The sequence below is a fragment of the Oncorhynchus masou genome, chromosome 25 (assembly GCF_036934945.1).
Source record: "Oncorhynchus masou masou isolate Uvic2021 chromosome 25, UVic_Omas_1.1, whole genome shotgun sequence".
Lineage (NCBI taxonomy): Eukaryota > Metazoa > Chordata > Actinopteri > Salmoniformes > Salmonidae > Oncorhynchus > Oncorhynchus masou.
The window spans coordinates 31,882,481-31,954,569 of NC_088236.1; the positions used below are offsets into that span (position 1 = coordinate 31,882,481).

Genomic DNA, 72,089 nt, shown 5'->3' on the forward strand with positions numbered 1-72,089 from the left:
GGAAGCTGATGGAGGTAATAGGCGAGGGCAGAGGGCATGTGGAGGAAAACGGATCTGTTTGTCATCCCTAGATTATTGTTATTACAAACAGAGTCTCAATTCTCAGAGGACTAGTGCCACTGCAACACCCCCCTTTCCCAGGCAGAGGTCAGGCAGAAAATGGTAGAGCACAACAAACAAACAGCCGTTGAACAATGTATTTGTTGGTTAAGGAGCCGGCCTAAATCTGCTGAACACATTACCCACTCCAAGACGGCTGGCCACCCACCCTGACCCCTCCCTGGCACTAGCAGCCCACTGCAGGCGAAGACACAAGGGTCACTTACTCCCCTAGACCTGAGGTAACAGGGGCCTTTAACCCAGGCCATGGCAGTAATGAATATGACTATCCTGTTACAAACTTAGTAATAAATCTCTCAATAATACATCTCACAGCTGCAATAACGAGCACAAGACAAAGGGCCTCATCCCCAGATCTTCCAAGTCCTATCTAATCACATCACAATAGTATTTCCACTATTGAACAGTAATATTTTGTTCATTAATCCTGCCATTTCTAAAGATTTCTAAAGATCAGGGAGACACTGGTAAATACAGTTGTACATTGAATTTCTTGTAACAAATAAATATAAATAATTTCATCCATGCAATATTATTTATAGAATGGTTCATTTTAGTCACACATGTCACATATATGAACTGGCATGACATAAAGAGATCTTAAAATAATAAAACAATGTAATTGAGCACAGCAGGTCTGTCCCTATCATTAGTCATCTAGGTCATATGGGTGGCAGGTAGCCTAGCAGTTAAGAGTGCTGGGGCAGTAAGTGAAAAGTCGAATCCCCGAGCTGACTAGGTGAAAAATCTGTCTGTGCCTTTGAGTAAGGCAATTAACCCTAACTGTTCCGGATAAGATTGTTTGCTAAATGACTAAAATAAAATCTAATTACATCAACGCAGGGCCGGCTCAAGCAGGTTGAATCTTTTAGTGGCCCCCCTCTGGTCTGAGGAGAGAAAAATGTACCTTTTAAAGTGAATTTCCTGTAATTATACACATTTTGCAATGGGGCATAGAGAAAATGTTGCCATTTTAAAGCAATTTTTCTGCAGTTCTACACATTTTGTCATGGGGCAGAGAAAACATTTAGCAATTTTATAACACCTTAAAAGAAATTCTAAACATTTTGCAATGGGGAAGAGATGCAGTTTCAGTCAAAAGTTTGGACATACTCATTCAAGGGTTTTTGTTCATTTTTACCATTTTCTACATTGTCGAATAATAGTGAAGACATCAAAACTATGACATAACACATATTGAATCATGTGGTAACCAAAAAAGTGTTAAACAAATCCAAATATATTTTAGATTTGAGATTCTTCAAAGTAGCCACCCTTTGCCTTGATGACAGCTTTGCACACTCTTGGAATTCTCTCAACCAGCTTCATGAGATAGTCACCAGGAATGCATTTCAATTAACAGGTGTGCCTTGTTAAAAGTTAATTTGTTGAATTTCTTTCCTTATTAATGTGTTTGAGCCAATCAGTTGTGTTGTGACAAGGTAGGGTTGGTATACAGAAGAAAGCCCTATTTGGTAAAAGACCATGAAGTCCATATTATTGCAAAAACAGCTCAAATAAGCAAAGAGACATGACAGTCCATCGTTACTTTAAGACATGATTGTCAGTCAATCCGAAACCTTTAAAGTTTCTTCAAGTGCAGTCGCAAAAACCCTCAAGCTCTATGATGAAATTAGCTCTCACGAGCACCACCACAGGAAAGGAATACCCATAGTTGCCTATGCTGCAGAGGATATGTTCATTAGAGTTTCCAGCCTCAGAAATTGTAGCCCAAATAAATGCTTCACAGAGTTCAAGTAACAGACACATCTCAACATCAACTGTTCAGAGGAGACTGTGTGAATCAGGCCTTCATGGTCGAATTGCTGCAAAGAAATCACTAAAGGACACAAATAAGAAGAAGAGACTTGCTTGGGCCAAGAAACACGAGCAATTGACATTTGCATTGCTGGTGACACTGTCTGTGATTTATTTAGAATTCAAAGCACAGTTAACCAGCATGGCTACCACAGCATCCTGCAGTGATACGCCATCCCATCTGGTTTGCGCTTAGTGGGACTATCATTTTTTTCTAACAGGAAAATGAACCAATACACCTCCAGGCTGTATAAGGTCTATTTGACCAAAGGGGAGAGTGATGGGGTGCTGCATCAGATGACCTGGCCTCTACAATCACCCGACCTCAACCCAATTGAGATGGTTTGGGATGTGTTGGACTGCAGAGTGAAGGAAAAACAGCCAACAAGTGCTCAGCATAAGTGGGAACTCCTTCAAGACTGTTGGAAAACCTTTCCAGGTGAAGCTGGTTGAGAAAATGCCAAGAGTGTGCAAAGCTGTCATTAAGGCAAAGGGTGGCTACTTTGAAGAATCTCAAATATAACATATATTTTGACTTGTTTAACACTTTTTTGGTTACTACATTATTCCATCTGTGTTATTTCATAGTTTTGATGTCTTCACTACTATTCTACAATGGAGAAAATAGTAAAAATAAAGAAACTCTTGAAAGAGAAGGTGTGTCCAAACTTTTGACTGGTACTTTACATTTGTGAAGTTTTCTGCAGTTCTACACATTTGACATTGAGGCGTAGAGAAAATTGTTCAACTTAATTAAACTCATTCATGCAATTCTAATCATTTGCCATGTGGCAGAGATACATTTGATTCGACGAGATGACCCGCCTCGCCAGTCGCTGCTGCTGTCATGACCACGACAGTATTAGTATAAATTGAGGCGCCAGTAAGATATGAGTCCGCCCAGTGTCCGGGACAACATTAAGTACTTGGTTGCGCGCTTCTTTCAAGCCTTAGTCTACATTCGTTGGCAAATAAATTGGATTACTAACTGCAGAAATGTCGGAGACTGTCAAGCCACTAACTTCATTTTTCATCGAGGACATCTTGTCCATTAAAGAAAAGACACGGCTAAACGTAAGGTGCTCTTCTTCACACAAGTCCAAGGAGGGATGCGCTCAATGGAATAACCAACAGCACGATCAGGTATCACAGTCCGCGGAACTTTGCGCAAAGCACACCGCATTTGGAGCGCGGAAAGGTGAGCACATTGGATCTTATTTAGGCAATTTAAAGAAAGTGTAGGCCTATAGGCAAATTTATATTTTGACGGGGGTGTGCCAGATTACCTGGAATCATACAAATTTATAAAAGGTAATATTCGATATTTGAACCTGTGTGGTAGGCAGCTCACCTGTCAATTGCCAAATTTTGACCACAAACGGGCTAATCATTACTTTCTTTTACAGATTCCATTGCCAGCTCTAGTTCCAGCACCCCAGATGCTATGAAAAGTTTTACATCAGCGGGAAAACAGAAACGCTCGCGCGCTGCCTTTTCGCATCTGCAAGTGCTAGAACTGGAGACTAAATTTAACCACCAGAAGTACCTGTCCGCTCCTGAAAGAGCCAATCTTGCTAACACGTTGAGACTGACGGAGACGCAAATTAAAATCTGGTTTCAAAACAGAAGATACAAAACCAAACGCAAGCAGCAAGCTACGGAGTACTGTAAGGATTTATTTCAAAAGTCAGGAGGACTAAATACAGAGGACGATTTAGTCAGAACATCACTTCTCACCACGTTGTACAAAACATATCAATTCCGACCATATGTGTATGACTTTAATCGCACATGGAGACCAACTCTGTGGTGAACATTAAATCTACTGGATAATAATAATGTCAATATGGTCACTATTCCTTATGAGGGAGCATGTTAAGCTAATTATGTAACAGGTATTTGATCTACTTTTCTATGGCTATACACTGTAACCTACCTATGTCATAAACTGTCAGCTGTCATTATTTTTTATTCGTAGCCTATACCTCTAAGTATGTTATCACAGCAAAAATAGTTATTTATTTGTTTTTTCCTGGAAATGTATGTTGCAAGAAAATAAAGAGTGACTGATTTGAAGTTGAGACTAAGTAACTCAAATGATATTGCAGTGTCAAGGACTATGAAAAGTTTTGCCAGCTGTAGTAATAGAAGTCGTGCTAAATTTGTCAGTACCCATGCAGCTCACCATTTCATTTAGGGAGTAGCCTAGTTATGGTTATTAAAAATGAAACAGTGTTTACTCAAGTTTACTCTTTCCATTTTGCTGAGTTACAGCTAAGCAAGCATAAATGGCACTATTCTGAGCTCTGAGATGATTAAGATAAAGAACACTATGTACTCGGCCATGGCTGGTTGTGGAAATAAGGTATGACTCAACAGTTATTTTGCCATTTCTTGACAAACACCTCTCCCTGTGCGAGCCATAAGTGTCGCTTTAAACTGAATGTATATACTTACATGCAGGAATGAATGCTTGAAATAGGGTCTACAGAAACTGTTGCTCAAGGCAAACAATGGTTGTACCTGTAGTTAAACTCTGATAATACTAGCAAATTGCATGAGCAGATAAGGGTTTGGCTGGAAAACCTGAGTGATGAGGGCCTTCTCTAAACAACAATGCTTGTCTTCTTTAACAGATAAATAGCCCCTATCCATCAATTTAAACTGAGATTTGATTCGACATCAACTTGTCTTTAAAAAAAACCTAGAGTCTAAACCCTGTCTGAGCCGGGGAGGGGTTCTACTAAGCCAGTGGTTCCCAAACTTTGTAAAGTCCCGTACCCCTTCAAACATTCATCCTCCAGCTGCTTACCCCCTCTAGCACCAGGGTCAGCACACTCTCAAATGTTGTTTTTTTGCCATCATTGTAAGCCTGCCACACACACACTATACAATATATTTATTAAACATAAGAATGAGTGTGAGTTTTTGTCACAACCCGGGTCGTGGGAGGTGACAAAGAGCTCTTATAGGACCAGGGCACAAATAATAATATAATAATAATCAATAATTTTGCTCTTTATTTAACCATCTTACATATAAAACCGTATTTGTTCATCAAAAATTGTGAATAACTCACCACAGGTTAATGAGAAGGGTATGCTTGAAAGGATACACATAACTCTGCAATGTTGGGCTGTATTGGAGAGAGTCTCAGTCTTAAATCATTTTCCACAAGCAGTCTGTGCCTGTATTTACTTTTCATGCTTAGAGAGGGCCGAGAATCCACTCTCACATAGACACCTAGTTGCAAAGGGCATCAGTGTCTTAACAGCGAGATTTGCCAAGGCAGGATACTTGGAGCGCAGCCCAATCCAGAAATCTGGCAGTGGCTTCTGATTAAATTCCATTTTCACAGAACTGCTTGTTGCAATTTCGATGAGGCTGTCTTGTTCCGATATCGGGAAGTGGACTGGAGTCAGGGCATGAAAGGGATAACAAATCCAGTTGTTTGTGTCATCCATATCGGGAACGTACCTGCGTAATTGCGCACCCAACTCACTCAGGTGCTTCGATATACTACATTTGACATTGTCCGTAAGCTTGAGTTCATTTCCACACAAATAAATCATACAATGACGGAAATACCTGTGTGTTGTCCTTGTTAATGCAGAGAGAGAAGAGCTCCAACTTCTTAATCATAGCCTCAATGTTTTCCCGGACATTGAATATAGTCGCGGAGAGTCCTTGTAATCCTATATTCAGATCATTCAGGCGTGAAAAAACATCACCCAGATAGGCCAGTTGTGGGAGAAACTCGTCATCATGCAAGCGGTCAAGTTTTTATATATTTTTTAATGTGAATCACATTTTTCTTTGGCGTATCCCCGACGGCATTGCGCGTACCCCAGTTTGGGAACCTGTACATAGCTATATGGGATTGTTTTAAGAAGGTCATACGAAGGATCATTTAGCTGATTGATTTTTAATTAAGACCCCTTGAAGTATCAAAAAAATATACAAAACATGCATTTGATGGAAAAATATTTTCCTAACTGCTATTAGCCCATACAAATGCATTGAATAACAGATTCACTACATGGAACAACTGATAGTCCCCCCCCAATAAAATCTAAAGGAAGTTTGTTATGAAGTGTCTGTCCTATATCTGAGCAATATAAGAAAGATCAGGAAACATGACTATAATTTTTTTTTTACATGTATTTAATCCTTTTTATTTGGCACTAAACATTGTCTATATATACAATTCCATTCATTTTGTCAACTGATACTGGGGGACCTTCAGAGGAGTGGGCTTCCTAGAGCAAAACAACAGACATGTATGTGTTCATGAGAGTGTGATCTTTCCATTGAGATTTCATAATAGTTCGGACACGACAGACGATTTTTGTAAGAAGACCAATTTTCCGGATGTCTCACCTTCTGACAAATTCCACTCTAGCTCTGTCACCTTTCACCACAAATGTGGAAGTGTTACATAAGAGGATGCGGTTGATTGAGGCACATCCCATGAAAAAAAAATCTCTAGATTAAACTGATAGATTTTTATGGGGATGTTTGTATTATGCAAATTAGATCTCCTCGGGGGCTCGGAAATCGACCTTAGTTAATTGACCTATACTGAAGGCAGTTCCTCATTGTGGTGACTACGTGAAATGTGAAATGGTTTCCCCCACAATCACACTTGAGACAGGCAAGGGATGTGAGACAGGCAAGGGATGGACACATGGAGCTATGGGGGAAATCAAAGTTAGTGTATCCTTCAGGATCAAATATGGGACTAACACTATTGGTAGAATGCCCACAAGTAAATGGTTGTTCAGTTCAGCATGTGACTCTCGCATGGCAGCCAGCCAATCTTACACGTAATTGTGGTGATACTTTGGTAACATTTTAAGGTGTATTTTTGTAATGGTTTATGAAGTTTTTGCAAATGCTTTATAAGTAGGCTACTATAGTTTGTTTTTGTTTATATTTTATAAATCAGTAATAAACACTTATAACATATTTGATGATGGAACAGGAACAGGAGTTACAGGTACTGTAGGTAGCCATACCTTCAGCATAAAAAACAACATCTATCTAGGAAATGTCTTGTCTAGATCTGTCTCTCAGACATTATTTTGTCCTGTTCTGACGTCACATTGATACACAAGATAGCACTATTGTCCTTGCCACGAGCATGTGGTTATGTGTAAAACAGAGCCACCCAAACTGTATTTCTCAGTCATGTCAAGCCAGTTAATAATAGCAATCTCTGTACTGACAATGTTTTCATTGAGATAGACAGGGTGGCGTAAGGGTAGCCTAGAGTAAGATATCATGGTGAAAAATGGAATGCCACCCACTCACCTCTGTGGCAGCCATGGAATGTACTCTCTCCAGTTGACTGTTTCCAGCAAACTCTGAAATCCATGGCTTGTATTTGGTGCCTCCTCACCCCACTCAATCACATAGCCTCCTGTAGGCATGTTGCCAAAGGGCAAGGGGCTCGCTTTTATCAGCAGAGACAGAGACACTGCTTTCCCAAGCCTGAGGTCTCAGTGTCTGGAGGGGCTGTCTACTACTCCATCTCAATTTAGCTCAGTGTACCTTGATTGTCATTGGCCTGTTCTTGTGACTTATTGTACATGACTCAGACGTGTTTTGAGTTGGTGGTTTTGTTCTCCAGAAGCCCCTCTCCTGGTGCTCTCCTGGACAGATGAGTTCTCATCCATGACACTCAGAGTGAGGGCAGGAACAATGGGCCATGACGCTGAGTCAGACCAAGCAGCATTCACCTGCAGCACAGACCCACTCTGATCCCCTCCCCTGATAATCTCTGGCCCCCCTTGCTCGAGCAGAGCCTGTCTTGATTTGATCTCAGATACAAAGAGGGTAGTGGGTGCAATGCATTTTTATCGTCCCAGTGTAGTCAAAATTCTGTTTTCCTGTGTGATTCGTATCATATGTACAACAGCTGATGAAACTAACTGTAAAAGTGTGAAAAAAGTGATCAGATCTTCTCAAGTTCTGTTAGGTTGGATGGGGAGCGTTGCTGCACAGCTATTTTCAGGTCTCTCCAGAGATGTTCAATCAGGTTCAAGTCTGGGCTCTGGCTTGGTCACTCAAGGACATTCAGAGACTTGTCCCAAAGCCACTCCTGCGTGGTCTTCGCTGTGTGCTTCGGGTCGTTGTCCTGTTGGAAGGTGAAACTTTGCCCCAGTCTGAGGTCCTAAGCGCTCTGGAGCAGGTCAAGGATCTCTCTGCACTTTGCTCTGTTAATCTTTTCCTTGATCCTGATTAGTCTCCCAGTCCCTGCTGCTGAAAAACATCCCCACTGAATGATGCTGCCACCACCATGCGTCACCGTAGGGATGGTGCCAGGTTTCTTCCAGACGCTTGGTATTCAGGTCAAAGAGTTCAATCTTTGTTTCATCAGACCAGAGAATCTTGTTTCTCATGGTCTGAGAGTCCTTTAGGTGCCTTTTGGCAAACTCCAAGAGGACTGTCATGTGCCTTTTACTGAGGAGTTTATACCACTCTAGCATAAAGGCCTGATTGGTGGAGTGCTGCAGAGATGGTTGTCCTTCTGAAAGGTTCTCCAATCTCCACAGATGAACTCTGGAGCTCTGTCAGTGATCATTGGGTTCTTGGTCACCTCCCTGACCAAGGCCCTTCTCTCCCAATTGCTCAGTTTGGCCGGGTGGCCAGCTCTAGGAAGAGTCTTGGTTGTTCCAAAATTCTTCCATTTAAGAATAATGGAGGACGCTGTGTTCTTGAGGACCTTCAACGCTGAATAATATTTTTTGGTACGCTTACCTAGATCAGTGCATCGACAGAATCATGTCTCTAGACAATTCCTTTGACCTCATGGCTTGGCTTTTGCTCTGACATGCACTGTCAACTGTGGGACCTTATATAGACAGGTGTGGGCCTTTCCAAATAATGTCTAATCAATTGAATTTACCACAGGTGGACTCCAATCAAGTAGGAGAAACATCTCAAAGATGATCAATGGAAACAGGATACACCCGAGCTCAATTTCGAGTCTCATAGCAAAGGGACTGAATACTTATGTAAATATTTAGCAAATATTTCTAAAAACCTATTTTCACTTTGTCATTATTGTGTCTAGATTGATGAGGACTTTTATTTATTTAGTCCATTTTTGAATATGTGGAAAAAGTCAAGGGGTCTGAATACTTTCCGAATGCACTATTATATCTTGTAGATTGAAATAATTATTTGAAAAATAATCCCCCATTAAAACAAATAAATTGTGAGGAACACAGCAACAAAGTGAAGTTTTAGCTATAAGAGTAGCCAGATAAACAGAAAAAGAAATTAGGACAACATCATCCAAACATTGCTGATAAGATGACATGGTCTGGGGCTGTATGAGGAAGGGTATGTTTACAGTTGCACAACTCCAGTGTCGACAGAAGTCTGATCCAGTTCAGATAACCAAAGCCTTTATCTGGAGGTTTGACGAGGCCATGCCAATAACCTGTTTGAGACCGATAACTAACTCACTGAGCTTAGGGATCCTCCTCAAGCAACGTACCCAACATGTTACATACAGTGGTATTTAACTGGTAACTCCAATATCAAATATAGGGATCATATCCCTATAAAATGAATAATAACAAATAGTAACCTGTTTACAAATAATGTGTAACTGTACAGTTATAAAAAGTGTAATACTTACATGGTTACATTGAATACAAATATAAACGCAACATGTAAGGTGTTGGTAACATGTTTCATGAGTGGAAATAAAAGAAACCAAACATTTTCCATACGCACAAAAAGCTTATTCCGTGTTGTGCATAAATTTGTTTACATCCCTGTTAGTGAGCATTTCTCCTTTGCCAAGATAATCCATCCACCTGACAGGTGTGGCATATCAAGAAGCTAATTTAACAGCCTGTCATTGTGTTGGGGACAATACAAGGCCACTCTAAAATGTGCAGTTTTGTCACACAATGCCACAGATGTCTGAAGTTTTGAGGGAGCGTGCAATTGGCATGATGATTGTCCACCAGAGCTGTTGCCAGATAATTTAATGTTAATATCTCTACCATAAGCCACCTCCAACGTTGTTTTAGAGAATTTGGCAGAACGTCCAGCCAGCCTCACAACCACAGACCACGTGTAATCACGCAAGCCCAGGACCTCAACATCTGGACAGCTGATGAAACTGTGGGTTTTGCACAACCGAAGTCAGAAACTGTCTCAGGGAACATCTTCTGCATCATCTAGTCATCCTGATCAGGGTATTTTTTTTCAACAATTGTTTTCAGATAGATTATTTCACTTATAATTCACTGCATCACAATTCCAGTGGGTTAGAAGTTTACATACACTAAGTTGACTGTGCCTTTAACAGCTTGGAAAATTCCAGAAAATTATGTCATGGCTTTGGAAGCTTCTGATAGGCTAATTGACATTATTTGAGTCAATTGGAGGTGTACCTGTGGATGTATTTCAAGGCCTACCTTCAAACTCAGTGCCTCTGCTTGACATCATGGGAAAATCAAAAGAAATCAGCCAAGACCTCAGAAGAAAAATTCTGGTTCATCCTTTGGAGCAATTTCCAAACGCCTGAAGGTACCACGTTCATCTGTACAAACAATAGTACGCAAGTATAAACACCATGGGACAATGCAGCCGTCAAACCTCTCAGGAAGGAAACGTGTTCTGTCTCCTAGAGATGAACATACTTTGGTGTGAAAAGTGCAAATCAATCCCAGAACAACAGCAAAGGACCTTGTGAAGATGCTGGAGGAAACGGGTACAAAAGTATCTATATCCACAGTAAAACAAGTCCTATACTGACATAACCTGAAAGACCGCTCAGCAAAGACGAAGCCACTGCTCCAAAACTGCCATAAAAAAGCCAGACTACAGTTTGCAACTGAACATGGGGACGAAGATCATACTTTTTTGGAGAGATGTCCTCTGGTCTGATGAAACAAAAGTAGAACTGTTTGGACATAATGACCATCGTTATCTTTGGAGGAAAAAAGGGGAGGCTTGCAAGCTGAAGAACACCAACCCAACCGTGGAGCACAGGGGGGCAGCATCATGTTGTGGGGGTGCTTTGCTGCAGGAGCGACTGGTGCACTTCACAAAATAGATGGCATCATGAGGCAGGAAAATTATGTGGATATATTGAAGCAACATCTCAAGACATCAGTCAGGAAGTTAAAGCTTGGTCGGAAATGGGTCTTCCAAATGGACAATGATCCAAAGCATACTTCCAAAGGTGTGGCAAAATGGCTTAAGGACAACAAAGTCAAGTTATTGGAGTGGCCATCACAAAGCCCTGACCTCAATCCCATAGACAATTTGTGGGCAGAACTGAAAAAGCGTGTGCGAGCAAGGTCTACAAACCTGACTCAGTTACACCAGCTCTGTCAGTAGGAACGGGCTAATATTCACCCAACTTATTGTGGGAAGCTTGTGGAAGGCTACCCAAAATGGTTGACCCAAGTTAAACAATTTAAAGGCAATGCTACCAAATACTAGTTAACTGTATGTAAACTTCTGACCCACAGGGAATGTGATGAAAGAAATAAAAGCTGAAATAAATCACTTTCTACTATTATTCTGACATTTTACATTCTTAAATAAAGTGGAGATCCTAACTGACCTAAGCCAGGGATGTTTTACTAGTATTAAATGTCAAGAATTGTGAAAAACTGAGTTTAAATGTATTTGGCTAAGGTGTACATAAACTTCCGACTTCAACTGTATCTGCGACCAACAGATGCATATTCGTATTCCCAGTTACGTATGTGAAATCCTTAGATTAGGGCCTAATGAATTTATTTCAATTGACTAATTTCCTTATATGAACTGTCACTCAGTAAAATCTTAGAAATTATTGAATGTTGCGTTTATATTTTTGTTCAGTGTAGTTTCACTATGCATGTTTCATGGTCTAACAATAAGCTGCACTGTACAGGTGCTGCTGGCTTATGGTTTCCCATTATTATGCGAATGTGAAGTCAAATCTAAACAGATGTTCTAAATGAAAGAATAACTGTAAAAATGATGACTACATCCCCATTCATCTCTAGCAAGCTATATTTTGTGAACCAGGCCCTTGGAGGACACAGGTAGTGAAGAGGAGATAGCATCTGTTTTGACGAATTAGAAATCTGACAGTATCTCTCAGTGTGTCTCTGGCAACATGGTGTAAAAGAACATGCCCATCAAGATAAAGGAGCTTGTTGACGGCCATAGCTGAAGGTTAGAACTATAATAACCCCATGTGCTATTGTGTAGCCTGCACTTCCAGGAGCTGTGAGGGACATGGTACATTGATTTACAAACACAGTAGAGTAAAAGAACCTCCTCCCTGTCTCTCTTCCTCCACATCATATTTCTTTATGCTCAGACAGAGGGAGTGTCTCTCCGCCACCGGTACAAACAGTCTTTTCCAAAATCAAAGATGAGGGGTTGAAAAGGGGGAGGTCCCAATTCACCTTCCCACACAGAGGCTCATAAGCCCCCATCGTAACATGGAGACATCAAAGCATACCATGAGTACATAGTTGCCATACTGTAGAAAGAGGATCTGCATGGAAACAGAGGGATAGCACATACTTCTAATACTCATGCCTGTGATATCAATAATGAGGAAATAAATGTTGCTTTGAAGTACAGTGGGGAGAACAAGCATTTGATACACTGCCGATTTTGCAGGTTTTCCTACTTACAAAGCATGTAGAGGTCTGTAATTTTTATCATAGGTACTGTGAGACAAAAAAATCCAGAAAATCACATTGTATGATTTTTAAGTAATTAATTTGCATTTTATTGCATGACATAAGTATTTGATACATCAGAAAAGCAGAACTTAATATTTGTTACAGAAACCTTTGTTTGCAATTACAGAGATCATACGTTTCCTGTAGTTCTTGACCAGGTTTGCACACACTGCAGCAGGGATTTTGGCAAACTCCTCCATACAGACCTTCTCAAGATCCTTCAGGTTTTGGGGCTTTCGCTGGGCAATACGGACTTTCAGCTCCCTCCAAAGATTCTCTATTGGGTTCAGATCTGGAGACTGGATAGGCCACTCCAGAACATTGAGATGCTTATTTTTTTTGTTTAGTTTTTTTTGTTGTTGAATTTTTACCCCTTTTTTCTCCCCAATTTCGTGATATCCAATTGTTGTAGTAGCTACAATCTTGTCTCATCGCTACAATTCCCGTATGGGCTCGGGAGAGACGAAGTTTGAAAGTCATGCGTCCTCCGATACACAACCCAACCAGCCGTACTGCTTCTTAACACAGCGCGCATCCAACCCAGAAGCCAGCCGCACCAATGTGTCGGAGGGTACACCGTGCACCTGGCAACCTTGGTTAGCGCTCACTGCACCCGGCCCGCCACAGGAGTTGCTGGTACACGATGAGACAAGGACATCCCTACCGACCAAGCCCTCCCTAACCCGGACGACGCTAGGCCAATTGTGCGTCGCCCCACGGACCTCCCGGTTACGACAGAGGACTCTGATGGCACAGCTGGCGCTGCAGTACAGCGCCCTTAACCACTACGCCACCCGTGAGGCCTCTTGAGATGCTTCTTACGGAGCCAGTCCTTAGTTGCCCTGGCTGTGTGTTTCGGGTCGTTATCATGCTGGAAGACCCAGCCACGACCCATCTTCAATGCTCTTACTGAGGGAAGGAGGTTGTTGGCCAAGATCTCGCGATACATGGTCCCATCCATCCTCCCCTCAATACGGTGCAGTTGTCCTGTCCCCTTTGCAGAAAAGCATCCCCAGAGAATGATGTTTCCACCTCCATGCTTCACGGTTGGGATGGTGTTCTTGGGGTTGTACTCATCCTTCTTCCTCCAAACACGGTGAGTGGAGTTTAGACCAAAAAGCTTTATTTTTGTCTCATCAGACCACATGACCTTCTCCCATTCCTCCTCTGGATCATCCATATGGTCATTGGCAAACTTCAGACGGGCCTGGACATGCGCTGGCTTGAGCAGGGTGACCTTGCGTGCGCTGCAGGATTTTAATCCATGACGGCGTAGTGTGTTAGTAATGGATTTCTTTGAGACTGTGGTCCAAGCTCTCTTCAGGTCATTGACCAGGTCCTGCCATGTAGTTCTGGGCTGATCCCTCACCTTCCTCATGATCATTGATGCCCCACGAGGTGAGATCTTGCATGGAGCCCCAGACTGAGGGTGATTCACCATCATCTTGAACTTCTTCCATTTTCTAATAATTGCGCCAACAGTTGTTGCCTTCTCACCAAGCTGCTTGCCTATTGTCCTGTAGCCCATCCCAGCCTTGTGCAGGTCTACAATTGTTCTTACCCAGCTCTCTGGTCTTGGCCATTGTGGAGAGGTTGGAGTCTGTTTGATTGAGTGTGTGGACAGGTGTCTTTTATACAGGTAAAGAGTTCAAACAGGTGCAGTTAATACAGGTAATGAGTGGAGAACAGGTGGGCTTCTTAAAGAAAAACTAATAGGTTTATGAGAGCCGGAAATCTTACTGGTTGGTAGGTGATCAAATACTTATGTCATGCAATAAAATGCCAATTAATTTACTTACTCATATTTGATTTTCGGGATTTTTTTTTTGATTCCGTCTCTCACAGTTGAAGTGTACCTATGATAATAATTACAGACCTCTACATGCTTTGCAAGTAAGAAACACTGCCGATTTTGCAGGTTATCAAATACATGTTCTCCCCACTGTATATCTATAATGACAAAAGTGAAGTGAGAGTTCATGGAAATGTGCCCCTGATGTCTGAACAGAAACAAATAGAATGAAAATGTTTTTTAAATTTTAAATCCTGAACTTTTCCTGTTTAGCTCTGGGCTTTAACAGTCTATCTCCCTGTGAATCTGATTGGCCCTTAAGATTCAGCACATAGTGTGGTCGTGACACCATCATGCTGCTCTTCATGGTACCCACTCATACTTTGGAAAACAAAGAGATTACTTCCTTTAAAAACCAAACTCTACTACAAAGACAGGCATTGTCAGTGCTCTAATATGCCGTGACTGGCTAACAAATTTGCTGGAGCTGAAAGTGGTTTAAATCAGCCCTGATCGTTGCACAAGGGAAGATTCCCTGGACAGCAGTGAAACTGGATCCCTGATGTACGTACCATGGCACCAGCACAGCTCCTTTTTTTTCTCCCATCAGCAGATATACTCTTGTATCCGACTCGTCAAGATGGTTGTCATGGATTTCATGCCCTGTCCTCATATTGTGTGAGTGGTTAGTGATTACATTCATAGCATTGTAGTTAATGTTATAAATGTATGCTGTTATACAATGATGCAACACAAAACACTATAAAAGTGATACTGCATTTTCCAGGAAGTAGCCTTGTCAAACTGTCATAGGATTTTTGAAAGGTCTTCAACGGGCAAAAATGTAGCGCATTGGTCTTCAGCACAAAACCTTCATAAAAGGAATCTGGCATTTATCCACAAACACAATTGTATATACATCTTAAAATGACCACATAATAACCACAATCGACAAGCCCATTCAAAAGATTAGGGGACTGACCCCGGAAGTGCTGTAATGTCGCATTGCTTTCATAGCCTATACAACTAAAGTTATTTTAGATGTTATTCAAGTAACAATAGCTTTAAAAAAGGTCAAAGCATAGGTAAGAGACGAAATTAGGTGATTTCAAAATTATTAAGGCACATAGGTCAATATTATACCTATACCTCAAATGCAACAATTAAACATTGTAAAAATTCCCTAACTCTCACCATAACCGCACATAATTTTCAGAAATAGACACCTGGCTACAACTCCAACAACACATGTGAGCAGTGTGCTTTGAGGTGACAATCCATTATGAACTATAGTGCCCTCTATTGGTTCTAAAGTCATAAAGTTCAAGGTACAGACTGGTCTTTCCACATACTTTAAGATTGAGAGCCCTCAGTGACACTCCATTAAATCACATTGTTTAACAATAATAATAGAATCCAGTGCACATATCATTTATCACCTGCATTTTTATTTCAGCTCCAGTGTTATATACACTGTAGCAGCATTACCACAGTCATTTAACATTCTTGTGCTGTAGATGGCACTCTAGTCATAAATCTTCCCAGTTTCCCCCGTTTTTTTGTGCGCAAAAAAAGCAGCAAAGATGTAACATGATGAACATCCCTAGATAAGATATAAATTCACCAAATCTCCATTAACACAATCACTCTTATTCATGGGGCATACATAATAATTAAAGTACATTATATTGAAATGATCTCACAGTTAAGTTATATAAGCTAGACAATAAGCATGAGTTTAAGACTTATTTTTCCTTAGATCTCTAGGGCTAATGTAATGTGTCTGAGCAAAACAAGACCTGTGTTCTGTGGATACTTTATCAAAAATGATTCAGAAGCTAAAGCAAGACTAAATACCTGAACCAGATTAGTCTAATGACCATTTTAAACATTTGATTATCATCCAGTCCATGTAACTATCCATTTCGATCTCCAAGTTTCTTAAAAAGGTCTGCTCTACTCAACATTAATGCATAGGAGCAGTATTGTTTGTAATATCTGGCGAGTGATTCTTAATGGAATTAATTCCATCAACTGTATGACCAGCATTTCTTAAAACATAAGATTCATTAAAATTGAATGAAATGCATAGAACATAAATGGCATGTTGGCATTTGTATAGTAAGTAACATGCATTACATTTGTCTGCAATTCCCCCTTTTCAGAAATAGTAATAAACAATATGCCAGAAACATCAAATGAATTAACCTTCAGCTGTCCAGTATTGTTGTCAATAAGATTGACTTTAAAATCAACCTAAATGTGTTACTGTGTTGCATATTCATTTACATAAACAATAGCTGTGATATTTTGCAAAAACATTTGTGTAACTCTATAAAAAACACCTACAGGGCTCAAAAGGACTTTAAATTTAAATAGAGAAATGGTCATGCAGTGGGCCAAATTCTCTCCGTTATGAATACTGCAACAGGTTTGACCACTGCTCACCTCTCAGTTCAGACTAAATGTCCCCTTTAACCAAACACTTCAGTCTTCACAGAAACATTTGAAGAAATTCTCATCTCTACCTCTTGTGACAATGTTGAGGTACAAAGTGACATTTGAAACATCATAAGGACAGCTATATGACTAGCTCAACTAAAGAGGTCCAAAGAATAAGAAGCTAAAGCTTTTTTTGGTTGCAGATGATGCTTGTAATGAGAGGACTGCCAATAAGTACGAGGACAAGAATGAGTGCTTCATTTTACAGGTATGTTCACCACTACAGGTTTGCAAATAGAAAATGATACAATGCATATCTTTGGGATCTTTAACAAGGAATAAACCTATATTTGAGGGACTGGGACCTTTGGAGATCTCATAGAACCAGCTGTACTTCACTGGTGAACAAACCCAATAACATTTAATTAAAAGCAAACAAACAAGTCTTGCAGCTCTGTGGATTACAACAATATGTGGAGGAATGTCTGCCTTCTGAGCAGAAAACTCAGAGCCAAGAGGCTGGGAAGAGAGCAGGGAGAGCACAGGAAGTGACTAAAATGGGCCAAAAAAAAAAGTTTAATAAATAGAGCGTGCCAACCAGCTGATCTGGTAACCCATTAGTAATGGGCCCATTGTCACAGACTGTACCCAATGCTTAAAGAATTCACCCGATTAACTGCCCTGGGCTGCAGTGGTACTCATTCCAAATTCTGCTGTCGAACATTGAATGTTTTATTTGTTTTGTAGTAGTTTGAGAATCTGTCAAATCTGCTCATCTCACATAAAATCATTTTAGAGATATAAACTAAGTACATTATTACAAGCATGATATTTTACTCCAAAGCTAAATATGAACATCACAGATGTGTCTGAATGCAGAGATGAGGCGGTCCATGCCATCAGCCTCTTACAGGTTTGATGCGGAGGTTTGGTTCACCTGAGGACCAGCATCATGAAATGCCTCCTGGGAAACAATCACTCACTAAAATATATAAAAACACTGCCTCTTCTCTGCAACATAGATTGTTATATAATACACTCGAACACTCACATTGGTGAGAGTCCAGAGCCTACTACTGTGCCCAAACAAGGCTAACATTTGGGCCGTTATGGCCTATACACCTTTATTATTGAGAGGGATTCCAGTAACCTCTCAGGAAAGGGAGGCAATACTCACTTCACTGGGTGGTCAAAATAAACTACTGAAACTGAACTACTAAACTACTGCAGACTTTGACTGGTGCAGAGGTTAGAATGAAGACCTATCTAAAGTAAAAAAAAAACAGCACAACATTTAGTGGTTCAGCCAAAAGGAAATTTAACTCTCAGAACTGCATTTCCAACACAGAATAGAAAACAGACCCTCATCTTGAAAGGTTTAAGCTAGCTCAGATTATAGGCACATTGTATGATGCCAACCTTCTGGCCAAGGAAAAATAACATGGTCCTATTTCAGTACATTTGGTTTTAACGAGTGGTTTCTTGCTATGATTGATGAAAAGGTAACATATAAAGATCATACGATTTAATCTACATTTCAATGGCAAACAATGATTATGTTAATGGTGACTGATCCAATCCATTTCTATTAAAGACATGGACAACACAAAACACTTTAAAGTTGTGGCTGCCTTCAATGCTAAAGAGGCACTTTGAAAGCGCAATTGTGTCTACTGTGCAGCGAAACTCAGGAATGTGTTCAATAAAACTTTATAAATACACAAGGAAATAAAACAAGCAAACAACTATGTGTATCTTCCAAATCCATAAAATGCAAGCCATGGTAAGCAAATGAAATAAATAAAAAGTTCCCATATCAGATCTACAAACATACTGTATGAATGTAACCCAACATAATCATGAAAATACTGTCACCAGATAGTGATAGACGAAGTTGGTAGCGTTGTGTGCTTAGTGAACGGGTGATTTGGGAAAAGGGCCTGTTGCCATATGAAGATTACCTTTTCTCTGTATACATCTCTGTGCAGTTCCTGTAACAGCCTCCACTCCTCTAATGAATGACAGTGCACAATGGAAGGGCTTGCTGGGTAGGAAAGTGAAGTGTAAGGAGTGCCACGGTCTACCACAGCAAGTCTTTCAAACTTCCTCCACTGCAGTGACTTCCCTTTGAGTTATTATACAAAAACACACAGATATAAATTATGAACACTATGTCACCATGAGGCTTTTTGCATTGATCTCACATGAGAACCAGGAGCCTCTTGTACAGGTGTGGTCACATTGCAGTGTCCACAGCCCTTCCTCAGACTGGGCCAGCTGGCCCAGCCTCTCGCTCCATCTGCTGCTTGGTCAGGACATACTTAAAGAACTCATAGACTGACCAGGCGATGGCAGTGGAGGGCATCTGGTATATGACCCGAGCCTGGATCCCTTTGAAGAAGGCAGCCGTGCCACCGAGGCGATACACTGTCCTGAAGGCGTTGGCCATGCCTGTGAGGTGACCACTGATGTGTATGGAGCTGAGCGCTACGTTCTCCTGTGTGTTGAGCAGGGTCTTACACACGTCCAGCGGGGTGGTTATGGCTGCAGATACGGCCCCTGCCGCAGCCCCAGACAACACGTGGCTGCCGGGGTGGTACTGTCTGTGGGGGTTGAGCCGCTCCTGCATCAGCTCATATGTCATGAAGTGGACAGCCTGGAAGGGAATGTTCATGGCCAGCTGTGTGCTGTAGCTGCGGTAGAAGGCTGTGAGCCCCTCAGTGCGCTGTATAGTCCCAACGCAGTCCAATAGGTTCCGGTAGGGAGAGTTGTACATCTGCATCCGCTGTTTCACCACTAAGACACCATGAAGGACAGCACCACCACGCAGACAGGGGAACAAAGAGAAGGGGGTTAATATACTGTATAACCCTCCCCCCTCCAGCTAGAACGGTTTGTTACCATCTTGATTTCTAATTGAAAAAGTCACAAAAAACCCAAAGCCCCCTTTCAAAGCCTCACCTTCAGCTGGGTTCATGACTGCATCATGCAGCACAGTGGCCACACAGCCTGCCAGTCCTAGATGGAACAAAGACAGTCAAAGTCAGGCATGTTACCACCCATCAACATACAATACCTCAAGTAATAATACATCAGTTCTCACCAAGCCAATTGTTTATAATGTTAGTTTATCAAAACTGCCAGCACAACTACCAAAACAATTAACTTCTTCCTGTGCAATGTTCCCTGACCTTCCAGTGGACAGTATGTAATGAGAGTTAGAATTCCAAGGGAAACAGAACTGTACTGCACCATTGGCTATGTGGCTGTTTCCACCATTCTGAATGACCTCGCTGAGTGTGCGCTTGACATGTTCGTAGCAGGCAAAGTAGAGGGCGTGGGCAGGGCCGGCCCCCAGCATTGTGATGTTGAGGCCCCTCAGGGGTCTGAGGAGACCCTCCGTCCGGACGATCCTTCTTAGGGCCTCATACACGCTGCTGTACTGAGCCTTAGGGTCTGGCTGCAAACTTTGCATCCTGGTCTAGAGAAAGAAGAGGGATATTTTAAGTGAGAGACCCTAGCTTCTCATGAAGTAGTCTGTACAACCTGCTAAACTACAGACTGTAGTCAAACCTACACACTCACCTGGGCTGTCTGTTTCTGAGGTAATTGTTTCTCCTGTGATGTGATGTCTCACCATGTTTTTGATATCTGTTCTTGGCAGAACTCATGTCCTTTCTGAGTGATGTGTGTCTGTCCCAGGCCTAGGGTGGGGGGGCTGTGTCAGTTCTTTGTTATACCCTGACATGCCAAGTTATTTGGACAGCACAAACAATGTTTTTATTTAGCCCAAAATGTAGTGCAGCCCAAAAGACATGCCATTTTTATCTTTCTTAGCATATTGCCTTGTTTCCTTCCACCCCCCCAACAATAAAATATCAATTACATTTCCTTCAGATACATCTGGAGGCTTGAGGGATTCATAAAACTTTGAGTTTAAGTTTGTCAAACTGAACAAAAACTCTACACTTATCACAGACATTGTTGAGCTCGACCTCAAGGAGACAATGATTTCTGTATGTGCCTTCAAGACTGCTTCTGTAGTTATCTTTTACTTAGGTGACACTACTCATTTCTCTCAACGCATCTTTGAAAGGGTGAATCCAATGTCTTATCTGTAGTCTATACAAAACATTAACACCTGCTCGTTCAATGAAAGACTGACCAGGTGAATCCAGATGAAAGCTATGATCCCTTATTGATGTCACTTGTTAAGTCCACTTCAATCTGTGTAGATGAAGGGGAGGAGACTAGTTGAAGAAGGATTTTTAAGACTTGAAACATGGATTGTGCATGTTTGCCATTCAGAGGGCAAATGGGCAAGACAAAATATTTAAGTGCCTTTGAACAGAGTATGGTAGTAGGTGTCAAGCACACCAGTTTGTGTCAAGAACTGCAATGCTGCTGGGTTTTTCCCACACTCAACAGTTTCCCGTGTGAATCAAGAATGGTCCATCACCCAAAGGACATCCAGCCAAGTTGACAACTGTGGGAAGCATTGGAGTCAACATGGGCCAGCATCCCTGTGGAACGCTTTCGACACCTTGTAGAGTCATGCCCCAACAAATTGAGGCTGTTCAGAGGGCAAAAGGGGGTGCAACTCAATATTAGGAAGGTGTTTCTAATGTTTGAGATATATATGTCTATAGTACTGTTATTACTTAGGCAAAATGTATGGAATAATGTATATCCACCATAACAAGGCACACCAACAAGCCAGAGACAAGATTAGACAATTGAATTAGAATCAACGACCTTCCTTCATTTATCAAACACGCGTACGTGCAGATTTGCTCAAACAACTCCGTACTAGGACTTTGATCCTACTCCAAATCCAAGCAGCTTCGGTCCTCAACTGTTCAGGTTTTTGTGTTAACTTTTTTTCCACATCTGATCGACGCCTGGGAGAACAGAGAGATATTGTCACAAGGGGACAAATGAGTTAGCCTAGTGAGAGTACTTTTGTAAACAAAAAAGGCTCTACTCGGGAAAACCTGGCTCACAATTTAACAATGTAGGCCTAATCCTTAAGTGAGTTAGGATTCAGCCCTTAGTTACCAGCAGCAAGCCTACTGCATGTCTGTAGCTTACCTCCCCATTATGTTATTATCTCAGCCTCCACATCCAAGTAATTCCATCTACTTAGCAGCTTTGCTCTAGAGAAACCGCCACACAGGACAGCTTCACAGGATTATCTCTGCATGATATCAGTTAGGGTGCATGATGTACTGTATTACAGACAAATATACAATTGAAGGTCTATACATTTGTATTTAATACTATTTACTTTAATAATATAATCACATTCCTTCAGGAGTGCTACAGTAGTTGAGCTCTAAAGGGGAGAAGAAAAAAACAATACACAAGCAGTTGATATGTGTGGAGAATGAGATACACCTGCAGACGGAAGGTGGGAAGGGGGCTCAAAGCTGTAATACTGATACATGTTGGACCTCTGCCCAGGTTCTGGCCACCCCCTGTAAGATTTACTTTAAGTGATAAGAGTCCCCCTTAAACACCACTGAAGAAAAATGTTTCTAAAAAGAAATTGAGCAAAGAGGTGAAGAAAGAGTACAGAATGAGACTGCTGTCAAACATCTTACTATTTTTTGATACTCTATGCTCATTAAGTACTTCTGGCCTCAGCCTTACAGAGAGAGCGACTTTGCCTGCCTCTGTCTGTAATCATTAGGCAACTTGACAAAACAGAGCTAGCTTTATCCCAGTTGGGGTTTATCACAGTGACGGTACAATGCCTCTGGCCATTCAAATGGCTACTCTTTCTGGCTGTGCCATGCCGTGCCAAAGAACCAGGAAACAAACCTATTGATTGAATATTAGACAAACTTGTAGACCTTACTTCATTTGGTTTATTTCCTCACCTTGTCCGACAATTAAGTCATGAAAAATCTCCAACAACGTAATAATTAGGAGAAATAAATCTGCTGCATGGCACACAATGAGTCATTTGTTTGCATTCTACTGCCACTGATCTCAGTTTACTACCAGGAAATGCATTCCTGATGGGCTTAAAGGCACAGAGCAGTCAAAGATGTGATTTTCCTGTGTTTTATATACATTTCCACACTGATGTTGGAATAATACTGAAATTGTGAAAATGACAACGGCCTTTTAGTGTAAGAGCGGTTTGAAAAGGCTACTGGAAATTTCAGCCTGCTTTGGTGGGATGGTGTTTTGGTCTGCCTGACAATATAAGTTAATAGACCAATAACAAAGTGGGTTCCAAACCTCTCTGCCAATAACAGCTACTTCAGGTTACATATCCCTCCCATTAGTCTCGTCCAATGAAGCACCTCACTCAGTCCGAGATCAATTTCTCAAGCAAGAATTTCTCTTCACCAAGAAGCGATGTGGTTTTAACATTTTAATTGAAAACAAATCGCAGTAAGGTCCTTTTTTTTACTAGAAATGATTTGATTTTGAGATTTAAAACAGCTGCATTGGACCTTTAAGAACTACTTCATGAGAGGAAGCAGTACATTTCTCAAAATAAGACGTTTTGGTGATGACACAGTAATAAAACTATTAGTAAATATATGCTACCAGGATCTAGGGCTAGGCTAACTCTGTGAAGCCATTATAACACAAGTATACCCCAACTCCCATCTCCAATACAGCCACCTGATCAACTCAAATAGTTTCAGTAACTGTATTTCTTACAGAAGATTTTGGTTCAAAAACTCTTTCAGTTTTAACATTAATGGCACCCTTCCAACTGGCGAGGAGGAAGGGGACCCATTGGGTACTGGAGTGGAAAAATCGCACCAGCTCATCCTGCTTGTTTTGGGCTGGAGAGAAAAGCAGGGCTGGCAACAGCAGAATTCATTAAGGTTCTATGGCCAGCATGACAATGAATGGAGGTTGTAGTGTAGACATGGGGCAGGGAATCTCTGTTTCTGTGTGCCACCACTGCTTTAACTCTTCAGCGGGGAGGGGCTCAGCAGTAGCAAGCTAACTTCAGAAGCTGGAGAAACCTCACACACTGTAGGGGTTAAAGTCACCCTACTGTGATAGAACTGGGAGACCAGAACCTACTGGTGGCTGTGGACGTCAGTGTGTTCTGTGTTTCTTTTAAACGAAAAGTAATGATTAAATGTGTGTGCATGGCATGAGTGTAAATGCATTTCAGGAGTTAATCCCATGGCTTGCAGAGGCTGTATGGCAGTTTGCTAATCAGCTGTATAAGAGAAAGACGGTGCACACACCCTTTTTCTGACTGATTCCAAATGCTTACGCCCATTGGGACATGGAGATAACACTTCTAGTAGTAGCACAGAGGGACGTATAGTTACTACAAGTAGGCCTATAGTATATCTACTTAACTCTAAACCATTCCTCCATAAAAAATAATAAGTTCATAGCAGGGTCGGCCACAAAATGAGAGCCTTTTGCATCCATTTCATACGTTAAGTATAAATTGTGCACCAATATTTAATTTTAAGGGGAATAAGACTTGCTAAAGTGCCAAAATGCAGCATTTTGACATGTCCCTCCGTGCATCCTCTGACTTCTAGGAAGATTAATGCACTTCAACAATATTGTAAAGCCCTCGTTAATATTGTTGCTTTGACAGTGATTTCTGAATATTACTTTTAAGGTAAAAAAAAAAAAACCTGTACTCTATTTGAAGGTCAATCCTGTTATGTGAACTGAACACATTTTAACATGGTGAAACTATTCCTTTTGAAAAATGAAATTCTAAAAGAAACATTGAATAGCCAAATAATAGTGTAAAAGCAGGTGAGCTGCTTCTACTCTTTTACTACATTTTCTGGTGTTTTGTGGTGGAACACTGAGCGTGTCGAGCATAACACATCAACCCTATTACCCATAGACAGGCTACAAATGTTTTAACCGTGTAAAATGTTTTGTGAAGCTTGCATTCAATTGCCCCTCCCTGTTTCACACAAGCTTCCATTCCCCCGTCACAAGGGGATTTTCTACCCTATCACAGTCAACCCTGTCACTTTATTTTGCACTTAAGTCTTATTTTTTTGTCTCGAGGGGAAAACATTTTTTTAATTGAACATGTGCTCTTTATGACAGAATGTTAAAATTAGATGAAATATAACTTTTTCTCACCAAGTTAGTGCTCAAAGACACCTAATTGGTGGAACAACCCAGCAGCGGAGTTAATGAAACACTGTGGCTAGGTTTGGCTGTGTTGACTAGATGTGTAAAGTCTGGCTCTAAAACCTTACGTTGTAAGATGGGCAGCATGAAAGGTCCAACTACAGATTCTTGCAGTTACAGAGGAGGAAGTGGCGACAATGGCTTGTGTAACCCTGTTGAAGAGACACAGGCTAATTTGTCTCCATATCCGATCATCTCATTCTGATGGTCTGACTGATTAAAAATGTTGGACCATGTAGCCTATGCCTTTTTTTGCCACAAGCTTTATTCTCTGTAGGTAGTCAGTGTTCTCTATTGATTTGTCAAGTCAAACATGTTTCAAATGTACATGCAATGTACTTAAATAAAAATGTATGAATGAACTTCATGAAATGATCTGGGAAATAACTACTGGTGTGCAATGAGGGGGCATAGCGGGGTACAGAGTTCAAAGCCAATTACTCATTACTTGTATGTCCTCTTATACTATAGGTTACCTAGAAGCCTATAAAAACTTTGACTCGTCAAGAAATAAATTAATTTTGTTTAGTATATTTTACAATAACCACTAGCTACAGTTGACCACAATGTCACCTAAATTTGAGCATCTTTGACGGCTCTAACCTGGCACACAGCCATGTGACCTTCACCCGTTTGCCTCAATTGTCTGACAACCAGTTTAATAAGTTCAGATGTGGGTAAGATAAATAATTGTATAGAACAAATGGGCACTGAGTGTGTAATGTCAGATAGCTATGTCTACATGTCCATGCTTCACTCTGAACTTGAAGGTTGTTGGATTTTAAAGTTTTAGCAAACAAGCTAGCTAACTTAGCTGGTTAGCAGCTGTAGCTAAGTTTGCGGTTAAATACTGGAAACGTTCAATTGCATGATGTTTCATTAACAGGGTGAGTACTTTCAGGAAGACCGGGAGAATTTCACATATGCGAGAGAGTGTCTTGCTATGCTCAGGCATGTCTCATAACGCGTAAGTTGGCTGGCTAGTAGCTGGCTAATTAGCGCTAGCGTCTAGCTAGCTAGCCAACTACCTAGCGTTCACACATTTAAACTGGTAAGGTTATTTCCTCCCCTGCGTGCTGATGAGTTGGAAAGCAGAAATGCATAATGATACGAATGAAAAGTGTTACTGAGACCATCACTTGGTTGATTGGCTAGCAAGCCTACCTTGACAGAGTCCACGGGGTACATCACCGTGTGCTCCAGGATTCCAGCCACGGCTCCTGCTGTCATGTGGATTGTCAATGAGGCATGCGCTGGCAAACTCTCGTAGTCACCGTCGCCTTCCGAAGGCTCCCCATCTTTACCCTTAATCTCCGACATGTCCAAGGTTGCCACCACCGGGTCAGCGCGCAACTCCATGCGGGGGAGACTGATCAAAAGGAGATCTTTACAAACAAGCACTGAATCGGCGGCATGGACAACCACAACATTATCAACGAGTTCCAGCGCCTAGATGACGTCAGAACAATACACGATAGCTATCTAGTTTGAGCAATGAACATCCAGAAAATCGAAAATGAGGCGGAACCAACAGTCGGAATTGTCCAATGAAAAGTAGCCCACTAGTGCCAGCCTGTTTACAGAATTGACAGCGCTTTTCAATGAGGGGGTTCGATTAATCTCGTCCGGGCGCTCGTGTTGCACCGGCGTAAATTTGTTCGCATTCGATTTGGAACCGGGCAACCTCCCAGACGTGAGTCAGGTACCCCGCTCTGTTAAACAGAGAAATCTGCTCAAAACAAAAATGACGTAGTTGAACACGTGGGATTAGTAGGATTCTGGGTTTTCCCATGCAAATGTGATTGCTTTAGAAAAAAACGCTTTATCTGCCTTCCCAGTGAAACTTATTACAAAGTTGTATGTTTCTGGAAGATGCATCATGCTGCTGCTTTGTTGACAACATGACCGAGCCCTGCCGATTACTGTTCATTTTGAGAAAGGTGCTCCTCCCTCCTTTCACCCAATGAAGTGATGGGCCATTGACCGGTTTAACCCTGGGCAGCTTAAATAACTCCTTCATTAACCATAATATGGACAAAGGGGTCACAAAGGTAATTGATTCCTGTCTATTTCAAAAGTAATACATGTTTACCCTTATTAAAACAACCTAAATTGACAATATGATACAGCATGTGGCATGAGGAATCACTCAAAATATCATCAACATGAGCTGAGTGCTGCTAGCATGGAGAAGCCTACAAGGAGTGGAAACAGGCTAGGCTGATGCACATTACAACTCCTACTATGTATGTCATGATGATAGTGATGTAGCCTTTTTCCAAGCCTTTTTTTCTATGAGCTTTATTTGTCAATGATAGTCCTACTTATTGATGTTAAATGCATATGGCACTGCATACTGTATGCCATATTGCATAAGGTAAACTGAATTAAGGAAGTAAACAGATTTATCCCGCTCTGGTTTGTTCGATTTTTAAAAATCATTTGTTTTGGTGGTTTGTGGTGCTATTCAATACCAGTGTTTGGTTGTAAATGTATATTTTCACTGGGCTGGGCCATAGTGCTGTAATCCCATCAAATAGTAAAGTAGGGTGTATTCCTCACCGAGGGTGGGTGCCTAGGGGTGGGTGTGTAGATTAGCAGGGTTGTGGTCCCCTTATCACACACCATCTGTTCAGTACATAGTAGTAGAGCAATCTGAAACAGACAATGTTCAACCTCACCCTTTTTAGTAGAAGTGTGTCTACCCCAAATGTGGTTTCCTATGTGGTTTTCCCAGACCAACAAGCCTGTATGATTGAAACTTGAGACTTGTTGCTTGGAAGTCACAGATATAGGAATTTATTTTGAGCCAGTTTGCTACATAAGGAAAATAATCCTACAGGCTGCAGCAACAGAAAATATGAATTATTATGTGGATTATAATTGATGGAAATTTTGGTGGGTGTTGATACATTTTTTGAAAGGGAAAATCAAGCCTTTTTAAACCTCAAATTAAAATAAAATAAAATACATGTGCATTTGTCACGTGCCAAATACAACAAGTGTAGACTTTTATGTTAAATGCTTACTTACAAGCCCTTAACTAACAATGCAGAGTTTTTAAAAAGTTAGTAAGAAAAATTTGCTAAACTAATGGAGAAATAGTATCACATTAAAATAACAATAATTAGGCTATATACAAGGGGTACCAGTACTGAGTCAATGTGCAGTGGTAGCTTAGCCAAGGTAATTGAGGTAATATGTACATTTAGATAGGGGTAAAGTGACTATGCATAGATAATAAACAGAAAGTAGCAGCTGCATATATGAAGAATGTGAAGGAATGGGAATGGGTATGTGTGTGGTGTCAATATGCATGTATGTGTGTTGGGGGGGTTGTAAGTTTGTGGTTTGAGACTTTATTTTTTACTATTTTCTACATTATAGAATAATAGTGTAGAAATCAAAACTATTAAATAAAATTAGATTCTTCAAATAGCCATCTTTTTCCTTGATGACAGCTTTGCACACTTTTGTCATTCTCTGAACCAGCTTCACGAGGAATACTTTTCCAACAGTCTTGAAGGAGTTCCCACATATGCTGAGCACTTGTTGGCTGCTTTTCCTTCACTCTACAGTCCAACTCCTCCCAAACCATCTCAATTGGGTTGAGGTCGGGGGATTGTGAAGGCCAGATAATCTGATGCAGCACTCCATCATTCTCCGTCTTGGTCAAATAGCCCTTACACAGCCAGGGGGTGTGTTTTGGGTCACTGTCCTGTTGAAAACAAATGATTGTCCCACTAAGCGCAAACCAGATGGAGTGGCATATCGCTGCAGAATGCTGTGGTAGCCATGCTGGTAAAGTGTGCCTTGAATTTGAAATAAATCACAGACAGTGTCACCAGCAAAACACCCCCCACACCATCACACTTCCTCCTCTGTGCTTTACGGTGCGATCCTCACATGCGGAGATCATCTGTTTACCTACTCTGTGTCTCACAAAGACACAGCGGTTGGAATTAAACAGCTCCAATTTGGACCGATTTCCACTGGTCTAATGTCAATTGCTCGTGTTTCTTGGCCCAAGCAAGTCTCTTCTTCTTATTGGTGTCCTTTAGTAGTGGTTTCATTGGAGCAATTAAACTATGAAGGCCTGATTCACAAAGTCTCCTCTGAACAGTTGATGTCAAGGTGTGTCTGTTACTTGAACTCTGTGAAGCATTTATTTGGGCTGCAATCTGAGGTGCAGTTAACTCTAATTAACTTATGCTCTGCAGCAGAGGTAACTCTGGGTCTTCCTTTCTTGTGGAGGTCCTCATGAGAGCAAGTTCCAACATAATGCTTGATGGTTTTTGCGACTGCACTTGAAGAAACTTTCAAAGTTCTTGAAATGTTCTGTATTGACTGACCTTCATGTCTTAAAATAATGATGGACTGTTGGTTCTCGTTGCTTATTTGAGCTGTTCTTGCCATAATATGGACTTGGTCTTTTACCAAATAGGGCTATCTTCTGTATACCACCCTACCTTGTCACAACACAACTGATTGGCTCAGACGCATGAAGGAAAAAAAATCCACAAATTAACATTTAACAAGGCACACCTGTTAATTGAAATGCATTCCAGGTGACTACGTCAATGAAGCTGGTTGAGCGACTAAAAAGTGTGTAAAGCTGTCATCAAGGCAAAGGTTGACTAATTTGAAGAATCTCAAATATAAAATAAATGTTGATATGTTTAACACTTTTTTGGTTGCTACAATGATATGTTTTTTCATAGTTTAGATATTTTCACTATTATTCTACAATGTAGAAAATAGTAAAAATAAAGAAAAACCCTTTAATGAGTAGGTGTGTCCAAACTTTTGACTGGCACTGTACATCAAGCCTGTGCAAGAGTCAGTTAAAAAAATAAGAAACATGAGGGTCAATGCAAATAGTCTGGGTATCCATTTTATTAACTGCTCCGCAGTCTTATGGCTTGGGTATGGAAACCACTATGGAGCCTTTTGGTCCCAGACCTGTTGCTCTAGTGCTGTTTGCTGTGTGGTATCAGAGAGAATGGTCTATGATTTGGGTGGCTGGAGTCTTTGAGAATTTTAGATGCCTAGTGTAGAGGTCCTGGATTGCAGGAAGCCCCAGTTATGTATTGGGCCGTGCGCACTACCCTCTGTAGCTCCTTGCTGTCGGTAGCCGGGCAGTTGCCATACCAGGCGGTGATTCAACCGGTCAGGATGCTCTCAATGGTGCAGCTGTATAACTTTTTAAGGACCTGAGGTCCCATACCAAATCTTTTCAGCCTCCTGAGGGGGAATAGGCGTTGTCATGCCCTCTTAACAACTGTTGGTGTGTTTGGACAATGATAGGTCCTTAGTGATGTCGACACCAAGTAACTTGAAGCTCTCAACCCGCTCCACTACAACCCTGTTGATGTGAATGGGGGCGTGTTCGGCCCTCCTTTTCTTATAGCCCATGATCAGCTCTTTTGTCTTGCTCAAGTTGAGGGAGAGGTTGTTGTCCTGGCACCACACTGCCAGCTCTCTGACCTCCTCCCTATAGGCTGTCTCATTGTTGTTGGTGATCAGGACTACCACTGTTGTGTCTTCGGCAAACTTAAGGATGGTGTTGGAGTCGTGCATGACCACGCAGTCATTGGTGAACAGGGAGCACAGGAGGGGACTAAGCATGCACCCCTGATGGGCCCCTGTGCTGAGGATCACCGTGGAGGATGCGTTGTTGCCTACCCTCACCACTTGGGGGCGGCCCGTCAAGATGTCCAGGATCAAATTCACTACAAGTTTTAAATGTCCTGCATTGCATGAAAGTTCTCCTGCAAATTAAAATCCTACAGCTTTACTTAACTATAAGTAAATGCACAGTTATGTCAGACATAAAGGCCATGAAGAATACATGTAGATTAAGTAGCAAGCAACAATCAGTCACGCTTACTATAGTGAAAATATTTTTTTCAACATTTAAAATTATATACAAATTATTTTTAGTTATTCAAGTGAGCAGATTTTTTCAAGTTTCAACGTTTATTCGCCGCTGGCACAGCACACAATAGGTGTAAAAGAGTACAGTAAAATGGTTTCCTTGAGAGCTCTTTCCCAACAATCCAGTGATAATAATAGTGTAGATAATAATAGAAAATATAATACAAAATTAAAGTATGAATAGAAACAACACAAGAACTACGAAGAGAGTTAAAGAACACAATAATGCAAGTTTTTACAGGTCAGTGCCAGTACCTTATTCAATGTGCAGGGGTACTGGAGTGGTTGAGGTGTGTTTATATGGGGGCGGTAGGTAGCCTAGTGGTTAGAGCATTGGGCCAGTAACCGAAAGGTTGCGAGATCAAGTACCCGAGCTGACAAGGTAAAAATCTGTTGTTCTGCCCCTGAACAAGGCAGTTAACGCGCTGTTCCTAGGCCATCATTGTAAATAAGAATTTGTTCTTAACTGACTTGCCTCGTTAAAATAAATACTTAAAAAGTGACTGGAAGTAGGATGTGCATGTAAACAGGGCTGAAAAGTGACTGGTAACCAGAATATATAAATAGTTATGGTAATAAACTCAGCAAAAAAATAAATGTCCCTTTTTCAGGACCCTGTCATTCAAAGATAATTTGTAAAAATCCAAATAATTTCACAGATCTTCATTGTAAACGGTTTAAATGGTTCAATGAACCATTAATGATCATGCACCTGTGAAACAGTTGTTAAGACACTAACAGTTTACAGACAGTAGGCAATTAAGGTCACAGTTATGAAAACTTAGGACACTAAAGAGGCCTTTCTACGGACTCTGAAAAACACCAAAAGAAAGATGCCCAGGGTCCCTGCTCATCTGCGTGAACGTGCCTTAGGCATGCTGCAAGGAGGCATGGGGACTGCAGATGTGGCCAGGGCAATAAATTGCAATGTCTGTACTGTGAGACACCAAAGACAGTGAGACAGGATGGACAGCTGATCGTCCTTGCAGTGGCAGACCACGTGTAACCACACCTGCACAGGATCGGTATATCCAAGCATTACACCTGCGGAACAGGTGCAGGATGGCAACAACAAATGCCCGAGTTACACCAGGAATGCACAATCCCTCCATCAGTGCTCAGACTGTCCGCAATAGGCTGAGAGAGGGTGGACTGAGGGCTTGTAGGCCTGTTGTAAGGCAGGTCCTCACCAGACATCACTGTCAACAACGTTGCGTATGTGCACAAACCCACCATCGCTGGATCAGACAGGACTGGCAAAAAGTGCTCTTCATTGACGAGTCGCGTTTTTGTCTCACCAGGGGTGATGGTCGGATTTGCGTTTATCGTCGAAGGAATGAGCGTTACACCGAGGCCTGTCCTCTGGAGCGGGATCAATTTGGAGGTAGAGGGTCCGTCAGGCCCATCATGATCTGGGGCGGTGTGTAACAGCATCATCGGACTGAGCTTGTTGTCATTGCAGGCAATCACAACGCTGCGTGTTACAGGGAAGACATCCTCCTCCCTCATGTGGTACTCTTCCTGCAGGCTCATCCTGACAAGACCCTCCAGCAAGACAATTCCACCAGCCATAATGCTCGTTTTGTGTGTGATATCCTGTAAGACAGGAATGTCAATGTTCTTTCATGGCCAGCGAAGAGCCCGGTTCTCAATCCCATTGAGCATGTCTGGGACCTGTTGGATCGGAGGGTGAGGGCTATGGCCATTCCCCCCAGAAATTTCTGGGAACTTGCAGGCGCCTTGGTGGAAGAGTGGGGTAACATCTCACAGCAGGAACTGGCAAATCTGGTGCAGTCCATGAGGAGGAGATGCACTGCAGTACTTAATGCAGCTGGTGGCCACACCAGATACTGACTGTTACTTTTGATTTTGACCCCCCCCCCCCCTTTGTTCAGGGACACATTATTAAATTTCTGTTAGTCACATGTCTGTGGAACTTGTTCAGTTTATCTCTGTTGTTGAATCTTATGTTCATACAAATATTTACACATGTTAAGTTCGCTGAATATAAATGCAGTTGACAGTGAGAGGACGATTATTTTTTTGCTGAGTTTATATACATGTAAACAGGAGTAATAGTGACTAGTAGCAGGATAAATAGATACATATTAATGGTAATGGCAATCAATAATCAATGAACAGCAGTGTAATAGAGTAATACATCTAACCAATAATCATTTTAGCAGCGTAGGTTGTATCTGAGTGGGTAGAGACCTATGGATAGGCATAGAGTCAGTGTGGATAGTCTGCGGGAGAGCAGTGGTTGTTAGCCATTTAACAGTCTTATATAAGCTGTTTTGGAGTCTGTTTGTCTGAGCCTTGATGCACAGGTATCGCCTGTCGGATGGGAGCATGGAGAACAGTCCATGTGATTACAGCTGTGAGTCTTTCTGGGTAAGTCTCTAAGAGCTTTGCAGACCTGGATTGTTAAATATTTGCATATTATTAGTTTAATAATTCTTCAAGCTCTGTGAAGTTGGTTGTTGATCATTGCTAGACAGGCATTTTCAAGTCTTGGCATTGATTTTTATGCAGATTTAAGTCAAAACTGTAACTAGGCCCTCCAAAAATGCACAAATAAAAAGCAACTCCAGTGTATATTTAGCCTTGTGTTTTAGGTTATTGTACTGCTGAAAGGTGAATGTCTCCCAGTGTCTGTTGGAAAGCAGATTGAACCAGGTTTTCCTCTAGGATTTTGACTGTGCTTAGCTATTATGTTTCTTTTAATCTCCCCTAAAAACTCCCTAGTCCTTGCCGATGACAAGCATACCCATAACATGATGCAGCCATCACCATGCTTGAAAATATGAAGAGTGGTACTCAATGATTTGTTGTGTTGGATTTGCCCCAAACATAAAGTTTGTATTCAGGACATGAAGTGAATTTCTTTACCACATTTTTTGCAGTTTTACTTTAGTGCCTTATTGTAAACATGTTTTGCAATAGTTTTTTTCTGTACAGGCTCCCTTCTCTTCACTCTGTCATTTAAGTTAGTATTGTGGAGTAACTACAATGCTGTTGATCCATCCTCAGTTTTCTTATTACAACCATTAAACGCTGTAACTGTTTTAAAGTCGCCATTGGCCTCGTGGTGAAATCCCTGAGTGGCAACTGAGTTAGGAAGGACACTTGTTTCTTTGTAGTGACTGGGTGTATTGATACAACATCCAAAGTGTAATAAATAACTTCACCATGTTCAAAGGGATATTCAATGTCTGCTTTATTTTTATTTTGACCCATCTACCAATAATACTGTAGGTGCCGTTCTTTGCGAGGCATTGTAAAACCTTGGTCTTTGTGGTTGAATCTGTGTGTGAAATTCCCTGCTTGACTGAGGGACTTTACAGATTATTGTATGTGTGGGGTACAGAGATTAAGTAATCATTCAACAGTCATGTTAAACACTTTGTTAAGCACATTTTAGTCCTGAATTTATTTAGGTTTGCCATAATTATTGACTGAAGCTTTTCATTTTTTATTAATTTGTAAAACTCTCTAAAAACATAATTCCACTTTGACATTAAATTCAGGCTGTAACACAACAAAATGTGGAAAACGTCAAAAGATGTGAATACTTCCTGAAGGCACTTGAAAAGAATGCAACAGTCTCAAAAAAATAAATAATAATCCACTCATTATCAATCAGAAAACATTTAAGATTAGGTTACTTAAATGATCAGCAGTTCACCATAGTCTAGAGCACATATGTCATATGATTTCTTCCTGTAGTCCGTGATTGACTGTAGACCCTGCCACATGCCTCTTGTGTCTGAGCCGTTGAATTGAGATTCTACTTTGTCTCTGTACTGATGCTTAGCTTGTTTGATAGCCTTGCGGAGGGAATAGCTGCACTGTTTGTATTCGGTCATGTTGCCAGACACCTTGCCCTGATTAAAAGCAGTGGTTCGCGCTTTCAGTTTCACGCAAATGCTGCCATCAATCCACGGTTTCTGGTTAGGGAATGTTTTAATCGTTGCTATGGGAACGACATCTTCAACGCACGTTCTAATGAACTCGCACACCGAATCAGCGTATTCGTCAATGTTGTTATCTGACGCAATACGAAACATGTCCCAGTCCACGTGATGGAAGCAGTCTTGGAGTGTGGAGTCAGCTTGGTCGGACCAGCGTTGGACAGACCTCAGCGTGGGAGCCTCTAGTTTTAGTTTCTGTCTGTAGGTAGGGATCAGCAAAATGGAGTCGTGGTCAGCTTTTCCGAAAGGGGGGCGGGGCAGGGCCTTATATACGTCGCGGAAGTTAGAGTAACAATGATCCAAGGTTTTTCCACCCCTGGTTGCACAATCGATATGCTGGTAAAATTTAGGGAGTCTTGTTTTCAGATTAGCCTTGTTAAAATCCCCAGCAACAATGAATGCAGCCTCCGGATAAATGGTTTCCAGTTTGCAAAGAGTTAAATAAAGTTCGTTCAGAGCCATCGATGTGTCTGCTTGGGGGGGGGATATATACGGCTGTGATTATAATCGAAGAGAATTCTCTTGGTAGATAATGCGGTCAACATTTGATTGTGAGGAATTCTAAATCAGGTGAACAGAAGGATTTGAGTTCCTGTATGTTTCTTTCATCACACCATGTCTCGTTAGCCATAAGGCATACGCCCCCACCGCTCTTCTTCCCAAAAAGTTGTTTGTTTCTGTCGGCGCGATGCGTGGAGAAACCCGTTGGCTGCACCGCTTCGGATAGCGTCTCTCCAGTGAGCCATGTTTCCGTGAAGCACAGAACGTTACAGTCTCTGATGTCCCTCTGGAATGCTACCCTTGCTCGGATTTCATCAACCTTGTTGTCAAGAGACTGGACATTGGCAAGAAGAATGCTAGGGAGTGGTGCACGGTGTGCCCGTCTCCGGAGTCTGACCAGAAGACCGCCTCTTTTCCCTCTTTTTCGGAGTCGTTTTTTTGGGTCGCTGCATGCGATCCATTCCGTTGTCCTGTTTGTAAGGCAGAACACAGGATCCGCGTCGCGAAAAACATATTCTTGGTCGTACTGATGGTGAGTTGACGCTGATCTTATATTCAGTAGTTCTTCTCGACTGTATGTAATGAAACCTAAGATGACCTGGGGTACTAATGTAAGAAAGCTGGTAGCTGGCTAATTGGTATGATATATTAATAATTCCATTTCCTTGCAGCTAAACGTTACTGGTATCGCCACCCAATACCCTGGTATTGGCTTAGGTAACCTTTGGTCTTATGTAACCATACCAAACATAACATATCATACCAATGTTAGTGTCCCGGATGTTCTTTAATATGTTACGTCTAGTGTATGAGACCAGTCTGCCCAGATTACTGTAGCTACGCTATTTATTATTATTTTCCAAATGTAGCACACATAGTACATGGTACTACTGCAGTGGAGAACCACGCGTGAGAGGTCTTCTCAGATTGCTGCCAATATTCGTTCCGGTTGCCTTTTTCCATGGATGTTGCACGACTCACGATCTATCTGTTATGGGGGAAGCAGCAACATTAGCGTCCCTGCAGTAACAAGACTTCCGGTTTTCCGATGTTGCCTTCAAAATAAAGGTCTGCAGTTAAACGCCATGTGTATGACGCAAAATCAATATTTATACTATACTTTGTATAGTCATGGTGCATAATGTTAAAATTATGTTACAAAATTATAACTACATGAGGGAAAAATCCAAACTCAAGGGAATTACTACTTACTATAAGATAAATAATATTATAAGAAGGAGCAATTGAGAAATGGCTATGTTTTTCATATGTCATTGTATGTTATGTATATGACTGGTGCTATCCTTAAAAGTGTTTCTTGAATCTTACAGATCCTATCACGGTTTTAATTAATTTTCAGTTTGCTTGAGATGTATTCCTGGATGATTATATGGCCTCGTGGCTTATGTGTGTTATCCTAGTAGCATCCTCTAGTGCACATATGTCAGAGTCAAGGCCCGCGGGCCACATCCGGCCCGCGAGAAGGTTTTTTACGGCCCCTGGGATGATCTTGATTTATTATTAGAACCGGCCCGCAGACCGCAGCAAGCCGGCAGCCCGCAGATCTTTTACACGCACCAATACTACATTTCCCACAATGCAACGGTGACGCACCGAGCAGTAGGCTGCTTCATTTCAATATTTATTGGCACAGCAGTCGTCAGCATCACAGTAAAATTAACTTTCAGATACCCATCAAAAATGGCAAAACGGAAGGTGGACACTGAGAACCGGGGTTTCAAACAAGGTGGGAGTCGGAGTATATGTTCACGGAGGTAGCTGGAAAACCTGTGTGTCTTCTGTGTGGAGAAAGTGTGGCGGTACTGAAAGAGTATAATCTGAGACGACATTATGAAACGAAACACGCGGACAAAAACAAGAATATGGACATGGAACAAAGGCTACAAAAGGCAGAGGAATTAAAACGAGGCCTCAAATCTCGACAGGCTCTGTTCAAAAAAGCCAAATCACAAGGCCAGGCTGCTGTCAAGGCCAGTTTTATTTTGGCAGAAGAGATCGCTAAATCAGCCCGGCCATTTACGGAGGGGGATTTCATCAAAAACTGCATGATTAAAGTTTGTGACGAAGTTTGCCCAGAAAAAAGGCAACTCTTTTTAAATGTGAGTCTGAGCAGAAACACCATTGCCGAGAGAGTAGACCAGTTGTCCATCAATCTAAAAGAGCAGCTTGTGAAAAAGGGAAAAGATTTCATTGCATATTCCTTGGCTGTGGATGAGAGCACCGACATTTCTGACATTGCCCAGTTGTCAATTTTCATCCGCGGAGTGGACTCCAGCCTAAGCGTGACAGAGGAGTTTTTGGCTTTACGTCCTATGCATGGCACAACTACGGGGCATGATTTGTATGAAGAGGTGTCAAGATGTGTAAATGAGATGGAGCTGCCTTGGGAAAAACTCGTGGGTTTGACAACCGACGGAGCACCTGCGATGTGTGGACACAGGAGCGGACTGGTGGCGAAGATACGGGAAAAGATGCAAGAGGAAAACGCGACAGGTGAGCTGACAGCTTATCATTGTATCATACACCAGGAAGCGTTGTGCGGTAAAGCCTTGAAAATGGAGCATGTAATGAGCATCATCACGCGCACAGTTAACTTTATCAGAGCCAAAGGTTTGAATCACCGCCAGTTCAAGGCATTTCTGACGGAGTTAGAAACGGAGCATGCAGAGGTGCGATGGCTAAGCCAGGGAAAGGTGCTTCAAAGATGTTTCGAGCTTCGTGAGGAGATTTGTCTGTTCTTGGACAGCAAAGGGAAAGACACAACACAACTCCGAGACGAAATGTTTCTGTGTGAAATGGCTTTTCTGTGTGACATTACGAGTCATCTGAATGCAATGAACTTACAGCTGCAGGGTCGGGATCATGTCATCTCTGATATGTACAGTACAGTGAAGGCATTTAAAACCAAACTGACTCTGTGGGAGACGCAGATGCGGAAAGAAAATTTGAGCCACTTTCCCAGCTGCCAGACCATGAAAGAGAAGCTCTCTACCAGTGCGTTCCCGAGCGCACAGTTGGCTGATAAAATAGGTATGCTTGCCGCTGACTTTCGACGCCGATTTGCTGACTTTGAAGCACAAAAAAGCAGGTTGGAACTGCTCGGTAACCCATTTGCTGTTGACGTGGAAAGCTCACCACCAAACCTCCAAATGGAGTTGATTGACCTCCAATGCAATGATGCACTGAGGGCAAAATATGCGGCAGTGGGTGCTGCGGAGTTCGCCCGTTTCCTCCCCGACACAATGCCCCAGCTGCGCATCCAGGCTGCTCAAACGTTGTCTATGTTTGGCAGCACATACCTGTGTGAACAACTTTTTTCTTTGATGAACCTGAACAAAACATCACACAGAAGTCGACTTACTGCTGAACACCTCCACTCAATTCTGAGGATTTCCTCAGCTCAGAGCCTTACCCCGAACATTGATGAACTTGTGGAAAAGATGGGACACCACCAAGTATCACCCTCAACCTCAAACAAGTGAACATTACTGTGCAATCACATATTTAGAGTTTTTACTCAGTTCAAGTTTAAAAGTTAAAGTTTAATATTTGTTTTCACTGCATGTTACTTCTCCTTAAACAAAGTGTTGTTTTTGATTAATAGATTTTTGCACTTTATTTTATTGTATTTCAATCCAATTATATTTTAAAAATATTTCAGTTGAGTGGATGATAGAAAATTGCTATTATTGTTTTTTTCTTTGAAGTAAATTTAGCCCACTTTTGCTAAAATAGAAAATATAGGCTACTGATGGTGCCTTGAATACCGGTTTCTTTCATTTAATGTTCATGTTATGGGGATTTTTATATAAAGGAAATTTGTCTTTTGTGTCTGTTGAAAATTAAAGATTACTGACAGAGCCATAAGAAAATATTGCTTTATTTATCTGATCATATTGGAATATATTTGTTAGGTTTTCAGTAGGTTCAATTAGGTTCACTAGACTATATGCGTCATTTAAAAAATTTTCAATGAACATTCGAACAGTCCGGCCCTCGGCTTGTAGCTAAATTTTTTATTTGGCCCTCCGTCCATTTGACTTTGACACCCCTGGTCTAGAGTCACCTGTCCAAATACAAGATACTTGGAACTGTATGTCTCATGTGCAAATTAAAATGTAATATTCTGTCACTACAAATGTTTCCCAATCTAATCCAAGTGGTAAAGCTGTGGAAATAATGAATTACCTCATTAGTTTATGGTTTATTAGGCTCTTGTTTTCAAAACAGTGAATGAAGAGAAGCAGAGAAGAATCAGACAGGTATCCCCCCTCACACTACTACCATCACCACCTTACAGTTTGTAACATAAGCTCCTCAAACATACCCTTGCAACTTCATCACGTTAAACAGACTGCAGTGCCACTCAGAGGCAAGCGCAGAAGCTGAAGTGTTGACTCAGCAGATGGAGAGCAGTCTCTGAAAGTATGCCGACTTTCAACATTGACCAGATAGGGATTTTTTTAAAGCAAAGATTGGACTATATTCCATCTCATTCACAAACACTTTGGCTATTATATGACCATACATCTGGATTATATATGACATACAGTAATTTATGAATGGTAACTGTGTAATAGGCATCCAAAACATTTTTACTTTTTTGTAATATATGAGACAAAAATTGTGTGAGCATTTGGGCAGTAACACAATGCCACCTACTGGAATTAACATATTTGGCTGCTGAGAACTTGCTGTTTTCAGGAGTTTAAAAGGCTCTATGGGGTTACACTATATTTAAACTGTACATAATAAACCATTTATAAAGGCATTTACAAGAAGATTGCACACCGGTTAGGGTTTGGGTGAGGTAAGGGTTAGGATCAGGATCAGAGGGGAAAGTAGATTTAATTTCTTATTGTATTTTTGTCCCCTATGATGAAGTCGGGGAGGAGATTGGGGATCTGTCTCCGTCATTATGTTCATTTGTACGTATATTAGTTCGTTCGGTGGTCACATGCAATATCTCAGACAGCACTGGTGTCTTGCCATAGAGATACGGGATTTACAAAATTATACTGGTTAGCCAGATGGTGGCGCCATAACAACAGATTGAAAATGCTAACTTTAAAAGGTCACGCCCATCACCCCGTTTGACCTGAAGTCATGAAATTTAGTACATAGGTCCCTCTCCTCACAAGGAACAAATTTGTCCCAGGGACCCATAAGGTCTGCCATGATATATTTGGAATTTTGTGAAAAATTCTTAACGCTACTCTTCTGGCACCGAATGACCGATCTGCATGAAACTCGATATGTGGCATCTATGGACAAAAGTCTCAACAGAAAACATTCCAGACTAGTACCTAAAACAACATGGCCGCTATTGTCCAAAAAACATTCACATGAACGTGGTCTGGCACATAAATGCAAATAAATCAGTCAATGATTTTCATATTGGAACACAATTTGGTACACATGTTGAAAACACAGTCAAGACTCAACATATGCAAGAACATACATGTCGCCCACACGGTGGGCACATGTTTATATCTCTTGATCTGATTGAATTGGAGTGATGAAATTTTGCACACATGCTCAAGGATATGAGTCTCACTAACCCACATGATATCGCAGACACCACAGGCCCGATTTTGACTACTGGCGTCTTGCCATAGAAATCCGGTATATACTTAATTACACTGATTAGCACAAGCAATAGTGAATTAGATAGAGGCTGCTAGCTAAATATGCTGACGAGCACAAATGAAAATAAACAAATTGCAATCACAGGCAATCCAGCTCATAAAGTTTTATATACAGTGGGGCAAAAAAGTATTTAGTCAGCCACCAATTGTGCAAGTTCTCCCACTTAAAAAGATGAGGCCTGTAATTTTCATCATAAGTACACTTCAACTATGACAGACAAATTGAGAAGAAAAAAAATCCAGAAAATCACATTGTAGGATTTTTAATGAATTTATTTGCAAATTATGGTGGAAAATAAGTATTTGGTCACCTACAAACAAGCAAGATTTCTGGCTCTCACAGACCTGTTACTTCTTCTTTAAGAGGCTCCTCTGTCCTCCACTCGTTACCTGTATTAATGGCACCTGTTTGAACTTGTTATCAGTAAAAAAGACACCTGTCCACAACCTCAAACAGTCACTCTCCAAACTCCACTATGGCCAAGACCAAAGAGCTGTCAAAGGACACCAGAAACAAAATTGTAGACCTGCACCAGGCTGGGAAGACTGAATCTGCAATAGGTAGGCAGCTTGGTTTGAAGAAATCAACTGTGGGAGCAATTATTAGGAAATGGAAGACATACAAGACCACTGATAATCTCCCTCGATCTGGGGCTCCACGCAAGATCTCACACCGTGGCATCAAAATGATCACAAGAACGATGAGCAAAAATCACAGAACCACACGGGGGGACCTAGTGAATGACCTGCAGAGAGCTGGGACCAAAGTAACAAAGCCTACCATCAGGAACACACTACGCCGCCAGGTACTCAAATCTTGCAGTGCCAAACGTGTCCCCCTGCTTAAGCCAGTACATGTCCAGGCCCGTCTGAAGTTTGCTCGAGAGCATTTGGATAATCCAGAAGAAGATTGGGTGAATGTCATATGGTCAGATGAAACCAAAATATAACTTTTTGGTAAAAACTCAACTCGTCATGTTTGGAGGACAAAGAATGCTGAGTTGCATCCAAAGAACACCATACCTACTGTGAAGCATGGGGGTGGAAACATCATGCTTTGGGGCTGTTTTTCTGCAAAGTGACCAGGACGACTGATCCGTGTAAAGGAAAGAATGAATGGGGCCATGTATCGTGAGATTTTGAGTGAAAACCTCCTTCCATCAGCAAGGGCATTGAAGATGAAAAGGTGGCTGGGTCTTTCAGCATGACAATGATCCCCAAACACACCGCCCAGGCAAAGAAGGAGTGGCTTCGTAAGAAGCATTTCAAGGTCCTGGAGTGGCCTAGCCAGTCTCCAGATCTCAACCCCATAGAAAGTCTTTGGAGGGAGTTGAAAGTCCGTGTTGCCCAGCAACAGCCCCAAAACATCACTGCTCTAGAGGAGATCTGCATGGAGAAATGGGCCAAAATACCAGCAACAGTGTGTGAAAACCTCGTGAAGACTTTCAGAAAACGTTTGACCTTTGTCATTGCCAACAAAGGGTATATAACAAAGTATTAAGATAAACTTTTGTTATTGACCAGATAGTTATTTTCCACCATAATTTGCAAATAAATTCATTAAAAATCCTACAATGTGAATTTCTGGATTTTTTTTCTTCTCATTTTGTCTGTCATAGTTGAAGTGTACCTATGATGAAAATTACAGGCCTCTCATCTTTTTAAGTGGGAGAACTTGCACAATTGGTGGCTGACTAAATACTTTTTTGCCCCACTGTATGTACATGTAGGTAGAGTTATTAAAGTGACTATGCATAGATAATAACAGAGAGTAGCAGCAACGTGGGGGTGGGGGGGGCTATGCAAATAGTCTGGGTAGCTATTTGATTAGCTGTTCAGGATTCTTATGGCTTGGGGTTAGAAGCTGTTTAGATGCCTCTTGGACCTAGACTTGGCGCTCTGATACCACTTGCCGTGCGGTAGCCGAGAGAACAGTCTATGACTAGGGTGGTTGGAGTCTGACAATTTTTAGGGCCTTCCTCTGACACCGCCTGTTATAGAGGTCCTGGATGGCAGGAAGCTTGACCCCGGTGATATACTGGGCCGTACGCACTACCCTCTGTAGTGCCGAGCAGATGCCATACCAGGCAGTGATGCAACCTGCCAGGATGCTCTCAATGGTGCAGATGTAGAACCTTTTGAGGATCTGAGGACCCATGCCAAATCTTTTCAGTCTCCTGAGGGGGAATATATTTTGTCTTGCCCTTTTCACGACTGTCTTGGTGTGCTTGGACCATGTTAGTTTGTTGGTGATGTGAATGCCAAGGAACTTGAAGCTCTCAACCTGCTCCACTACAGCCCCGTCAATGAGGGGGGCGTGCTCGGTCGTAGTAACAAGTAGTCTAATATTACTTACAAATAATTTCAGGCAAACAAAAAAACTCAACCTTGATCCACTCATCCCTGATCTATCTACTGGGTGAGCAGATATCTATTCCAGCCCAGCAACCGCACACTTGATTGAAATCACAAGACGATAACAAAGGTCAAGTGACCAAAGAGATACAAGGACAATTCAATGGTAAAATCTGTCAAATGTATTGCATATAATCTGTTCAATCCAGTGTTTACATTACCCATCCTAAATGGCCAACCTGGTTTAACCTAAATCCTCTTCAGACTCATCCATCACCAGCTGGGGCAGACCTGAAATGTAACACAGGGGAGAGGAGCGAAAACAAACCCCCACAGTGCTGTGTCTCAAATTAGGCCACCCAGAGATTCAGACAGGCCGGCTACAACAACATGGCCTCTATTGGGCAACTGGTGCTTGGGTGAGGGGGTCATTAGTAGCTGTCTGCAGTTTAGTAGTCTTGACTGATATCCTTGTGCTACACTCCTGCTCTTCCCATGCTACTGGGGATTTGTAAACCCTGACTATGACTGTATATTTGTTTACTCAAATCCTTGTGTCACCTAGTGGGACTCTGGGGGCACACAATATACTCCACATGACAATACAGGAGAATCATCAACAGATTGCATTTGATTGTATATTTTTATTATTCAACAAATGGATTGTTGATAACATTAGTTTCCCACGCAAACCGTACATTGATCTCTGTACACCCATACATATATATACACTGCTCAAAAAAATAAAGGGAACACTTAAACAACACAATGTAACTCCAAGTCAATCACACTTCTGTGAAATCAAACTGTCCACTTAGGAAGCAACACTGATTGACAATAAATTTCACATGCTGTTGTGCAAATGGAATAGACAACAGGTGGAAATTTTGGCAATTAGCAAGACACCCCCAATAAAGCAGTGGTTCTGCAGGTGGTGACCACAGACCACTTCTCAGTTCCTATGCTTCCTGGCTGATGTTTTGGTCACTTTTGAATGCTGGCGGGGCTTTCACTCTAGTGGTAGCATGACGGAGTCTACAACCCACACAAGTGGCTCAGGTAGTGCAGCTCATCCAGGATGGCACATCAATGCGAGTGGCAAGAAGCTTTGCTGTGTCTGTCAGTGTAGTGTCCAGAGCATGGAGGCACTACCAGGAGACAGGCCAGTACATCAGGAGACGTGGAGGAGGCCGTAGGAGGGCAACAACCCAGCAGCAGGACCGCTACCTCCGCCTTTGTGCAAGGAGGAGCAGGAGGAGCACTGCCAGAGCCCTGCAAAATGACCTCCAGCAGGCCACAAATCTGCATGTGTCTGCTCAAACGGTCAGAAACAGACTCCATGAGGGCCCGACGTCCACAGGTGGGGGTTACAGCCCAACACCGTGCAGGACGTTTGGCATTTGCCAGAGAATACCCAGATTGGCAAATTCGCCACTGGCGCCCTGTGTTCTTCACAGATGAAAGCAGGTTCACACTGAGCACATGTGACAGACATGACAGAGTCTGGAGACGCCGTGGAGAACGTTCTGCTGCCTGCAACATCCTCTAGCATGACCGGCTTGGCGGTGGGTCAGTCATGGTGTGGGGTGGCATTTCTTTGGGGGGCCGCACAGCCCTCCATGTGCTCGCCAGAGGTAGCCTGACTGCCATTAGGTACCGAGATGAGATCCTCAGACCCCTTGTGAGACCTTATGCTGGTGCGGTTGGCCCTAGATTCCTCCTAATGCAAGACAATGCTAGACCTCATGTGGCTGGAGTGTGTCAGCAGTTCCTGCAAGAGAAAGGCATTGATGCTATGGACTGGCCCGCCCATTCCCCAGAACTGAATCCAATTGAGCACATCTGGGACATCATGTCTCGCTCCATCCACCAATGCCACGTGGCAACACAGACTGTCCAGGAGTTGGCGGGTGCTTTAGTCCAGGTCTGGGAGGAGATCCCTCAGGAGACCATCCGCCACCTCATCAGGAGCATGCCCAGGCGTTGTAGGGAGGCCATACAGGCACGTGGAAGCCACACATACTACTGAGGCTCATTTTGACTTGTTTTAAGGACATTACATCAAAGTTGGATCAGCCTGTAGTGTGGTTTTCCACTTTAATTTTGAGTGTCACTCCAAATCCAGACCTCCATGGGTTGATATATTTGATTTCCATTGATAATTTGTGTGATTTTGTTGTCAGCACATTCAACTATGTAAAGAAAAAAAGTATTTAATAAGAATATTTCATTCATTCAGATCTAGGATGTGTTATTTTAGTGTTCCCTTTATTTTTTTTGAGCAGTATATATATATTTGAGCAGTATGAGCAGTAACACATCCTAGATCTGAATGAATGAAATATTATTTTTAAATACTTTTTTCTTTACATAGTTGAATGTATATATAATGTGTATATACACATTAACAATATATATATATACACACACACACACACACACACACACACACACACACACACACACACTACCAGTCAAAAGTTGACACACCTACTCAAAGGTTCTTTATTTTTACTATTTTCTCCATTGAAAATAACACAACTATGAAATAACACACATGGAATCATGTAGTAACCAAAAAGGTTTTAAGCAAATCAAAATAAATGGTATATTTGAGATTATTCAAAGTAGCCACCCCTTGCCTTGATGACAGCTTTGCACACTCTTGGTATTCTCTACCAGCTTCACGTCACCTAGAATGCATTTAACTAATTAAATTAACAAGTGTGTGAATTTCTTTCCTTCTTCATGCATTTGAGCTAATCAGTTGTGTTGTGACAAGGTAGGGGTGGTATACAGAAAATAGCCATATTTGGTAAAAGACCAAGTCCATATTATGGCAAGAACAGCTCAAATAAGCAAAGAGAAACGCCAGTCCATCATTACTTAAAGACATGTAGGTCAGTCAATACACAACATTTCAATAACTTTGAAAGTTTCTTCAAGTGCAGTCGCAAAAACCATCAAGTGCTACGATGAAACTGGCTTTCAGGAGGACTGCCATAGGAAAGGAAGACCTCGAGTTACCTCTGCTGCAGAGGATACATTCATTAGGTACCAGCCTCAGAAATTGCAGCCCAAATAAATGCTTCACAGAGTTCAAGTAACAGACATCCCAATATCAACTGTTCAGAGGAGACTGCGAGAATCAGGCCTTCATGGTCGAATTGATGCAGGAAATCACTACTGAAGGACACCAATAAGAAGAGACTTGCTTTGGCCAAGAAACACGTGCAAGTGACATTAGACCGGTGGAAATCTGTCCTTTAGTCTGATGAGTCCAAATTTTAGATATCTGGTTCCAACCGCTGTGTCTTTATGATATGCACAGTAGGTGAATGGATGATCTCTGCATATGTGGTTCCCACCGTGAAGCATGGAGGAGGTGTGATGGTGCTTTGCTGGTCACAATGTCAGTGATTTATTTAGAATTCAATGCACACTTCAGCAACATGGCTACCACAGCATTCTGCAGCAATACACCACATCTGGCTTGCGCTTAGTGGGACTATCATTTGTTTTTCAACTGGACAATGACCCAACACACCTCCAGGCTGTGTAAGGGCTATTTGACCAAGACGGAGAGTGATGGAGTATTGCATCAGATGACCTGGCCTCCACAATCACCCAACCTCAACCCAATTGAGATGGTTTGGGATACGTTGGACAGCAGAGTGAAGGAAAAACAGCCAACAAGTGCTCAGCATGTGGGAACTCCTTCAAGACTGTTGGAAAAGCATTCCAGTTGAAGCTGGTTGAGAGAATGCAGAGTGTGCAAAGCTGTCATCAAGGCAAAGGGTGGCAATTTGAAGAATTTGTTTATTACTTTTTTGGTTACATGATTCCACATGTTATTTCATACAATGTAGAAAATAGTAAAACAAAGAAACCCTGGAATGAGTAGTTGTGTCCAAACTTTTGGATCACTTGGCTTTTCTTTCAAAAACAAGGACATTTCTATTTTTTGTCCATTAAAATAAACATCAAATTGATCAGAAATACAGTGTACAGTCATTTACAACATTGACAATTGTAGCTGGAAGCGGCTATGTAGATATTTTTTATGGAATATCTACATAGGCTTAGAGGCCCATTATCAGCAACCATCACTCCTGTATTCCATTGGCACATTGTGTTAGCTAATCCAAGTTTAATATTTTAAAAGGCTCACTGATCATTAGAAAACCCCTTTGCAATTATGTTAGCACAGCTGAAAACTGTTGTTCTCATTAACGAAGCAATAAAACTGGCCTTCTTTAGACTAGTTGAGTATCGGCATTTGTGGGTTCGATTACAGGCTCGAAATGGCCAGAAACAAAGCCATTTCTTCTGAAACTCGTCAGTCTATTATTGTTCTGAGAAATGAAGGCTATTCCATGTGAGAAATTGCCAAAAAACAGAAGATTTCGTACAACGCTGTTTACTACTCTCTTCACAGAACAGCGCAAACTGGCTGTAACCAGAATAGAAAGAGGCGTGAGGGGCCCCGGTGTACAACTGAGCAAGGAGACAAGTACATTAGAGTGTGTAGTTTGAGAAGCAGATGCCTCACAAGTCCTCAACTGGCAGCTCCATTAAATAGTACCCGCAAAACACCAATCTCAACATCAACAATGAAGAGGCAACTCCGGGATGCTGGCCTTCTAAGCAGAGTTGCAAAGAAAATATTAAGATGGTCAAAAGGACACAGACACTGGACAGAGGAAGATTGGGGAAAAAAACGTGTTTGAGGTGTTCGGATCACAGAGAACATTCGTGAGACGCAGAAAAAATAAATAGATGCTGGAGGAGTGCTTGACGCCATCTGTCAATCATGGTGGAGGCAATGTGATGATCTGGGGGTGCCCTTGTGGTGGTAAAGTGGGAGATTTGTACAGAGTTAAAGGGATCTTGAAAAAGGAAGGCTATCACTCCATTTTGCAACACGATGCCATACCCTGTGGACGGCGCTTAATTGGAGCCAATTTCCTCCTACAACAGGAGAATGACCCAAAGCACAGCTCCAAACTATGCATGAACCATTTAGGGAAGAAGCAATCAGCTGGTATTCTCTCTATAATGGAGTGGCCAGCACAGTCACCGGATCTCAACCCTATTGAGCCGTTGTGGGAGCAGCTTGACAGTATGGCACGTAAGAAGTGCTCATCAAGCCGATCCAACTTGTGGGAGATGCTTCAGGAAGCATGGGGTGAAATGTGTTATATGCTTTGATAAACTATCCCCTTTACAGCAGTGAAATAACAGCTTCTAAAAACAAAGCCCAGTGAGTTTGACAGTATATGAAGGGATTCCCAAATTAAATTCTCTTCACCCTGTCACTTCAATGAACTGAGGAGACAGCAAAGTTTTACTCTACTGTAGCTGAGCCCTCGATGTGAATTCATCTGATGTGGACTGGAGCATCTCTCCAGTGATAATACATGAATAAATATTGCGCCATTGCAGCTTTGATAAACACTACCTGTTCGGCAATAGGGTTGGGGGGGGAAGTGAGGAAAAAAAGGACCTAGTGTAACAAAAGCCTATTACAATAGATCACAACAAACTTAGAACAGTGTTTTCTGAAGAGCTGTAAGTAGTTAACTGCATATTTTTATTTAACTAGGCAAGTCAGTTAAGAACAAATTCTTACTTACCATGATGGCCTACTCAGGCCAAACCCGGACATCACTGGGCCAATTGTGTGCCGCCCTATGGGACTCCCAATCACAGCCGGATTTGATACAGCCTGAATTTGAACCAGGTACTATTGTGACGCCTCTTGCACTGAGATGCATAACCTTAGTTTTCTTCTGTGGTGCAGCAATCTAAGTAAAAAATAAGCTGTAAATCAAAGTATAACAGGTGCCAAGCAGAGCAGTAAACTTTGAGGGTGAACAGAGGTGCACACAACATTCCTCCCCACAACCAATAAACATCCACTGATCATGCACCCAAAATGCAAACAGAGACACTGAAATTAAATTGCATCAGGATAATGTGACAGATATGTGAAACTCTACTCAAGAACAGTGAATCTATAAATATGTACTGTAAAACAGCAACAGTTTCATCATCCTCTTCATAAACCTACTATTGTCTTGTCACATTCATTCAAGGATGTGCTCCCTTCATTGAAAAAAACAGCAGTTTAGGGGCATTCTTTCACAATATGCCATTTTAGGAATGACTAATTAGGGTAAGTTGTGAGGCAGCTGCCATTTGAACCTTACAGGAAGCTTGAACAAGCCTGCCTAACTGGACCATGTACGGATGGGACCTCACAAACTTCAGGCAAGGATAGTTACGCTTTTTGTACCTTGTTCACATTTCCAGAAAAATAAAAAAGGCTTATATTTTGATATCATAAAAAAATACATTAACAAAGAATTTCATGGATGGTGCAAACTCAACATGCAATATCTCCCACACCAGTTCATTCCAATGCTGTCTGACGTCTCTGTTCATTGGACTCATTCAAAATCCAACTAAGTTCTAGTCTTTGTCATTTCCAGCTAAGAAATGAAGACCTTAACATAAAGGTGCAGGCAAATAGATTCCAGCTGGGGAAGAAAAGGCTGATTTTGGAGTGACAGATGTGAAGTCTAAAGGGTGATAGGGAGTGGGTGGGATCTGAGACCCTCCTCTAGCCACTTAACAGTAGAGGGGGTGCAGCGTTGCGTGGTACAGCTGTGGATACGTCGGAGGCGCAGCAAGTAGAGCAGGATGGATATGAGGACAACCAGGAAGCAGGCCAAGAACAAGTAGTGGTTGTTGACAAAGGAGAAGCTGTGACGCCAGTGGGAGTGGACTCCTTTCAGACTCTCCTGCTGAATATCCCTTGGAGAGGAAGGTAAAAGTGTGAGTGAAGAACATTAACTATTTTTCAACGTCTCCATAACCTAATCAGCTAGAATATATTGGCTATCACAACGTACAAGCATAATAAAGTGTGACAGAGCAAGAGTTCTCTTACCTCAAAGGCAAAAAACAGGTTCTGTAAAGGATGGCTCCAAGAGTCCATTGTACCTCTTTATCATAGACCAAAAGGGCATTCCTCAGGTTTTTGTTGTAGTCCATAGGGAAGGAGAAGCCTGTGTGGAATACCTCATACATCCAGGCTGATTTAAAACACTGGTACCTGCACACAATGCATAAATGTTAACATGAAATCTCCTTGACAACCCTTTATCATTACTGGACTCAAGTCTTACTAAAATAGCCAGAGCCAGTGGTGGGACTTACTTGAGCCTGTGAACATCAGCGTGAGAGCCATACAAGCCTGAGTCGAATCGCTCTTTCAGAGTTCTCCACTGGGTGGCGCAGTAACTCTGTAGATGAAGCGCAAAGTAATTGGTAAACACTGCAATTAGCCTAATCTTTGGTGAAATACATGCATTTTACATGCAGTTAGAGGACTGCCATTTACACTGAAGAGATGCTGCTTTGCTGTGGTAAGGGCACACCTTGGCAGCACTGGCATACTTTGAGAAGTTAAAATCCCCGCCCATGCGCAACACATCCTCTGTGCAGTAGTAGAACTCAGAGAACCCATAGAACTGGCTGTTGGGGTAGTCAATGGGAGGCAGCTAGATTTCATTAAGGGAGGAGTGAGTCTCATTGGTGTGGTTGAGGAAGGGCTGAAGTAGCTGTCTACAGTGATCAAAATCCCCTGTGCCAAGCAGGTGGAGTTTCTGTGTGGCTGGCCCCAACTCATCCCGCAGGTCTGAGGGTACGCATGGGTCCTGGAGGGGGGACTCTCCTGTCTCACCTACATGTTGACCCAGGAGCCTGGACAAACCAACTCAAATGAGCTCTCCATAAAGGCAAGCAACAGCAGCACTGAATAATGTCAAACTAGTACACTCTTTATCAGTATCATAATTAGCAAGTGTTGAAGGGTCTTACTTGTTTTTAGTGAGAGTGTTCATGACAATGCTCTCCTCGTATCTTTGTCGAGCAGCATTTCCTCCAAAGCCCAGGAAGGTGGACACATACACCCGGTAGACATGCTCTGTCCGGTGGGCATCACAACCCAGGTTGAACTCTGCAAGCAAAGTTTTGGCCACTTCCTCCTACAAAAATAATAACATTCAATATCAGACAGGAAATGGTTCTCTATTATCTAAGACTAAGTCTACACTAATATCAAACATTGATTAATGCTACATATATAGAGTGCATTCGAAAAATTATTCAGACCCCTTGACTTTTCCACTTTGTTACGTTACAGCCTTATTCTAAAATGGATTAAGTAAAATGTTGCCCTCAATCTACACACAATTCCCCATAAATGACAAAGCAAAAACATTTCAAAATTTCAGCAAATTTATAAAAAATATTTAAAAAAGAGAAATACCTTATTTCCTTAAGTATTCAGACCCTTTGCTATGATACTTGAAAGCTCAGGTGCATCCTGTTTCCATTGATCACCCTTGAGATGATTCTACAACTTGATTGGAGTCTGGTAAACTCAATTGATTGGACATGACTTGGAAAGGCACACACTTGTCCCACAGTTGACAGTGCATATCAGAGCAAAAACCAATCCATGAGGTTGAAAGAATTGTCCATAGAGCTCCAAGACAGGATTGTGTCGAGGCATAGGTCTGGGTAAGGGTCACAAAACATTTCTACAGCATTGAAGGTCCCCAAGAAGACAGTGGCCTCCACTATCCTTAAAATGGAAGTTGAGAAGCACCAAGACACTTCCTAGAGCTGGCAGCCCAGGCCAAACTGAGCAATCAGGAGAGAAGAGCCTTGGTCAGGGAGGTGACCAAGAACCGATAGTTACTCTGACAGAGCTCCAGAGTTCCTCTGTGGAGATGGGAGAAACTTCCAGAAGGACAACCATCTCTGCAGCACTCCACCAATCAGGCCTTTATGGTAGAATGGCCAGAATAAATCAACTCCTCAGTAAGGCACATGACAGCCTGCTTGGAGTTTGCCAAAAGGCACCTAAAGGATTCTCAAACCATGAGAAACAAGATTCTCTGGTCTGATGAAACCAAGATTGAACTCTTTGGCCTGAATGCCAAGCGTCATGTCTAGAGGAAACCTACGGTGAAGAAAGGTGGTGGCAGCATCATGCTTGGGGATATTTTTCAGCGGCAGGGACTGGGAGATTGGTCAGGATCAAGTGAAAGATGAACAGAGTAAAGTACAAAGATATCCTGGATAAAAACCTGTCCCAGATCACTCAGGACCTCAGAATGGGATGAAGGTTCACCTCCAACAGGACAACAATCCTAAGCACACAGCCAAGACAATGCAGGAGTGGATTCAGGACAAGTCTCTGATTGTCCTTGAATGGCCCAGCCAGAGCCAGGACTTGAAGCCGATCGAACATCTCTGGAGAGACCCGAAAATAGCTGTGCAGCAACACTCCCCATCCAACCTGACTGAGCTTGAGAGAATCTGCAGAGAATAATTGGAGAAACTCCCCAAATACAGGTGTGTCAAGCTTGTAGCGTCATACCCAAGAAGACTCAAGGCTGTAATCACTGCCAAAGGTGCTTCAACAAAGTACTGAGTAAAGTGTGTGAATTACTTAGGTAAATGTGATATTTCAGTTTATTTAATACATTTGCTAAAATGTCTAAACCTGTTTTTGCTTTGTCATTATGGGGTATTGTGTGTAGATTGATGAGGGAAAAAATAATTTAATCAATTTTAGAATAAGATTAACATAAAATGTGGGAAAATTTAAGGGGTCTGAACACTTTCAGAAAGCACTTTAAAAACCATTTACTTAAAGAAACTTAGACCAAGACAGTTCCACATGCAAATGCTCCAGGTGAATTACGTTCAGTGGAGAGCAAAAACAATGAAAAAGAGAAGGTAAGCATGCAAATTGTCAGAGTAAATTAAAAACCATAGACATAAACCGGTCATGGATGTTTTGCATGATGGCTCTCATGCATTATCTTTGATCTTCATTCAAGTTTCGAAGTAACACATTGTGGCTAGTATTCTAATTCTAAAGCCCAAATCCTGTTATGAAGCCATGCAGCAGGCTTATTTTTACAGAAGACCTCCAATAGTTCACTCTGAATGGAGTAGACTTAATCTCCAGAGGACAAACATGATGTTTACAGGTTTAACCAGGGAATGAGTGGTGGGGCTGAAGAGAAAATAGGTGAGTGACAAAACCCCAAAAAGATAGCACAAAAAAGTGAAATTGTTGTTTGTAATAACCTGTTGTGGAGAAGCAAAGCTTACAGTTTTGGGCATTTCGTATGCTATCTGTGTGGAGACGCCACCCATGTCCAGAACACCGGCGGTCCGTGTCCTCACCAGCGCCTCCTGCTGGTCACCTCCTGGTACCTGCACCTCTACTACTGCATCCCTCTCTATAGGAAGGATTGAAGAGCAGAAGGTCCCATTGAAGGGAAAGGGAGACAGAGGAGTGTCAGAGGTAAGTAAAACAAGGGAAAGAGGAAATTAAAGTATTCAACGTGAATATAAGCCGGTCTCTTAAGGAAAGTTCTTTAGGTAGTATACTTACCACTATCCACATGATTAAACTTTCCAAGGACAAAGTTGATTCCAATCCATGCATACACCTGTCCAAACAAGAAAGGACAATTCATACAGGGCTCTATGCTGACTTAAAAATAAATAAAAAAAACATTTACAAGGAGTGTGTGTACCCCTCAGTTGAAAAATGTAGGTGCACACAAAGAAATGTAGGGGCACAATGAAAAATATTTGAGCTAATAAAGCGAGAATTCTTACATTTTTCTAAACGCACTGGTGCTCCTAAATTACAATTCTAGGTCACACAGCAAAATATTTAGCCGCATATGAGAGTAAAATGGTCACACTGTAGAGCCCGGTCACATATTCCAGAATTTCTACTGTTATGTTACAAATTTTCAACACTGGGCATGATGACATTCTCCATCAGAATGGTCAGTGTTTAGCTTGCCAGCTTCTATAAAACAGGTTAGCTCACCTTCCTGCTTGCCAGAAATAAACACCACATGGGAATCAGAGAAGAGGAAGTTGAAACGGACAGGGATGTCAGTCCGTAGATCCTCAAGAAGTGCCTCCTGTTGACTGAAAAAAGTATACAAGCCAATTTCAGCATCGTCATAGTGGTGTGAAAAAACTTGACAACTTCCATCTCAAGATGAGAAATACTCTCAGGTGTGGTGGGTAACTGTACCTGTCAGGCAGCACCCTCATTCCAGCTGTGCACAAGATGTACAGAGGGGTCTCTTGGTGCTTGTGTTTAGGAATGTGCCGGGCAGCAAAGCTCAGCAGGGGGTGGATGTAATCACTGGCCTTCTCTGGTGTTTTTGCTAGTGCCGAGATATTTTTTTTTTTTTTTTTAAGAACACCAGAAAGTCATGACCATGGCTCAGTCTTCTAGGATGGAACAGATGAGTTCATTTAACTATTTAAAAAAAAACATGTTTTTTTAAATTGAATTTAACTAAGCAAGTCAGTTAAGAACAAATTCTTATTTACAATGACAGCCTACCCGGCCAAACCCGGATGACGCTGGGCTAATTGTGCACCGCCCTATGGGACTCCGAATCATGTCCGAATGTGATTCAGCCTGGATTCAAAACAGGGCCTGAAGTGTCGCCTTTTGCAATAAGATGCACTGCCTTAGACCGCTGCTCCACTTAGGAGCCCAATGTCAACTAGAAGCCAATGTCTTCTACATTATGAAAGAAAAGTGAGAATGTGTGCATGTGGCCATTCCCAACAGCACACCAGTCATCAGCAACCTGGTATGCCTCACCTGGTTTGATCTTCATGACCACTGGCTTCCTGTGCTGATCTCTCATCTGTCGGATGTCAAGCAGGTCATGGGGATTACCATTGTGCCTGGGCCAACAGTACACAAACACCCTGGAGCCACTGCTGCCACAGTCCACCACCAGACCATAGTTTAGGTTGTGATTGCTAGTGTCTGTGGCCTCCACATCTGTGACCCTCGCTAAGTGTCTTGGTGAAAAGTTGAACATTTTAGGCCAAATTCAGGCAAAAATGTACTTTGCATCAAGATAAATAAAAGGCATACACTGCATGTGTCCTCTACAAACAACTGGGGGACAAATGTATATCTTCTAATGTGGTACAAGTGTCTCACCTGTGGAAATAGTTGTCATTTCTGTTCCAGCTGTCCTGGCCCTTTCCTGTTACCAGCAACAAGTAAATCAGTCCTACCAGTCCCACCAGCAGACCAAAGAAGAGCAGCTCCCTGAATGAAGGTAGTGGGACACTGGGTAGAACCAGGAGAGACAGGCTGAAGTGCCAGGAGGCTGGGAAGCATGATAAACTAATCCTGTAAGAAGAGAAACCTCAGTATGGTTAAATACGCGGACTAATCTATATAATAGCGATATTACATGACTGACGACCACCGCATAGTAATTAAAAGGTTGAGCAAGATGTGAGTTGCTACATTTTGCCAAAACATGTATTGGTCTTCTACTCAGTCGGCAGAGCCTATCTTCCCATGACGTGAACTGTTTTACTAGTTCACTGGATAAAAATCCAATGGGCCACTGAAGACCGGATGTGTTGGCTTCGGAACCTCACCAACATTGTCCCACCTGCACATGGTCTTGGTAAAATAAAATCAACACTTGAGCTACAAGATATGCTGTCATTATTACTGAAACCAACCAATACTAAATGGTGACATTTGGCCACCAGCGCATGCACCACGTTTGCCACGTAGCTATCAACGTTAGTGTTTTGCATAGGATGTAACCGGGCTCATGTTTGATCTGTCGCTAGCGGAAAACAGAACACTAAATTAGCCTAGGCAAGTAACGTTAACATTACAGTACGCAATTGAACCCACCTACGGTGCATCTAAAGCCATTGAGTTTCAAACGACGTCGTTACATAAAACATTAGCTACTTTGCTAAGGACTATTATTACTAATACTAACTTAGCTAGTAGGAGGAATTGCTGAAAGCACAGTGGCTATGCTAGATAGCTACCAATCCAATACGCAGGTCAGGTTGATGTGAGTGACGTCAATTTTTCACTGGTGTAGCAAGTCAGTCAGTATGTCATTCTTCAAGAACGTGTGTTTTTCCCCGTGCATATTTGGGGTTTGAGCAAATAATTTTTTTGAGACATAATTTTTATGTCTCAAGAGGCTAATTGGTTCCCGAGTATTCTGATAGCTTTTACGGGTCCAAGGCAACTGTGACAGTTACAACTCCCAAATTGCCACAATTGAAGAAACATTTGCAAGTTCATTGGAAACAGAAACAAAACTGAACAGTGTGGATATGACTGCAATACATTTAATACATATTTGGTATGTAAACTGATATTGTTATCAAAACACCCAAACCATTAGTGGATCTGAAGGTAGCTTTTTATCATCTATAAATGCACTTGTCAAACTTATTTTGCCGAGAGTCTTCGGGTTTTCGCTCCTCCTTTGTACTTGATTGATTGAACTAAGGTCACTAATTAGTTTGGAACGCCCCTCACCTGGTTGTCTAGGTCTTAATTGAAATGAAATAAACAAAACCAGCTGACACTAGGCCCTCCATGGAATAAGTTTGACGCCCCTGTAAAAATGCATTTAAAAAGGAAGTCCCTTTTAATCCAGGGTTTTAAAACAAAGGTGTCACTGTACGCTGATGATTCATGTTTTCTATTAAATCCACAGCTTCATAGAGGATCTAGATTACAACCAAATTATGATAAATGTACTATATTACGTATTGGATCACAAAAAAAAGACAACTTTTACATTACTGTGTAGTTTACCAATAAAATGGTCTGATGGTGGAGTGGATATACTCCGTATTCATATCCCGAAATAAATTATCTCACTCCAATGAATTTGAATAGAAAGTCAGCAAAAAAATAGATAAAAGATCTTGCTTTCATGGAAAGGTAGATACCTGTCTATTTGTGGAAAAATCACCCTGATTAATTCTTTAGTCACATTGCAGTTTACCCATTTGCTTATGGTCTTGCCTACACCAAGCGAACAGTTTTTAAAATATGAGAAAAAAGATACAATTTTATTTGGAACAGCAAGCCAGACAAAATTAAACAGGCCTATCTATATAATTAATATGAATTCGGAGGGCAGAAATTATTACATATTAAGGCATTTGACCTCTCACTAAAGGCTTCAGTCATAAAAAAAGTTATACTTAAATCCAAACTGGTTCTCTAGAAAATTTGTAAGAATGGCTCACCCTATGTTCAAGAATGACCCTTTTCCTTTTATTCAGATTACAACCTCTCTCTTTCCGTTATTTGAAAGGGAAATCATATCCCAAATAACGCTATTTTTAAAACAAGCCATAGAAAGTTGGTTGCAATGTCAATTTAATCCACCAGAAAAGACAGAACAAATAATACAACAAATATTCTGGTTAAACTCAAATATACCAATTGATAAAAATGTATTATTTTTAGATTTTCATCAATAGGACTGGTGGAGTTGTCACACATGCAACTAACAAAAACATAAGGAATGTTCAGCTCCACCCAAAATTACGACAACTAATTGGAGAATTACCACAAAAATGGAAGGGGGAAAAAGTAAGGAAGTTGTCTGTCGGCCCTGCATTAAAATACCATAATTGGTTAAAGAAAATTGTGATGAATAAAAAGTACACCAGTTTCATTTAAGGACCAACAAAAATAACGGCCGTGACATCAGGGTTGGATAGGTTACTTTCTAAATGTAATCCGTTAGTTACAAATTACCAGCCCAAAATTGTCATCAGTAACGGGATTTTTGGATTACCTCAAACTCAGTAATGTAATCCGATTACATTTATTTACTTTTAGATTACTTTCCCCTTAAGAGGCATTAGAAGAAGACAAAAATGTATGTTACCAATTAAAATACATTTATTGCATGATAAATCAATGCTAAAGTTTACATAGCTGGCCATTTATAGATGTTAAATTTTACTTTCTGGGTTGGTTATGTAGGCTTCTTCTAACCCATCGCTAACTACTACATATAATAATAATAATATATTTACATTAAAAACCAAAGACTATCAGAATTCCAGTCATCCAATAAATGTTAAACCCCTTGATCTTCAAGAATAGGACTTTGAAATATGGAAATATAGATTAGCCAAATTGTTTTACCTGAGCATAACCCCAAAACTAAGGATTTATTAGCCTGCCCTACTCTTGTTTATGATTGTTGTCATGGAGGACTGATTGGGCCCATTGATTCGAGTTGAGCGCAGCATTTATTTTTTCATGGAATGGCATGCTTTGAGCACTAATGAAAAGTGCTATTTACATGTGAAAAATGAATGCCATAGGCCTATTGTTTACCTTTTTGTTGGTGACACTTTGATATCTTGTTAAAGGGCAAATGTTAATTAAAGGGCAAATCCACAGATGAAACAATAACAAAATGCCACCCCGCCTATTTTGGTAAAAAGCTGAGGGATGGGCTGGATAAATGTCACCACTCTCAGATTACTAGACAGAGCTATGGATGCAAGGACTGGCAATCCATGACATCAAAATGATTGTTTTAACCATGTTTTAAAAGGCTATGGTGTGTGTTTACATTTACAATGTTTACAGAGAAAAACAAGCATATATTTTGGGTTCTCATGGAGTGTGACAGTTGAATTAAGCTCATGAGACATCTATAATTTATTTTCTTCAATAATCAATGGATATATATATAATGTATAAATACAATAATGGATGTTGCAAGTACAGATTGGCCCTTTAAGTCTATCAAAAGTGTGCGAGTTTGAGCATGTGTCCATTAGGCATATATATTTATTTTATCAACATGAATTAGAGAGCAATAAAAAGCCCCACTTTTATTCCATAGGCTGGGATCCGGACTATGAAACTGTTGCAAGAGAGCATTTTTCGCTGGCTGCCACTGGTTTCAAAAACAATGATTGATAGGCAGTTTACATTTCTTGAATTGAACCATTATGGGTTCAAATACATAGCTTTGTCAACAGTCATCCACAATCCGTAAGGCTCAAATAGCTACAGTGCCTTGCGAAAGTATTTGGCCCCCTTGAACTTTGCGACCTTTTGCCACATTTCAGGCTTCAAACATAAAGATATAAAACTGTATTTTTTTGTGAAGAATCAACAACAAGTGGGACACAATCATGAAGTGGAACGACATTTATTGGATATTTCAAACTTTAACAAAAACTGAAAAATTGGGCGTGCAAAATTATTCAGCCCCCTTAAGTTAATACTTTGTAGCGCCACCTTTTGCTGAGATTACAGCTGTAAGTCGCTTGGGGTATGTCTCTATCAGTTTTGCACATCGAGAGACTGAATTTTTTTTCCCATTCCTCCTTGCAAAACAGCTCAAGCTCAGTGAGGTTGGATGGAGAGCATTTGTGAACAGCAGTTTTCAGTTCTTTCCACAGATTCTCGATTGGATTCAGGTCTGGACTTTGACTTGGCCATTCTAACACCTGGATATGTTTATTTTTGAACCATTCCATTGTAGATTTTGCTTTATGTTTTGGATCATTGTCTTGTTGGAAGACAAATCTCCGTCCCAGTCTCAGGTCTTTAGCAGACTCCATCAGGTTTTCTTCCAGAATGGTCCTGTATTTGGCTCCATCCATCTTCCCATCAATTTTAACCATCTTCCCTGTCCCTGCTGAAGAAAAGCAGGCCCAAACCATGATGCTGCCGCCACCATGTTTGACAGTGGGTATGGTGTGTTCAGGGTGATGAGCTGTGTTGCTTTTACGCCAAACATAACGTTTTGCATTGTTGCCAAAAAGTTCAATTTTGGTTTCATCTGACCAGAGCACCTTCTTCCACATGTTTGGTGTGTCTCCCAGGTGGCTTGTGGCAAACTTTAAACAGTTTTTATGGATATCTTTAAGAAATGGCTTTCTTCTTGCCACTCTTCCATAAAGGCCAGATTTGTGCAATATACACCTCAGCTGTAGATCTCTGCAGTTCATCCAGAGTGATCATGGGCCTCTTGGCTGCATCTCTGATCAGTCTTCTCCTTGTATGAGCTGAAAGTTTAGAGGGACGGCCAGGTCTTGGTAGATTTGCAGTGGTCTGATACTCCTTCCATTTCAATATTATCGCTTGCACAGTGCTCCTTGGGATGTTTAAAGCTTGGGAAATCTTTTTGTATCCAAATCCACTTCTTCACAACAGTATCTCGGACCTGCCTGGTGTGTTCCTTGTTCTTCATGATGCTCTCTGCGCTTTTAACGGACCTCTGAGACTATCACAGTGCAGGTGCATTTATACGGAGACTTGATTCACACACAGGTGGATTGTATTTAGCATCATTAGTCATTTAGGTTAACATTGGATCATTCAGAGATCCTCACTGAACTTCTGGAGAGAGTTTGCTGCACTGAAAGTAAAGGGGCTGAATAATTTTGCACGCCAAATTTTTCAGTTTTTGATTTGTTAAAAAAGTTTGAAATATCCAATAAATGTCGTTCCACTTCATGATTGTGTCCCACTTGTTGTTGATTCTTCACAAGAAAATACAGTTTTATATCTTTATGTTTGAAGCCTGAAATGTGGCAAAAGGTCGCAAAGTTCAAGGGGGGCGAATACTTTCGCAAGGCACTGTACATGAGAGAGCAGCAATATGATTCACATCAATGCGCTATGTAGATAGCAATAAGTCATATCCGTATCGCCGTAGACTACACCACTGCGGTCATCCTTACCTCCAAGCGTTTATTCAAATTGTACAATATTTGGATGCCGACAGCAGTCGCACTATTGGAAGACATAGCTTGGACTGTAGCCTACAAAAGCATATTCTTGCTTTTTCCCCCGCAATTGATCAAACACATTGTGTGTGTGTCATCATAGTGGTCTTTGACTTGTGATCAGACTCGCTCAGGTGGAAAAAAACGTAAAAACGTACGCATTTTGTTAATGCTGATTTTAATGTCATTGAGAAAACAGAGAAGTGTCAAAGATTTTTTTTTTCGCAAACATGCTGTCTGAATTTACAAGTAATCCTTGAAGTAATTTAGATTACATATACTTTTGAAAAACTGAGTACAATATATTTTGCTTGTAACGTAACGGATTGCTTACCGGGCTTTGTAATCCGTTACCCCAACCCTGCGTGCCATATAGATTGCTAAATAGTTGGGAAAATATTTTTGACGTACCGATTCCATGGCACATGGTTTATGAACTGATACGCAAAACTAATTTTTCAATTTAAATTATGCTAAATTCTTGCAACAAATATAATGTATTTATATGGGGGATAATAACCTTCCCAGATCTGCAGATTTAGCTTCAAATGGACAATCATTAGATCATATGTTTTGCTACTGTCCATATGTAGCTTGTTTTTGGCCACAGGTCCAGGAATGGCTAAAGAATTGCAATATTTACCTAGGGCTAACTCTTCAGATAGCACTACTGGGTGATCTGAAATATCAGTCAATCGATCAATAATATACTTTTAGCAAAAATGTTTATTTTCAATCTGTAGAAACAATGAGTTTAAAATCTTCTGAACTTTTGTGAAACAGTTCAGTTGAAAAATGCATGGCAAATAGAAATCCAATGTGGTGGTGTTAATTAAGAGATAGATGGGAGGGGTTGAATGGAGATAACTAATGTAAAACATACTTTGTTCATAAGAAGTACATAGGTTCAGAACTTTTGTGAAAGAGCAGTTTGAAAGACATGGCAAGTAGAAATCAAACCGGATGGACATCAGAAATAGATGGGTTAGGTTGAGGAAGGCTACGAGTAATATATATATATATATATACATATATATACATACACACACACACACACACACACACACAGTGGGGCAAAAAAGTATTTCGTCAGCCACCAATTGTGCAAGTTCTCCCACTTAAAAAGATGAAAGAGACCTGTAATTTTCATCATAGGTACACTTCAACTATGACAAACAAAATAAGAAAAAAAATCCAGAAAATCACATTGTAGGAATTTTAATGAATTTATTTGCAAATTATGGTGGAAAATAAGTATTTGGTCACCTACAAACAAGCAAGATTTCTGGCTCTCACATACCTGTAACTTCTTCTTTCAGAGGCTCCTCCTCACTTGTTACCTGTATTAATGGCACCTGTTTGAACTTGTTATCAGTATAAAAGACACCTGCCCACAACCTCAAACAGTCACTCTCCAAACTCCACTATGGCCAAGACCAAAGAGCTGTCAAAGGACACCAGAAACAAAATTGTAGACCTGCACCAGGCTGGGAAGACTGAATCTGCAATAGGTAAGCAGCTTGGTTTGAAGAAATCAACTGTGGGAGCAATTATTAGGAAATGGAAGACATACAAGACCACTGATAATCTCCCTCGATCTGGGACTCCACACAAGATCTCACCCCGTGGGGTCAAAATGATCACAAGAACGGTGAGCAAAAATCCCAGAACCACACGGGGGGACCTAGTGAATGACCTGCAGAGAGCTGGGACCAAAGTAACAAAGCCTACCATCAGTAACACACTACGCCGCCAGGGACTCAAATCCTGCAGTGCCAGACATGTCCCCCCTGCTTAAGAAAGTACATGTCCAAGCCCATCTGAAGTTTGCTAGAGAGCATTTGGATGATCCAGAAGAAGATTGGGAGAATGTCATATGGTCAGATGAAACCAAAATATAACTTTTTGGTAAAAACTCAACTCGTTGTGTTTGGAGGACAAAGAATGCTGAGTTGCATCCAAAGAACACCATACCTACTGTGAAGCATGGGGGTGGAAACATCATGCTTTGGGGCTGTTTTTCTGCAAAGGGACCAGGATGACTGATCCGTGTAAAGGAAAGAATTAATGGGGCCATGTATCGTGAGATTTTGAGTGGAAACCTCCTTTCATCAGCAATGGCATTGGAGATGAAACGTGGCTGGGTCTTTCAGCATGACAATGATCCCAAACATCCCAAAGATATACTTTTGTTGACCAAATACTTATTTTCCACCATAATTTGCAAATAAATTCATTAAAAATCCTACAATATCATTTTCTGGATTTTTTTTTCTAATTTTGTCTTTCATAGTTGAAGTGTACCTATGATGTAAATTACAAGCCTCTCAACTTTAAGTGAGAGAACTTGCACAATTGGTGGCTGACTAAATACTTTTTTGCCCCACTGTATAACTATTGTAAAATAGACTGTGTCCATAAAATGTATATAGCATGTATAAGCTGGAAGTAGAAGCCTAAGCGTTGTTGTTCCCTAGTTTATTCCAATTAGGGGAGGGGTGATAGGGTTAGAAAGCAATAAAGGAAAATGTTTTTTTAGAAGATATCTTTATCTACATATACACACACAGTTTGGGGGCACTTATGTCCTTAACTAAATTGATCAGAAATACAGTGTAGACATTGTTAATGTTGTAAATGACTATTGTAGCTGGAAACAGATTTTTCAGCTGTGCTAACAATTGCAAAAGGGTTTTCTAAAGATCAATTATCCTTTTAAAATGATAAACTTGGATTAGCTAACGCAACATGCCATTGGAACACAGGAGTGATGGTTGCTGATAATGGTCTCTGGATATTCCATTTAAAAAAATAAGAAATCTGCCGTTTCCAGCTTCAATAGTCATTTAGACCATTAACAATGTCTACACTATATTTCTGATCAATTTGTTATTTTAAAGGGACAATTATTTATTTTTTGCTTTCAAAAACAAAATATATGGCGGATTGGAAGGGATGCTGACAATTACGTCGATGGAAGCTACAATCTGCAATATTAAAGCTGATCTACTCCCTTTAAAAAAAAGTGATCACAGACCTGTTACAAAAGACATCATGCAATTATTTTTGATCACCATGCCCAGACACATTTTGAGGGTCAGGGATCATTAGTGCAGTTGACTTATTTCATTACTGTTGTCACTGTGCAGGCTCAGCCCTCTTCACTGGAGAGGTATGATTTTTTTGTTGAAGACCTATAGGGAGTGATGAGTAGACAAAGGTTACTTCAGTAGCCTCTTGTGGTAGCATTTGAAAGATAAAGGAACAAGATAGAGACATACCTGTATCTGCAAGCGTTATGCAACTACGCGCTTTGTCCAGTTCATCTCCTGTTATATTGAAGTGGTTTTGAGGGACTGAGGGCAAAGCACTCAGCAGATCATCACAAAAGGAACCAGATTCCCTGACAGGTGAAAAAGGGTGTGATGGTACTTCAGGTAGCGTAGAAGGCTCATCCAGATTAGAGTTCTCCAATAAAAATCTTAGCTCATCCTCCAGCCCATCTGTGTCTGCATCCGCTAAACAAATAGGATCATTGATCATTTGCCAGACTCTCTGGACATTGGCCATTTGATTATGAAATTGTTTCAACACTACAACTAAATAGCTGTATAATATGGAATAGGACATACTTGAGTTGAGTGCTCCACCAGCCAGAATTTGGTTCACTTCATCCTGAGTGTCACACAACTGTAATATCAAACAGTGAGAAAATAAATTTAGACTGGTGTGGACATGCAACAGTTCAATAATAGCATCTAAATGTAGTCCCGGTGAAGAAGAGTCTGACCTCTTGGATTTGATCCACAAGGCTCTCAGCTCCTTCTACTGTCACATCCTTCAAAGAGAGTCGCAGGGCTGACACACCAGCCTGATACGCCTGTATCACCTAGAGGCATGCCGAAAGATTTATATAAAGAGATCACAAGACCTTAGTTCCTGTATGTGGGACATTGCCCACAAATGACCCACATAAGCTTGCTCTATTTTGGTTAGATTTTTGAATGTTAATGTATCAAGCGCATATTCACTAGTTTGTCGGTCTGTGAGTTTGCTATCTTGTCTAGGATTCCCTTCACATTTTCCAGCTGGGCATATAAGTGGTCTGCTTTCTTCTCGACTCTCTTTCGGCTTCTCAAACACCTTAGAGCCTGGGGGAGAGAAATTAATTGAGGTTTCCCCGACAGCATTTGAGTTGGTGAAAGACAAAAAGTCAACACAGGATCTGAGGATTGTAAATTGACCTGAGATTTCTTCCCTTCCCGCAGCAACACCCTAGCTTCTTCTTTGTACCTACAGACATAACACAGCACAAATCACACACAATCTTGTAACATCACATATTTGACAACATTAAATGATGGGTCACATTGCACGAGGGACGCACTTCTCTGCCTCTAGTCCCAATGCCTCCACCCTCTCTTCAAGCAGTCTCTCACTGCGCTGGAGCTGGTAGATGCCTAGGTCTACATCACTGACAGGAGACACATGATTCTGTCCTGACAGAGAAAACTTCACAATCTGTACAGACAAAAAATATATACATTGGCTCAATGCTACACTGAGACAGTGACATTATCCTTAAAGAAATCTGTGAAAGCAAGATAATGGTATGAGTTACCGTACATTAAATAATATGCTCACTTAAATTAATGATTCTATTATTCTCACCTTCTCACCTCCATGCAGTGATACGGTCACCTGCTTCTCCCTCTGCAGCTGTAGCAGAGCCATACACAAGGTACTCTCGTCAACACAGACATGGGACGACAGTGTACGGAGCTCCTGGAAGGACAGGAGAGAGTGGTTGGCCACTGGGGAGCTCCGGTAGACACCAAGCAATTCTGCTGCCTTCTCCTGGAGGAAACATACAGAACATAAGTAAGAGGTTAGTGTTACATATTAGTTGCCCCTTAACAAGTTTTAAATTAACTAATTATAATACACACCTTTACCAGTTCGATGACAACAAACAACTCCTTCAAAGTAACCCCACTGCTACCAAGAAGAGTTGAAAAGGTCCATTTTAAAGGCTTCACCAACAACAGGCCAACACCCCAAGACACCCACCCACAGTCTACATTTGCGGCAAACTCTGACTCCCTTTGTATCTTGCCACACCTGCCAGAAATACAAACAAGTAGTCAGGTAAGAAAAGTGGGACTATGGCACTTTTAGGTAGGCAAAATTTTTGCTCACACATTAGCAGATTAAATTTCATTGATATTATACCTGGCCATGCACTGAATGACAGTAGCCAAACCCAAAGGCATAATTCCTTTTCTCTGAAAAATCTTGTTCAGCTCCTGCAAATTAACACAGACGGTTCCGCGACTCCTGCAGATTTTAAGAATGAGTGATGTCCAGAAATCCATTTTACTGTCCCAATCTGTTGTGCTGACATCTCGGTTTTCTTTAAAATCAGAGAACAGGAAATTCATCCGTTCATCGTCCTCCCACTCAGGTGGTAACGCTACTTCAGTAGACATTTCTTCCCCAAGATTTGATGGAACCATTTCTGTACAGCAAAAGACAGATAATGAGAGTGAAATGCTAACGTTAGCTAAGCTAGCAGGCAGAATAACAAACATTAAGTGACCAAGGCTATATCAAACTGAGCTGTTTCACTAGAATATTCTATGATATCATTTCACCCAGATGATCAGCAAGCAACCATCTATCCAATACCTACTGACTGCGCTCCACAACGTATTGTTTTGAAGTTAGCTGCCTCTTCTTCCTCTGCTGCTGCTTCTTCTTCTTCGTCAATGAGGTTTAACGGCGGTTGGCATCCAATAAATGTTTCATTACCGCCACCTACTGGACTGGAGTATAACTCCCTTATACTTTGCTTGAAAATAAAACATAAAATCTACAAATACCCTACACTCACTAAAATCCCACCACCATACTCCACTATTTCAATCTACCAAGTCCTACCTCAGGCCAACAGCCTGAAAGGACGAGACACCACCACTCAACACACCCTGTAACTCTTCTGACGTCAAGTCTCGTACACCAAAATTACCCCTCTGCAGCTGCCACCACAACCTCAATTTTCTGTGACTTATGTTCCATCCCTGCAGTACAGTTGATAACCATTGCATAAATTGCTAAAAATGCAATCTTACTGAAGCATATATCACTTGTTGGTTTATCCCTCTGTACTGGTGCAGATCTACTACTCACACCACTTCTCTCAGGATCCCTCCCGCTTGACCCATCTTCCTCTACTTTCTTCACTGCCTCAGCATATGACAACTTCTGCTCTACTCTAACCCTGGAAACCTCAACCTGCCTCTCTTGCACTGGACATTTCTGAACCCCAGGCCCATGGGCACCCCTGCAATTGACACATACCACTACTTTCCCCAATGCAACACATTCCTTTGTCTCATGCCTTTCTCCACACCTCTCACACCTAGTAACCTCCTTCCTACATACTGCTGCCACATGCCCAGAAACTTGTAACACCTGTAACAATGTAATGTATTCAGCACAAATGCTTGTATGGGATAATTTATATATCCTAACATCACTTTGTCAGGAAAAGACTCAACGTCAAAACTAAAAGAGAACAGACAACTGGTACGGCAATTGCTCGGCCTCTGACTGCAAGGCACTACAGAGGGTAGTGTGTACGGCCCAGTACATCACTGGGGCTAAGCTGCCTGACATCCAGGACCTCTACACCAGGCGGTGCCGTCATAGACTGTTCTCTCTACTACTTCATAGCAAGCGGTACCGGAGTGCCAAGTCGAGGACAAAAAGGCTTCTCAACAGTTTTTACCCCCAAGGCATAAGACTCCTGAACAGGTAAACAAATGGCTACCCGGACTATTTGCATATTTGCTACCCTCTTTTTACGCTGCTGCAACTCTCTGTTTATCATATATGCATATTCACTTTAACTATACATTCATGTACATACTACCTAAATTGGGCCGACCAACCAGTGCTCCCACACATTGGCTAACCGGGCTATGTGCATTGTGTCCCGCCACCCACCACCCGCCAACCCCTCTTTATGCTACTGCTACTCTCTGTTCATCATACAGTGCCTTGCGAAAGTATTCGGGCCCCTTGAACTCTGCGGAGACTTGATTACACACAGGTGGATTGTATTTATCATCATTAGTCATTTAGGTCAACATTGGATCATTCAGAGATCCTCACTGAACTTCTGGAGAGAGTTTGCTGCACTGAAAGTAAAGGGGCTGAATAATTTTGCACGCCCAATTTTTCAGTTTTTGATTTGTTAAAAACATTTGAAATATCCAATAAATGTCGTTCCACTTCATGATTGTGTCCCACTTGCTGTTGATTCTTCACAAAAAAATACAGTTTTATATCTTTATGTTTGAAGCCTGAAATGTGGCAAAAGGTCGCAAAGTTCAAGGGGGCCGAATACTTTCGCAAGGCACTGTATATGCATAGTCACTTTAACCATATCTACATGTACATACTACCTCAATCAGCCTGACTAACCGGTGTCTGTACGTAGCCTCGCTACTTTTATAGCCTCGCTGCTGTATATAGCCCATCTTTTTACTGTTGTTTTATTTCTTTACTTACCTATTGTTCACCTAACACCTTTTTTGCACTATTGGTTAGAGCCTGTAAGTAAGCATTTCACTGTAAGGTCCACCCCTGTTGTATGCGGCGCATGTGACAAATAAACTTTGATTTGATTTGACAACTCTTATTCCACAAGTAATGCCGCCCTGTCTGCATCGCACCAAACAACGAGCATCACAAACACCGGGAATCTTCCCCTTCAGTTGGTCAATTTTTCCATTTACCCCTACCCCAGTAATCACTCCTTTGAATGGTGCCATTTTCTTGAGGGCAAAACAATTCGCATCTCTTGTCCTTGAAGTTAGCTTGCTAGCAGCTTCTTCTTGTTATTCTTCTTCTTCGGTATATTGGCAATCACAGAATTTAATCTGCGTTTTATGTGGGATGGAAACAGGATTCCCCCCAAAAACTGAACAAACTACCAAATACAACAAAAAATATTTAAAAAACAAATAAGATAAAACTATATCAAACAACTTTTTTGTAAAAACAATCAATCAGATCTGATCCCTACACAGGCTCAAGGGAAACCGGGGAGGGTGGGTTTTCGGCGCCAGTACCCCTTGCAAGTCTTCAGATGTAAAATCCTTAAGTCCCAAAAACTTTTCTGCCGCAGCCACAATAATGTCCAGTTTCTTAGACTTCTTTGAGATTTGCGCTGTACAGTTTATAACGGTGGCAATGAATGCAACAAAATCCACCTTTTTAACATACATGGTATCTTTTGTCTGGCAGAAAACATTTACTACAGGCTGTGGTGTATCCACTACTATACAGTATCTTCACTAGCATCACATGTTTTCTCCAGGAACTCAGGATCATGATCCCCACCACAATTGCAATACCTCGTTGTCCTTCTACACACCGTTCCTCAGTATATGCTGTTCGTCTGCACACAATTGAAACATGGTCAAATCCTTTAAAATCCTTTAAAATCCTAGACACTAATGTGGTTTTCCAACTGCAAGGCTCAATAAGATCAACATGGCAGTGTTGCCATTGTTTATAAAAGTTTTCTTTATAATGTCAAAATAAACATGGCTCCAACTCCTATATCACTCACTCACAAACTGAAATCATACTTGTGTACTCTCAATTAGTGAGAGAGAGCATCAAATATCACATTCCTTTGTACACATCCACTGTATACGTGAATCATAGTTGGTTCCTGTTTTAGTCATACATTTGGACACATTCGTGTGTCAAACAAAAACACCCTAATGATTGATTGGCAATAGAGCCTACCATAATGCAGGTGATGGCTGCAGTTGGTAAAGAGCAACTGCAGAAACTTGCAGTCAAAAATTCATGACTTTTGATCACATTTTTTACCTTTATCTAACTAGGCAAGTCACAAATTCTTATTTTCAATGACAGCCTAGGGCAGAATGACAGATTTGTACCTTGTTAGCTCAGGGATATGAACTTGCAACCTTTCAGTTACTAGTCCCATGCTCTAACCACTAGGCTACCCTGCCGCCCCAGCACATGATTGTTGTAAAGTTCATGCAGTCGACATGTACTTTTACCCCATAATGCAACAAGCTTTGAAAGGTGGTAACCAATGATGGTCACTGGCAACTCACAAAACTGAGTTTTATTTCAATGTGGTCCTTGCTATCCGGGATCCTTGGGATGTCCAAACTCGGACGTTACCCCGTTGAAGTTAAACATTTTAAAGGTTAAGGTTAGGGTATGGGTAGGGGTTAAGATTTAGGGTTTAGGACAGGGACGTCCCAAGGATACCAAATAGGAATAACAATTTCACTGGTCGTCTTAGAAAAAAAATTATGCTTGAAAACTGATTATTATTTATTTATTATAAAAAGTACTAATGATGGTTGTACTGTTGCTTCATTAGTTGCATGCATGTGCTTACTGTGACTGTCACCCATATTGACTAGATAGCTGTAGTCGGAAGTACCCATAGAAAATGCAGTGGCCAAAAGCCCGTATTAGCATGGGTAGCACCATTGAGAGCTTCCACCATTTTAATGTAGTCAACTGGGTGGGACTTCATTGGCTGATCAAGGAAAACTAAAGTCCGGAATAATAAAGTTCAGAATAGTAAATCTTAGATGCAGCATTTTTAATAGGACATTTATTATTTCAGATACGTACAAGTGGCAACAATTTTCAGGGCAAATATTTTGCTCTCACACTAAATCCACTTCCATGGTGGTAAGGGTGATTTAGGCTACACTTTAGTGCACCATACAATCACTATACTAATAATAACCCACATAAAAATGTGGGTATTACAGTAGATGCATGGATACATTACATTACATACAGTGTATAGCTACATAAAATGCACAGAGGAGAATAACATAAAATGTCTGAAGACAAGCTATAAGTTATGTAGAATCAAAGTGCACAGCGATTTGTCCAGAATTTGGATGTTGACACATTCTCTAGGCAAAATTTTGAACGTTTAGCAAACACAGACATGAGGAGTCAAGCCTGGATTTGAACTGATTCTCAATTGTTAGGCATTCAAATTGGGAATAAAAATTTTTGGGCAATTGACTGCCCATGAAGTTCAGCCACAACATACAAAGGGTACATATTCATACATATTTTCACATATATGACAGGAGCTTGACATAACCTTCCAGTACTATTCAGTTCACATTAATTTAGAGAAATCTGTGTCGCCTAGCTACATTCTAGATTAATGAAAACGTATTGGTATCAATCATGATCAACAACATAGAGAGATACATGTTATTTATGACAAAAACATTGATAGCTCATATTACCTGTGAAACATTATAAAACTTATACAGAATAAGCATTATTTTATAAAATATAATTTACTGTAAAGATACCATTATGGCATGCAGATTACAGTTTATATTGCTTTGAAAATATATTAACTAGCATTTCATAGAATGTCCATATCAAACTCTATTTGATGTGAACAGTTATTTTCCTATTGCATGAGTGAGATGAGGGCAGGCCCCTAATGGCAGGTAATTCAAGAAAGAAGATGAGTAGGCAGCCAGTAAATTGCAATAAACTTTAGTGAACTATTAACAGAATATATTGTGTTAATAGTTCACTAAAGTTTATTGCAACGTACTGGCTGTCTACTCGTCTTCGCCCTATTGCATGAATAAAATGATTTTATAACAGTCAATAGAAAACCGTTCAGTAGATGCACATGCTTTTCACATAATCTGATGTTACTTATATGTTTTTATTTGTACTATATCTGCACCTTCCATTATATTTTCCATGGAGCATGAATTCATGGTAAATAGAGTAAGTAGTGATGTTGCAAAGTGATTTGACACGTATTAAGCAAGGTGATATGTTTTGTCATTAC

The 72,089-nt window shown here is 41.2% G+C and overlaps 4 protein-coding genes and 1 pseudogene across 9 annotated transcripts in view; 1 reads left to right on the top strand and 4 right to left on the bottom strand.

The window, feature by feature from the left end:
• The first annotated feature begins 2,804 nt into the window (after window positions 1-2,804).
• On the top strand, window positions 2,805-4,014 carry nkx3-1 (NK3 homeobox 1). The gene is made up of 2 exons (XM_064936421.1): window positions 2,805-3,136; window positions 3,345-4,014. Exons 1-2 carry the CDS (start codon window positions 2,935-2,937, stop codon window positions 3,749-3,751), a joined length of 609 nt encoding a protein of 202 aa, XP_064792493.1. The 5' UTR covers window positions 2,805-2,934; the 3' UTR covers window positions 3,752-4,014.
• Window positions 4,015-15,893: 11,879 nt separating this feature from the next.
• slc25a37 (solute carrier family 25 member 37) lies at window positions 15,894-26,494 on the bottom strand. Of its 5 annotated transcripts, none has more exons than XM_064937357.1 (5): window positions 26,212-26,283; window positions 20,479-20,597; window positions 20,146-20,374; window positions 19,855-19,911; window positions 15,894-19,689 (listed from the first exon to the last, which is right to left on the bottom strand). In XM_064937357.1, the coding sequence occupies exons 3-5, from the start codon at window positions 20,366-20,368 to the stop codon at window positions 19,157-19,159; spliced, it is 813 nt and encodes a 270-aa protein (XP_064793429.1). In that variant the 5' UTR covers window positions 20,369-20,374; window positions 20,479-20,597; window positions 26,212-26,283; the 3' UTR covers window positions 15,894-19,156. The 5 variants fall into 5 exon arrangements, with proteins under 5 accessions (XP_064793429.1, XP_064793430.1, XP_064793431.1 ...); XM_064937358.1 differs by lacking the exon at window positions 26,212-26,283 and adding an exon at window positions 22,776-24,261; XM_064937359.1 differs by lacking the exon at window positions 26,212-26,283 and adding an exon at window positions 21,059-22,767.
• A 19,682-nt stretch (window positions 26,495-46,176) lies between these two features.
• Window positions 46,177-56,446, bottom strand: LOC135514130 (ectonucleoside triphosphate diphosphohydrolase 4-like; annotated as a pseudogene).
• Window positions 56,447-62,240: 5,794 nt separating this feature from the next.
• On the bottom strand, window positions 62,241-66,944 carry chmp7 (charged multivesicular body protein 7). Of its 2 annotated transcripts, none has more exons than XM_064937362.1 (11): window positions 66,873-66,944; window positions 66,413-66,698; window positions 66,130-66,301; window positions 65,852-66,037; window positions 65,568-65,701; window positions 65,425-65,473; window positions 65,212-65,331; window positions 64,971-65,069; window positions 64,813-64,870; window positions 64,462-64,698; window positions 62,241-64,374 (listed from the first exon to the last, which is right to left on the bottom strand). In XM_064937362.1, the coding sequence occupies exons 2-11, from the start codon at window positions 66,694-66,696 to the stop codon at window positions 64,319-64,321; spliced, it is 1,395 nt and encodes a 464-aa protein (XP_064793434.1). In that variant the 5' UTR covers window positions 66,697-66,698; window positions 66,873-66,944; the 3' UTR covers window positions 62,241-64,318. The 2 variants fall into 2 exon arrangements, with proteins under 2 accessions (XP_064793434.1, XP_064793433.1); XM_064937361.1 differs by having other exon boundaries at window positions 66,869-66,939.
• Window positions 66,945-70,832: 3,888 nt separating this feature from the next.
• lgi3 (leucine-rich repeat LGI family, member 3) overlaps window positions 70,833-72,089 on the bottom strand; it is a 10,208-nt gene continuing 8,951 nt past the window's right edge. The window contains exon 10 of the mRNA XM_064937363.1: window positions 70,833-72,089. This exon is cut by the window's right edge and continues 2,377 nt beyond it. The gene's annotated coding sequence lies outside the window, so the exon portion shown is untranslated.

Bases quoted from the DNA above. Each gene is read 5' to 3' on its own strand.
- nkx3-1 (XM_064936421.1), top strand. From the start codon at position 2,935: ATGTCGGAGACTGTCAAGCCACTAACTTCATTTTTCATCGAGGACATC. The intron at 3,137-3,344 runs GTGAGCACATTG...TTTCTTTTACAG, and splicing joins CGCATTTGGAGCGCGGAAAG to ATTCCATTGCCAGCTCTAGT.
- chmp7 (XM_064937362.1), bottom strand. From the start codon at position 66,696: ATGGTTCCATCAAATCTTGGGGAAGAAATGTCTACTGAAGTAGCGTTA. The intron at 65,702-65,851 runs GTGAGAATAATA...TTGTCTGTACAG, and splicing joins CACTGCATGGAGGTGAGAAG to ATTGTGAAGTTTTCTCTGTC. The intron at 65,474-65,567 runs GTGCGTCCCTCG...TTATGTCTGTAG, and splicing joins TTGGGACTAGAGGCAGAGAA to GTACAAAGAAGAAGCTAGGG.
- slc25a37 (XM_064937356.1), bottom strand. From the start codon at position 26,406: ATGGAGTTGCGCGCTGACCCGGTGGTGGCAACCTTGGACATGTCGGAG. The intron at 19,912-20,145 runs GTGCAGTACAGT...TGTTCCATCTAG, and splicing joins AAACAGCCACATAGCCAATG to GACTGGCAGGCTGTGTGGCC. The intron at 19,690-19,854 runs GTGAGGCTTTGA...ATGGTGTCTTAG, and splicing joins AGTCATGAACCCAGCTGAAG to TGGTGAAACAGCGGATGCAG.